The sequence below is a fragment of the Oncorhynchus keta genome, chromosome 8, assembly GCF_023373465.1.
Source record: "Oncorhynchus keta strain PuntledgeMale-10-30-2019 chromosome 8, Oket_V2, whole genome shotgun sequence".
Classification (NCBI taxonomy): Eukaryota; Metazoa; Chordata; class Actinopteri; order Salmoniformes; family Salmonidae; genus Oncorhynchus; species Oncorhynchus keta.
Genome location: NC_068428.1, coordinates 11,835,137 through 11,902,764, shown reverse-complemented (window position 1 = coordinate 11,902,764; position 67,628 = coordinate 11,835,137). Strand labels below are relative to the sequence as shown.

The 67,628-nt window shown below is 44.2% G+C and overlaps 2 protein-coding genes and 1 non-coding gene across 3 annotated transcripts; 1 reads left to right on the top strand and 2 right to left on the bottom strand.

Moving 5' to 3' along the window:
- Window positions 1–23,562: 23,562 nt before the first annotated feature.
- LOC118386784 (zinc finger protein 180-like) lies at window positions 23,563–33,521 on the bottom strand. The gene is made up of 2 exons (XM_035774623.2): window positions 32,891–33,521; window positions 23,563–24,630 (listed from the first exon to the last, which is right to left on the bottom strand). The coding sequence occupies exons 1-2, from the start codon at window positions 33,288–33,290 to the stop codon at window positions 23,720–23,722; spliced, it is 1,311 nt and encodes a 436-aa protein (XP_035630516.2). The 5' UTR covers window positions 33,291–33,521; the 3' UTR covers window positions 23,563–23,719.
- Window positions 33,522–49,979: 16,458 nt separating this feature from the next.
- LOC118387227 (5.8S ribosomal RNA) lies at window positions 49,980–50,133 on the bottom strand. The gene has a single exon (XR_004826377.1). It is a non-coding gene; the product is annotated as a 5.8S ribosomal RNA (ribosomal RNA).
- A 9,490-nt stretch (window positions 50,134–59,623) lies between these two features.
- Window positions 59,624–65,769, top strand: LOC127931336 (uncharacterized). The gene is made up of 8 exons (XM_052523440.1): window positions 59,624–59,746; window positions 63,222–63,293; window positions 63,495–63,613; window positions 63,749–63,794; window positions 63,925–64,022; window positions 64,165–64,649; window positions 64,758–65,444; window positions 65,579–65,769. Exons 3-8 carry the CDS (start codon window positions 63,504–63,506, stop codon window positions 65,728–65,730), a joined length of 1,578 nt encoding a protein of 525 aa, XP_052379400.1. The 5' UTR covers window positions 59,624–59,746; window positions 63,222–63,293; window positions 63,495–63,503; the 3' UTR covers window positions 65,731–65,769.
- Window positions 65,770–67,628: the final 1,859 nt, after the last annotated feature.

The following is a 67,628-nucleotide window of genomic DNA, read 5'->3' as shown; positions in this document are numbered from 1 at the left end:
GTGTTCAACCTTCCCAAGTTCTCTCACGTCACCCCGCTCCTCCGCTCTCTCCACTGGCTTCCAGTTGAAGCTCGCATCCGCTACAAGACCATGGTGCTTGCCTACGGAGCTGTGAGGGGAACGGCACCTCAGTACCTCCAGGCTCTGATCAGGCCCTACACCCAAACAAGGGCACTGCGTTCATCCACCTCTGGCCTGCTCGCCTCCCTACCACTGAGGAAGTACAGTTCCCGCTCAGCCCAGTCAAAACTGTTCGCTGCTCTGGCTCCCCAATGGTGGAACACACTCCCTCACGACGCCAGGACAGCGGAGTCAATCACCACCTTCCGGAGACACCTGAAACCCCACCTCTTTAAGGAATACCTAGGATAGGATAAAGTAATCCTTCTCACCCCCCTTAAAAGATTTAGATGCACTATTGTAAAGTGGCTGTTCCACTGGATGTCATAAGGTGAATGCACCAATTTGTAAGTCGCTCTGGATAAGAGCGTCTGCTAAATGACTTAAATGTAATGTAAATGTAACTAAGCTCATGAGGAATGTGTTATATTCGCAAAGAATCAATGGCTATATATAAATAACTTAACCCTTTCACACGTACCATGACACGGGTGTGATCGTTCTACAGTGCTCCCTCTGCTGTCCTCACCTTTGTTTTGTTCTCCCTGTAGGCCCTCACCTTCTCCCGTCTCGTCGTTGTTGGTAATCAAGCCTACCACTGTAGAGTCGTCCGCAAACTTGATGATTGAGTTGGAGGCGTGCGTGGCCACACAGTCGTGGGTGAACAGGGAGTACAGGAGAGGGCTCAGAATGCACCCTTGTGGGGCCCCAGTGTTGAGGATCAGCGGGGTGGAAATGTTGTTACTTACCCTCACCACCTGGGGGCGGCCCATCAGGAAGTACAGTACCCAGTTGCACAGGGCGGGGTCGAGACCCAGGGTATCGAGCTTGATGACGAGTTTGGAGGGTACTATGGTGTTAAATGCTGAGCTGTAGTCGATGAACAGCATTCTCACGTAGGTATTCCTCTTGTCCAGATAGGTTAGGGCAGTGTGCAGTGTGGTTGAGATTGCATCATCTGTGGAGCTATTTGTGGGGTAAGCAAATTGGAGTGGGTCTAGGGTGTCAGGTAGGGTGGAGGTGATATGGTCCTTGACTAGTCTCTCAAAGCACTTCATGATGACGGAAGTGTGTGCTACGGGGCGGTAGTCGTTTAGCTCAGTTACCTTAGATTTCTTGGGAACAGGGACAATGGTGGCCCTCTTGAAGCATGTGGGAACAGCAGACTGGGATAAGGATTTATTGAATATGTCTGTAAACACACCATCCAGCTGGTCTGCGGGGTTTTCTTTTTGTAATCCGTGATTGACGATAGACCCTGCCACATACCTCTTGTGTCTGAGCCATTGAATTGTGACTCTACTTTGTCTCTATACTGACACTTAGCTTGTTTGATTGCCTTGTGGAGGGAATAGCTACACTGTTTGTATTCGGTCATGTTTCCGGTCACCTTGCCCTGGTTAAAAGCAGTGGTTCGGGCTTCCAGTTTCACGCGAATGCTGCCATCAATTCACAGTTTGTGGTTTAGGAATGTTTTAATCGTTGCTATGGGAACGATATCATCAATACACTTTCTAATGAACTCGCTCACTGAATCAGCGTATTCGTCAATGTTGTTGTTGGACGCAATGCGGAACATATCCCAGTCCACGTGATGGAAGCAGTCTTGAAGCGTGGAATCAGATTGGTCGGACCAGCGTTGAACAGACCTGAGTGCGAGAGCTTCTTGTTTTAGTTTCTGTCTATAGGCAGGGAGCAACAAAATGGAGTCGTGGTCAGCTTTTCCGAAAGGAGGGCAGGGGAGGGCCTTATATGCGTCGCGGAAGTTAGAATAGCAATGATCCAAGGTTTTACCAGCACTGGTTGCGCAATCGATATGCTGATACAATTTAGGGAGTCTTGTTTTCAGATTAGCCTTGTTAAAATCCCTAGCTACAATGAATGCAGCCTCATGTGCGACGTGAAGACAGGATTTGTCCAGGATATTATAGTTTACACAGGGTCCACCACTGACATTAAACATTATGAGGGGCTTGGGGTGTCAGGGTCCGTGGTGATGACCATGCTGGCTCCTCATCTCGGCAAGGGACACACTTTGTACGTGGACAATTGGTACAGCAGTCTCACTCTCTTCCAGCATCTGCTCTCCAACAGCACAGGGGCCTGTGACACAGTCAGGTCGAACAGGAAGGGGATGCCGGCATTCGGATGCAGGAAGATGCAGAGAGTGGAGGTGGAATTCCAGGAGAACGGTCAACAGCTGGCAGTAAAGTGGCATGACAAACGAGATGTCCATGTCCTCTCCACTGTCCATACAGCAACCATGTCGGCCACAGGGAATGTGGATGTTACTGTAATTTAATTATACCAATGTGTTTTCATTAATTGAATTCCCTTAATCTATTTTATGAGAATTTGTAAGATTCTTGTTTGCATAAATTAGACGGAGACCAGTCTTATCAATAATAGGTAACATAATTTATTCTCGGAGCGCGCTGCCACGTTACCACGAGCAACAGTTTATATACAATAACATGACGTCATTTCATTGCTCCTAAAATGAATCTCCTCCTCCAGACCGGGTCAAAGGGAACTTGAAAGGTTCATTCTGAGTTCATTCTGACCCCCCTAGCACAGGACACACAACACAACTGAATTAGCTTTTGACCCCTCAACATTATCGATCACCACTTAGCTGACAGTTCTAATTAACAGAAAACCTAGGAATGCACTCACTGTCTTATCTAAAACACCCCAGAGCTAAGTTTCGTCGGTTCAATCATAGGCTAACTACCTTATCTGCTTACTTAATCCACAACCCATTCGTTTCTGCCTAGTTGGAATGGTGTTCATTAACTTTAATTACTCCTTGTCCGTGTCACACAATCCCTTCTTATGAACTCATATTGGTTAATTAGATATAATAAAACAGAGTATAAGTTTACTTAGTTACAGTTCCATTTAAAATTATTTGTTCAGTCATTTCATCATAATTGGGAGAGAGAAAGATGGGAGAGAGAAAGATCAAACCAGATTGTGTGCTTGATTATAACCTCAAAATGGGGGCCGTGGATAAGGCAGACATGATAAACAGCTTTGTGGAATGCACTCGGAAAACGACCAAGTGGTATAAGAAGATATATTTCCAGCTGATCGACACTGGCAAATAATGTTTATGGTTTCTGAAAGTACAGAATAAAGAGGAATTATTCATTAGAATACAATATAAGGATATAGCAATAAAACAATACTACAAAGAAGTAACATAATAAACACTGCTATAAAAAATTGTTTATTGCATTGACAAAATTATAGATTTGAGTTATAACAGTAAGAAACTAACTTTTGAGCTCCACAAGGGGGCAAGGCAGGGCAGAACAGAGCTATGCTGAATAGAGCAAATAAAGAAACCATGGTCAAATTTTTTATTTAACGAGGCAAGTAATTTAAGAACAAATTATTACTTACAATGATGGCCTACACCGGCCAAACTCAGACTACGCTGGGCCAATTGTGCGCTGCACTATGGGACTCCCAATCACAGCCAGTTGTGATACAGCCTGAATTTGAACCAGGGTGTTTGTAGTGTACTGTTACGTATCAATCACATTCTGGAATGGAGAGAACATTCTATCATGTGCATAAAAAAACTTACGCTGGAGCAACCGTTAGAGATATTTGGAACTCACGCATGAAAGGGTTAAAAGTCCAAAAACGGATGTAGCAATTGCATATTTCCCCTTTAACACCACACATCAGTTCAACAACTGCAGAGTTTGTGCCTTGGTATTTAAGACCGTACTTACTAGTATTAATCAGGGCCCGGTTTCTCAAAACCATCTTACGGCTAAGTTCACCATTGGATGCCTTAAGATGCGTTTGGGAAACCGGGCCCAGAAATCCAATTCCCTCCTCTTCTTCCAATGTAACAGTCATCTTCCCCTCTTCCTCTTTCACTCCAAAAACTGCATCCTCCTCCTCTTTCACTCTGAACGCGTCTTCCTTTTCTTTCATTGAAAATTCTTTCTCTTCTTCTTTCACTGTAACAGCCTCACCAACTTGTTTTTGTATTGAAACAGCCTCCTCTTCCTCCTCTTTGACGAGAGCTTCTTTCTCCGTCCAGCAGCCCCCCTCTTCTTTAGCTGGAGGAGAGTAGCTTAGTGAACTCATGGTCGGAGATGTTAGCTAGTTAGGCCAATGCTAACTTAACCAGCCCGCTAGCTGACTAATAACAACAACACCGTAAATATGAAATTAAATCGGATAACTAACTAGACGACAGAAGTGTGTTTAAAACACAGTGGCTAATAAACACTAAAGCATGTAAAGAGCTTTATTGGTTCGTCTATTTTGTCTAGCAAGCTACGGAAGTGGCTGACTAACTGTTGCTGCTGTTGAAAGAAGAGTTCCGTCCTCTAGATTATACGTCACACTAGCAGCATTGGCTTAATGTCCCACATCGCCATCTGCTGACTGGAGTGGGTAATGCAGTTGAGTAAAACTTATATTTTATCTTCAGACAAAAAGTTAAAGTGTAGGAAGCATGAGTTTTTACTCACCAGAGTAACAATACCGTGTGGTTAAAGACTTAATAAGCTAGTTGTAGTCATTTTATGGTTACCTATAATTACAAACATGTTTTTGCGTTATTACATATTTATTAACTTATTTCGGAAAATCTTCTAAACTACCCACAATGCCCTATTTCCCAAGGTCATATGGATGATCAACTCTGTGCTACCGAGTTTGTATGCTAGTGTAACGGTGTAATGAAGTTAAATTTTTAAAATATATTAACCTTTATTTAACTAGGCAAGTTAGTTAAGAACAAATTATTTTTTACAATGACGGCCTATCCCGGCCAAACCGTAACCCAGACGATGCTGGGCCAATTGTGCGCAGCCCTATGGGACTCCAAATTTACAGCCTGTTATAATACAGCCTGCTTTTGAACCAGGGTTTATAATGACGCCTCTAGCACTGAGATGCAGTACCTTAGACCGCTGCGCCGCTCGTGTGTTTACATTACACTCAGTGTAATACACTCAGTGATAAAGGTATGGGATTCTGGGTAATCCACAGCAGATTTTTGGACAATTTGAAAATTGAGTGGTCCTGGGATAGAAATGTATAAAGTTGACATTACATCATACAATCCACCTTTTAAATCTTCAAATCAAATGTATTTTATATAGCCCTTCGTACATAAGCTGATATCTCAAAGTGCTGTATGGAAACCCAGCCTAAAACCCCAAACAGCAAGCAATGCAGGTGTAGAAGCACGGTGGCTAGGAAAAACTACCTAGAAAGGCCAAAACCTAGGAAGAAACCTAGAGAGGAACCAGGCTATGTGGGGTGGCCAGTCCTCATCTGGCTGTGCCGGGTGGAGATTATAACAGAACATGGCCAAGATGTTCAAAAATGACCAGCATGGTCGAATAATAATAAGGCAGAACAGTTGAAACTGGAGCAGCAGCACGGCCAGGTGGACTGGGGACAGCAAGGAGTCATCATGTCAGGTAGTCCTGGGGCATGGTCCTAGGGCTCAGGTCCTCAGAGAGAGAGAAAGAAAGAGAGAATTAGAGAGAGCACATGTGGGGTGGCTAGTCCTCTTCTGGCTGTGCCGGGTGGAGATTATAACAGAACATGGCCAAGATGTTCAAAAGTTCATAAATGACCAGCATGGTTGAATAATAATAAGGCAGAACAGTTGAAACTGGAGCAGCAGCATGGCCAGGTGGACTGGGGACAGCAAGGAGTCATCATGTCAGGTAGTCCTGGGGCATGGTCCTAGTGCTCAGGTCCTCCGAGAGAGAGAAAGAAAGAGAGAAAGAGAGAATTAGAGAAAGCACACTTAAATTCACACAGGACACCGAATAGGACAGGAGAAGTACTCCAGATATAACAAACTGACCCTAGCCCCCCGACACAAACTACTGCAGCATAAATACTGGAGGCTGAGAAAGGAGGGGTCAGGAGACACAGTGGCCCCATCCGAGGACACCCCCGGACAGGGCCAAACAGAAAGGATATAACCCCACCCACTTTGCCAAGGCACAGCCCCCACACCACTAGAGGGATATCTTCAACCACCAACCTACCATCCTGAGACAAGGCCGAGTATAGACCACAAAGATTTCCGCCACGGCACAACCCATGGGGGGGGCGCCAACCCAGACAGGATGACCACATCAGTGAATCAACCCACTCAGGTGATGCACCCCTTCCATGGACGGCATGAGAGAGCCCCAGTAAGCCAGTGACTCAGCCCCTGTAATAGGGTTAGAGGCAGAGAATCCCAGTGGAAAGAGGGGAACCGGCCAGGCAGAGACAGCAAGGGCGGTTCGTTGCTCCAGAGCCTTTCCGTTCACCTTCCCACTCCTGGGCCAGACTACACTCAATCATTTGACCCACTGAAGAGATTAGTCTTCAGGAAAGAATTAAAGGTTTCAGAGCAAGTCTGTGTCTCTCACACGGGTAGGCAGACCATTCCATAAAAATTGAGCTCTTTTGGAGAAATCCCTGCTTCCAGCTGTTTGCTTAGAAATTCTAGGGACAATTAGGAGGCCTGCGTTTTGTGACTGTAGCGTACGTGTAGGTATGTACGGCATGACCAAATCGTAAAGATAGGTAGGAACAAGCCCATGTAATGCTTTGTAGGTTAGCAGTAAAACCTTGAAATCAGCCCTTGCCTTAAAAGGAAGCCAGTGTAGGGAGGCTAGCACTGGTGTAATATGATCAAATTCTTTGGTTCTAGTCAGGATTCTAGCGGCCGTATTTAGCACTAACTGAAGTGTATTTAGTGCTTTATCCGGGTAGCCGGAAAGTAGAGCATTGCAGTAGTCTAACCTAGAAGTAACAAAAGCGTGCAGGTTGTATAACTTTTTCATTGCATTTCATTATAGTACAACGGTTGATTTGTCTAATCTTAGCAATTCTTCTTAGCTAGCTACATAGCCGTCCTTGTATCAGAGATAATTGCATAATTATCGTATTTCGTCGCCCTAACGTAGCCTTCACTGCTATTCGCCCAGGAGCTAGCTAACGCTAGCTAACGCACACAGATTAGCATCACTGTAGTGCTATTCACTCAACTGTACGACTTGATTAGTTTACTGTTAGCTAGCTACATAATCTTAGCAATTCTTCTTAGCTAGCTACATAGCCGTCCTTGTATCAGAGATAATTGCATAATTATCGTATTTCGTATTTCGTCGCCCTAACGTAGCCTTCACTGCTATTCGCCCAGGAGCTAGCAACGCTAGCTAACGCACACAGATTAGCATCACTGTAGTGCTATTCACTCAACTGTACGACTTGATTAGTTCAGTGTTAGCTAGCTACATAGCTGTCTTTGTTTTTGTGTAGTTTAGTGTGTGTAGCCTTGGAGTGATTATCTTAATTCACTGAGGTTCGCTAGCCAGCTATTTGTCGTCCTTAACGTAGGAGACTCTGCTAGCTAGCCAACAGCTAACAGCTAACAGCTAGCCAACGTCACCACACGTTTACTGATTCGAATTCAATCACCGGTCAGGGAGTATCACATTTTCATTTCATTACAGTACAACGGTTTGATTTGTTTGATCGTAGCTAGCTGCATAGCCGTCTTTGTTTCAAAGATAATTGTGTAGTCTAGACCGATTTCCTAGGTTAGCTAGCCAGCTATTGTCGTTCTTTTAACTCAACGTAACGTAATCAACACTGCTAGCTAGCCAGCTAGCCCCCGAATAGCAGCACTGTAGAATTATTACACTCAACGGAACGACTTGATTAGTGTAGTGTCAACAACGCAGCCACTGCCAGCTAGCCTACAAAGTCAACAACGCAGCCACTGCCAGCTAGCCTACTTCAGCAGTACAGTATCATTTTAATCATTTTAGTCAATAAGATTCTTGCTACGTAAGCTTAACTTTCTGAACATTCGAGACGTGTAGTCCGCTTGTCATTCCAATTTCCTTGCATTAGCGTAGCCTTTTCTGTAGCCTGTCAACTATGTGTCTGTCTATCCCTGTTCTCTCCTCTCTGCACAGACCATACAAACGCTCCACACCGCGTGGCCGCGACCACCCTAATCTGGTGGTCCCAGCGCGTACGACCCACGTGGAGTTCCAGGTCTCCGGTAGCCTCTGGAACTGCCGATCTGCGGCCAACAAGGCAGAGTTCATCTCAGCCTATGCCTCCCTCCAGTCCCTTGACTTCTTGGCACTGACGGAAACATGGATCACCACAGATAACACTGCTACTCCTACTGCTCTCTCCTCGTCCGCCCACGTGTTCTCGCACACCCCGAGAGCTTCTGGTCAGCGGGGTGGTGGCACCGGGATCCTCATCTCTCCCAAGTGGTCTTTCTCTCTTTCTCCCCTTACCCATCTGTCTATTGCCTCCTTTGAATTCCATGCTGTCACAGTTACCAGCCCTTTCAAGCTTAACATCCTTATCATTTATCGCCCTCCAGGTTCCCTCGGAGAGTTCATCAATGAGCTTGATGCCTTGATAAGCTCCTTTCCTGAGGACGGCTCACCTCTCACAGTTCTGGGCGACTTTAACCTCCCCACGTCTACCTTTGACTCATTCCTCTCTGCCTCCTTCTTTCCACTCCTCTCCTCTTTTGACCTCACCCTCTCACCTTCCCCCTACTCACAAGGCAGGCAATACGCTTGACCTCATCTTTACTAGATGCTGTTCTTCCACTAACCTCATTGCAACTCCCCTCCAAGTCTCCGACCACTACCTTGTATCCTTTTCCCTCTCGCTCTCATCCAACACTTCCCACACTGCCCCTACTCGGATGGTATCGCGCTGTCCCAACCTTCGCTCTCTCTCCCCGCTACTCTCTCCTCTTCCATCCTATCATCTCTTCCCTCTGCTCAAACTTTCTCCAACCTATCTCCTGATTCTGCCTCCTCAACCCTCCTCTCCTCCCTTACTGCATCCTTTGACTCTCTATGTCCCCTATCCTCCAGGCCGGCTCGGTCCTCCCCTCCCGCCTCCGTGGCTCGACGACTCATTGCGAGCTCACAGAACAGGGCTCCGGGCAGCCGAGCGGAAATGGAGGAAAACTCGCCTCCCTGCGGACCTGGCATCCTTTCACTCCCTCCTCTCTACATTTTCCTCCTCTGTCTCTGCTGCTAAAGCCACTTTCTACCATTCTAAATTCCAAGCATCTGCCTCTAACCCTAGGAAGCTCTTTGCCTCTTCTCCTCCCTCCTGAATCCCCCCTCCTCCCTCTCTGCAGATGACTTCGTCAACCATTTTGAAAAGAAGGTCGATGACATCCGATCCTCGTTTGCTAAGTCAAACGACACCGCTGGTTCTGCTCACACTGCCCTACCCTATGCTCTGACCTCTTTCTCCCCTCTCTCTCCAGATGAAATCTCGCGTCTTGTGACGGCCGGCCGCCCAACAACCTGCCCGCTTGACCCTATCCCCTCCTCTCTTCTCCAGACCATTTCCGGAGACCTTCTCCCTTACCTCACCTCGCTCATCAACTCATCCCTGACCGCTGGCTACGTCCCTCCCGTCTTCAAGAGAGCGAGAGTTGCACCCCTTCTGAAAAAACCTACACTCGATCCCTCCGATGTCAACAACTACAGACCAGTATCCCTTCTCTCTTTTCTCTCCAAAACTCTTGAGCGTGCCGTCCTTGGCCAGCTCTACCGCTATCTCTCTCAGAATGACCTTCTTGATCCAAATCAGTCAGGTTTCAAGACTAGTCATTCAACTGAGACTGCTCTTCTCTGTATCACGGAGGCGCTCCGCACTGCTAAAGCTAACTCTCTCTCCTCTGCTCTCATCCTTCTAGACCTATCGGCTGCCTTCGATACTGTGAACCATCAGATCCTCCTCTCCACCCTCTCCGAGTTGGGCATCTCCGGCGCGGCCCACGCTTGATTGCGTCCTACCTGACAGGTCGCTCCTACCAGGTGGCGTGGCGAGAATCTGTCTCCTCACCACGCGCTCTCACCACTGGTGTCCCCCAGGGCTCTGTTCTAGGCCCTCTCTTATTCTCGCTATACACCAAGTCACTTGGCTCTGTCATAACCTCACATGGTCTCTCCTATCATTGCTATGCAGACGACACACAATTCATCTTCTCCTTTCCCCCTTCTGATGACCAGGTGGCGAATCGCATCTCTGCATGTCTGGCAGACATATCAGTGTGGATGACGGATCACCACCTCAAGCTGAACCTCAGCAAGACGGAGCTCCTCTTCCTCCCGGGGAAGGACTGCCCGTTCCATGATCTCGCCATCACGGTTGACAACTCCATTGTGTCCTCCTCCCAGAGCGCTAAGAACCTTGGCGTGATCCTGGACAACACCCTGACGTTCTCAACTAACATCAAGGCGGTGTCCCGTTCCTGTAGGTTCATGCTCTACAACATCCGCAGAGTACGACCCTGCCTCACACAGGAAGCGGCGCAGGTCCTAATCCAGGCACTTGTCATCTCCCGTCTTGATTACTGCAACTCGCTGTTGGCTGGGCTCCCTGCCTGTGCCATTAAACCCCTACAACTCATCCAGAACGCCGCAGCCCGTCTGGTGTTCAACCTTCCCAAGTTCTCTCACGTCACCCCGCTCCTCCGCTCTCTCCACTGGCTTCCAGTTGAAGCTCGCATCCGCTACAAGACCATGGTGCTCGCCACGGAGCTGTGAGGGGAACGGCACCTCAGTACCTCCAGGCTCTGATCAGGCCCTACACCCAAACAAGGGCACTGCGTTCATCCACCTCTGGCCTGCTCGCCTCCCTACCACTGAGGAAGTACAGTTCCCGCTCAGCCCAGTCAAAACTGTTCGCTGCTCTGGCCCCCAATGGTGGAACAAACTCCCTCACGACGCCAGGACAGCGGAGTCAATCACCACCTTCCGGAGACACCTGAAACCCCACCTCTTCAAGGAATACCTAGGATAGGGTAAGTAAGGGTAAGTAATCCTTCTCACCCCCCAACAAGATTTAGATGCAAGTGGCTGTTCCACTGGTTGTCATAGGTGTTTGCACCAATTTGTAAGTCGCTCTGGATAAGAGCGTCTGCTAAATGACTTAAATGTAAATGTAAATGTGGATACATTTTTCTGCATCATTTGGACAGAAACCTTCTGATTTTTGCAATGTTACATAGATGGGGAAAAGCTGTCCTTGAAACAGTCTTGATATGTTCGTCAAAAGAAAAATCAGGGTCCAGAGTAACGCCGAGGTCCTTCACAGTTTTATTTGAGAAGACTGTACAACCATCAAGATGGATTGTCAGATTCAACAGAAGATATCTTTGTTTCTTGGGACCTAGAACAAGCATCTCTCTTTTGTCCGAGTTTAAAAGTAGAAAGTTTGCAGCCATCCACTTCCTTATGTCTGAAACACAGGCTTCTAGCAAGGGCAATTTTGGGGCTTCACCATGTTTCATTGAAATGTACAGCTATGTGTCATCCGCATAGCAGTGAAATTTAACATTTTGTTTTCGAATGACATCGAAATTTACAGTTGATTTGTTAGAGGACAAAAAATTCACGGAGACAAACTGATATCTTTCCGACAGATAAGATCTAAACCAGGGCAGAACTTGTCCGTGTAGACCAATTTGGGTTTCCAATCTCACCAAAAGAATGTGGTGATCGATGATATCAAAAGCAGAACTAAGGTGTAGGAGCCTCGGTCTGACGCAATTAAAAGGTAATTTACCACCTTCACAAGTGCATTCTCAGTGCTATGATGGGGTCTAAAACCAAACTGAAGCATTTCGTATACATTGTTTGTCATCAGGAAGGCAGTGAGTTGCTGCGCAACAGCTTTTTCTAACATTTTTGAGAGGAATGGAAGATTCGATATAGACCGATAGTTTTTTATATTTTCTTGGTCAAGGTTTTTTTTTTTCAAGAGAGTCTTTATTTCTGCCACTTTTAGTGAGTTTGGTACACATCCGGTGGATAGAGAGCCGTTTATTATGTTCAACATAGGAGGGCCAAGCACAGGAAGCAGCTCTTTCAGTAGTTTAGTTGGAATAGGGTCCAGTATGCAGCTTGAAGGTTTAGAGGCTATGATTATTTTCATCATTGTGTCAAGAGATATAGTATTAAAACACTTGAGTGTCTCTCTTGATCCTAGGTCCTGGCAGAGTTGTGCAGACTCAGGACAACTGAGCTTTGGAGGAATACGCAGATTTAAAGAGGAGTCCGTAATTTGCTTTCTAATGATCATGATCTTTTCAAAGAAGTTCATGAATTTATTACTGCTGAAGTGAAAGCCATCCTCACTTGGGGAATGCTGCTTTTTAGTTAGCTTTGCAACAGTATGAGAAATACATTCCGGATTGTTCTTATTTTCCTCAATAAAGTTGGAAAAATAGGATGATCAAGCAGCGGTGAGGGCTCTTCGATACTGCACGGTACTGTCTTTCCAAGCTAGTTGGAAGACTTCCAGACATGTTGGACAAAACCCATTGAGTCGATGATGGCTCCGAAAACCTTTTGGAGTGGGCCTGTGGACTTTTCCATGTGAATATTAAAATCACCAAAAATGTGAATATTATCTGCTATGACTACAAGGTCCGATAGGAATTCAGGGAACTCAGTGAGGAATGCTGCATATGGCCCAAGAGGCATGTAAACAGTAGCTATACAGTTGGCTGCATAGATTTCATGACTAGAAGGTAAAAAGACGAAGACGTCATTGAAATTTGCTATTGTAAATGTTAGCAACACCTCCGTCCTTTGCGGGATGCACGGGGGATATGGTCACTAGTGTAACTAGGAGGTGAGGCCTCATTTAACCCAGTACATTCATCAGGCTTAAGCCATGTTTCAGTCAGGCCAATCACATCAAGATTATGATCACAGATGAGTTCATTGACTAGAACTGCCTTTGAAGTGAGGGATCTAACATGTGCAAAGGATTAGCATTTTAATTGTTATAATTATCACTCTGTAGTGACTTCTTGGTCGACCCCATTTCCCCTTTGTCTAACAAGCTGAATTTCATGTAACCACATTTAACATCTCTGTGAATTACTTAGTTGGTAATAAATAAATGATTTAAGACAATTGATGTATGGATGACTCATTGTGAAGACTGGGTTCGTGCAGATAACCAACAATTTACGACGTTTGGAATGAAACTAACGTGTCGTCAAATAAATAAATCATTAATCAGAGGACTATTGATCAGATATGAAAATATCTGAAAGGTTATATTGGGAAATGATAATAATATAATAATAATATATGCCATTTAGCAGACGCTTTTATCCAAAGCGACTTACAGTCATGTGTGCATACATTCTACGTATGGGTGGTCCCGGGAATCGAACCCACTACCCTGGCGTTACAAGCGCCATGCTCTACCAACTGAGCTACAGAAGGACCATGATAACTTTGTAATCTGAATACTTTCCTTAGTTCCCCGACTTCCTAGTTAATTACAGTTACATGATTATTCAGTTTAATCGCGTAATATCAATTACAGGAATCTTTAATAAAAACGAAGTCTTCAATTTAATGATAGTAAAGACAAGACATTTATGACGCCCCCGTGCAAGGAATCTAAGATAGAATTAGACTTTGCTGTGGAATTCTATATATCAATTGTACAAACAGACTGCTTTGTATACATTCAAATTGGTTGTGTGTTCTCATTTGAGGAGGCTACAGAGAGCCTCCGGTAGTGGTTTTTAGCGTCAGAGCAATGAGTGATAAATTCCAGATTTAGTCCTTTAGGCCAAACGGTACTATTTCTGTCGGTCAATATTAACTTCTTGAGCCAGAAAGGTTAGAAATTAGTAGATATTTGTTCGGTGACCGAGCCGAAGTATTTTTAGCTGCCCACCGCACTACCAGTGTGGACAGACTACAGGCATATCGTATTATGTACCGTGTCGCTCCGGTCAACATAACGCTAGCAAAGTATGCCGAAAGGTTTAATGTGAGACGTCACTAGTAAACCCACCCTTTCCATGATGAGAGGACCCTATTCCGTGCTTAGAACGTGATACAGCTGGCACAAGAGGCTAAGCTAACAGAGGGAACATTTTTCACTTCCTGTGTTCCGTTTAAATTTGTCCGCCTTGAGCGACGGAAGTCCCGCTCTTTGTACCTCCGTTTGATTTCAGCATTCAGCATCAATAGTGGTGAAGAATAGCCAGTACATCTAAAAAAAATGGTTGGAAATCCAAACGTGGATCACGTTAAAATAATCCAGCCATCTCAATTGCTTGGGTTTATCGTCTCATTCAATTTATTTATTTAAAGGTTTTTCCAATTAAGTGAGACACCTTAAACTTGGCAATAGTAACCTAGATGAACCAACTTCCCAGGTGAATTTAAAGTTTAATTCCCAGATAGCCTATACAGGTTTGATTATTCATTAAATTTGATCAATCAGTAAAATCTGTTTCTGCAAAGCACAATCAATCAGTCCCGCCTCCAGCGGGAATCCCATAAGGCTTTGGCCTGAGGGGAAAGTGTACCATAGTGGTAAATGTACCTAACATTATCGTTATGATAATCCAGCAATCCCAATTACTTGGGTATTATTTGGTCTCATTCAATTTACTTATTTAAATTGTCGAACATACCTTTCTAGGTTCTTCCAGTTAAATGTGACACTTTAAGCTTTGCAATAGTAACCTAGATGAACCAATTTCCCAGGTTAATTTAAAGTTTAATTCCCAGATAGCCTATCCAGGTATGATTAATCATTATCATTGATTAATTCAATTTGCTTTTGCAAATCCATTTCCTTTCAAAATGTTCTAAGCTATCAGAGGGGGTCGTCCCCACTCGCCCGCTAAGTAGTGAACCTCCACCCGCAAATGGATTGATCTCTGACCTCAGCAGCGATACCAACCCTAATTATTCCATTAGTGGAAAAGCAGACAACAACGCTTTCCAAAATCCACCATCGGGTGCAGGCCTCGTAAAGGTTCTCTCCAGTCTAGCCCTGATGTCTTGCCACCCAAGATTGGCATCTGTCCAATACCGCAGTGCACAGCTGAAGCAAGAGCAGGTAATGGGAGACAAAGGGACAGAGGGAGAGAATCGAGAAACCAATGACAAATGCAGAAAATGGAAAAATTCTGCTAGCTATGGAACTGAGCTTGAAAACTGAACAATTAAATGTAATTGTAAAAACGTATGACGATGAACAAGCACAAGCTCTTCCACAAAATCGTCTTCTACAGGAACAAAATCATATGCTACAGGAACAACTCGATTTAGCCAAAACTAAATACGATGATGTTTATGCCAAACTAGATAAATCTGAAGAGTTATCTACAAACAGGAGCGCTCACAACTTGATAAAATGCATGCAGTTTTGTTGAACGTTACTCAAAGTAACACGGTTCTACTCAAAACGCGGCAGACCAAAGACGATCAGTTAATGAACACAATGACAAAGTTGGATTACAAATCAGCAGAACTCGTTGAAGTCGCTGACCAAATGAATGATGAGAGAACTCAGGTGATGAAGATGGAAATATTGATTTCTAAGCAAGCAGAGGAAATCTCATCACTGAGTCTCTCGCTCCGTACTCAAGACCTCTATCTGCAAACCATGACAGATAAGTTTGAGACCGAAAGGAGCAAGTGTGACACTCACGTGTCCAAAATCAGTACTTTAAGCGCTCAAGTGGACTCTGCAATGCAGCAGAATACCACCCTTGGGTACCATCTAGAAGAAGTCCAGAATGATCACGCTCTACAGCGTGACTACCAATCCAAGCAACCGGAGCCCTGTACTCACAGGAGTAAAGACGATAGGTTTCAGACCTTGCCTCCATTAAGTGTCCCTCAGTCTTCTCCTATTGGCCATTCGGCACTTAGTAATATTGCGCATCTTGGCCAACAACAACAAGGCTTGGCTTCTCCTCTTGGCCTTTCGGCCCCAATCTCTCCACAGGATGAAGCCAACCCTCTCCGCCCGCTTGACGCGGAATACCTTGACAAACTCATCAAGAATTTCCCCACCTTTGACCCCATTCCAGGTCAGCCAAACAATACTGAGACGTTCCTAGCTGACATAGAGGACGCGTTGGATGGCTACCCGAATGCTACGGGTTCTGACAGGGTTTACCTGTTGAAGCGAACATCGAATAGACACGTGACAAGGTTCATTCGTCTACAACAGCAACACTTACTAAATGACTATGCTAAACTTGCCACAACTTTGAAATTAGAATTCAGTGGTTCCTCGACTCGCAAACACGATAGCACACTGGCTAACACCGTCAAACAAGCTCGGAACGAACACCCACAAGCTTACTATCATAGGCATCGTTCAGCTTACTTTGGCTTACTCACTGAAACAGGCATGGAAGACCTGTTACCTTTTAAACAAATGTTCCTGTCGAACATGTATCCTACCCTCATTACCTACTTGGGCCCTGCCACCCATGTTGGCTTGCCTATCTTACAACTCAGAGAGCTTGCAAGCACAGCTTTTGAGGCATCAAAAATTCACAACGCTAAGAGCCCTGACCACTTGGTTTTGAAGTTTGACCAGGAGGACTCACTCCAGTCAGAGGGTGCATTATTAGGTATTGGAGAGTTGAGAGATGACGCACAGCAACAGTTTCTACCACGGAACTATGATTCCAATAACCCCCACAGTCGAAATAACTGTAAAGTACGCCGCCATCAACATGACTACCGCTACAATTGACCTGTTCGCTACGTTCCTGCACCCAACCCACAAAAAGTGTCAGAACACAAAACTATAAACACACATACAGTACAACAAAAACATTTTACGTTAAAAACACGAAAGTCTTGACTAAAAACAGCTGGCCTAAAAACAATTACACTCTTCTATGATATATACATCGATGAAGTGTTTAAACTCCACCAACGAAACTAGATCATCAATTTTGAAATGTTCAGGAGAGAATTCCAAGACCACAGACCTAAGTAACTAAAACCATTTCTACCATGACCTGTTCTAATCTTTGGTACTGTTAAAAGCAAATCAGAATGGGACTGTAATTTATATTTATTTACCGACCTGACTAAAGAAGAACAGAGAGAAAATGGCATTTTTCCCAATATGGCCTTATAAATCAGTGTATACCAGGGTTTAAGCCTACGCAAGGTCAATGACGACCAGCCAACAGCGCTGTAGACATCACAATATCGAAATTGGGGAGAGAAAACGGCGGCAAAATTATAAAAAAATGCCAAAATTGGTTGTTCCCCACCATTTGCAACAACGTCACTGAGCACCATCACTATCTTTCCTTCGTGGATCTCCTGCATGTTTACATATCTGTCATTACTCATCTCATATGTTTATGCCGTATTCTATCCTATTCTACTGTATCTTAGTCTATGCTGCTCTGACATCACTCGTCCAAATATTTATATATTCTTAATTCCCTTCCTTTAGATTGTGTGCATTGTTAGATATTACTTGTTAGATATTACTAGACTGTTGGAGCTAGAAAAACAAGCATTTCGCTACACCCGCAATAACATCTGCTAAACATGTGTATGTGACAAATAAAATGTGATTTGATGTATATACAGTTGAAGTCAGAAGTTTACATACACCTCAGCCAACTACATTTAAACTCAGTTTTCACTATTCCTGACATTTAATCCTGGTAAAAAATTCCCTGTTTAAGGTCAGTTAGGATCACCACTTTCTTTTAAGAAAGTGAAATGTCAGAATAATAGTAGAGAGAATGATTTATTTCAGCTTTTACTTCTTTCATCAGATTCCCAGTGGGTCAATTAGTATTTGGTAGCATTGCCTTTAAATTGTTTAATGTGGGTCAAACGTTTCGGGTAGCCTTCTAAAAGCTTCCCACAATAAGTTGGGTGAATTTTGGCCCATTCCTCCTGACAGAGCTGGTGTAACTGAGTCAGGTTTGTAGGCATCCTTGCTCGCACACGCTTTTTCAGTTCTGCCCACAAATTTTCTATAGGATTGAGGTCAGGGCTTTGTGATGGCCAGTCCAATACCTTGACTTTGTTGTCCTTAAGCCATTTTGCCACAAATTAGGAAGTATGCTTGGGGTCACTGTCCTTTTGGAAGACCCGTTTGCGACCAAGCATTAACTTCCTGACTGATCTCTTGAGATATTGCTTCAATATATCCACATAATTTTCCTCCCTCATGAAGCCATCTATTTTGTGAAGTGCACCAGTCCCTCCTGCAGCAAAGAACCCCCACAACCCACACATGATGCTGCCACCCCCGTGCTTCATGGTTGGGATGGTGTTCTTCGGCTTGCAAGCCTCCCCCTTTTTCCTTCAAACATAATGATGGTCATTATGGCCAAACAGTTCTATTTCTGTTTCATCAGACCAGGGGACATTACTCCAAAAAGTATGATATTTGTCCACATGTGCAGTTGCAAACCGTAGTCTGGCTTTTATGGCAGTTTTGGAGCACTGGCTTCTTCCTTGCTGAGCGGCCTTTCTGGTTATGTTGATATATGACTTGTTTTACTGTGGATATAGAAACCTTTGTACCTGTTTCCGCCATCATCTTCACAAGGTTCTTTGCTGTTGTTCTGGGATTGATTTGCACTTTTTGTACCAAAATACGTTCTCTAGGAGACAGAACGTGTCTCCTTCCTGAACGGTATGAGGGCTGCGTGGTCCTGTGGTGTTTGTACTTGCGTACTATTCTTTGTACAGATGAGCGTGGTACATTCAGGCGTTTGGAATTTGCTCCTAAGGATGAACCAGACTTGTGGAGGTCTACAATCTTTTTTCAGAGGTCTTGGCTGATTTATTTTTATTTTCAAAGAGGCACTGAGTTTGAAGGTAGACCTTGAAATACAACCACAGGTACACCTCCAATTGACTCAAGTGATGTCAATTAGCCTATCAGAAGCTTCTAAAGCCATGACATAATTTTCTGGAATTTCCAAGCTGTTTAAAGGCACAGTCAACTTAGTGTATGTAAACTTCTGACTCACTGGAATTGTGATACAGTGAATTATGGAACATCAAGAATCAACAAAGTGCCTGTCCTGACAGAAAAAATGCTGACTTATTATTATAGTTCAGGGCTCTACGCTGGCATATGTTCCTAAGTTTATATACTGAACAAAAATATAAACGCAACATGTAAAGTGTTGGTACTGTTAGCTGAAATGCTTTCATGCAGGATCGTCTTAGGAGGGGGAGGGGTGCTGAGGAGTATTTCTGTCTGTAATTAAGCCCTTTTGTGGGGGAAAACTCAATCCGATTGGCTGGGCCTGGCTGCCCAGTGGGTGGGCCTATGGCAGCCACCTGCCCAGTGTTAGGGTTGCGTCAATTTGAATCTGGTATCAGAACAAGTTATAACATTGAGTCACAGATTGTACTCTATGTACTTTTATTAGCTAAGCAATAAATGGCAAATGCAACTTTTGTATATACGGGCTCACTGTAATACCACGCAGGGCAGAGCACTGACAGGATGTAAGAAAACAGCTGTTCATATACTGTGATAGACATAGTTCCTACCCGTCTGTTGGCCTATCACAGTAGAGGCTGAGCGTGGTTTAGACTTGCTCAGCCTATCGCAGGTGCTCAGGCTGGTCCCCGCTTCTTGGAGTCCACCCTCTGTCGATGTATATATTCTCACTGTTCTGGTATCACCCCCTAGTTATAACAGTTGCTCAGTTCCTGCTATTGTGTTGTTCAGTATTTTTCCATCTTGTGATGACCACCCCTCCCTATACCTGATTAACCACAACTCTGTAAGATACAGCAAGTCACACCATGTGCTCAATATTGTCACATACAAACACAAGGACAAAGCATCTGCTGGGCTGCTATCTACAGCTTTGCAACATGCAGGTCACACCATGTTACTCAGTTCTTGTCACACACACAAACAGGCAAGTAGATGTAGCAAGCAGTTGTTTAATCTCATGATGATGCTCAAGTGCACAAATGCAGATACCTCACACAGCCAACATCAGATAATATTTAATCATATATATATGGTAATGGATATAATGTAAAACACAGAATGCCACACCAGTCGTAAAATGTATTTATTTCAATTGACTTATGAACTGCAACTCAGTAAAAATCAGTAAAAATCTTTTAAATGGTTGGATGTTACATTTATATTTTCTTCAGTATAGTTAGGAGCTGGGTATAATTTGTGGAACGTAACAACAGGAATCCGTTCCAAAAACTTCGTAAATAACAAGGTTGCCAACAAGCAACGCATACAGAGTCGTATAACAGTAGAATGAGATACCGGGTAAGGATTGAGCTATGTAATTACGTTTTTCACTCACCACGTTTATTCGGAAAAAAATGTCTCTTCGTTCTAGTAGCCTCCACCATTTCTCATTCGTTGGTTTAGTTATTATTTCCGGTGTTCCTGCATTTGCGGGTGAACTCTGTTGCGCCTCAATTGGGGAATCGGTGTGGTTGAAATGTAACTAATGACCGCAAGCCGCAGTATTTTATTAGCGAGGTGGCTTGTACACAATTGTTACCGATGATACTGTATATACCTACTCGTACTACAGAAGCATGCATTGTATTTTGGCAAGTTCTCTCTGTGTTAATCCGTTCCCCCAAATATAGCAGGTAACTTGTGTCTATGTCGATGTTGTTGAGTTCATCTTGCCTAGTTAAATAAAGATAAAATAAATTAGAACATTTAAAATATATACTTTGACCTATTTCAGTTAACCCCAAGATGCTTGATTCACTACACCTGCTTTTGAATAACTTTCCAGTCGTTTTTGCTTTACATTCCGACTTTTGAATGTCTGTTTATTGGACATATATATATTAGTGTCTAATAAAAAATAGCTACTTATATAAAGCATCCCATCTGTGTTAAGGTTAAAGTGTTAAAGTGGTTAAAGTGTGTGTGTATATATATATATATATATATATACACATATATATATATATATATATACACACACATGTGTGTAGTGTAGGTATTCTTGATGTCCACTAGGTGTCAGCACAGCTTCAATAATGTCACAATAATGTCACACCAGGTTCACAGCATGTTTTTCATGTGTAACAAATCAAATTGTCATCTCTACCCTAAACCCTAACCTTAACCCCTACCATAACCATTTAAAATGTCAACTTCAATGCGCTAGTGACGTCCCAAGGATGTATCTTTTCCTGAAAATACATGATCTAAGTGATTAATAGTTGGCATTCAGCAGTCATAAAGCCTTATTTACTTTAATGAAATAATAAAATAGTCATTTTGTCAGACAGCAGCTCTGCACTTTATTGACTGGCTGATCCATTCATCCTTCCATCCCTCCTCAGCCTTCCTCTCCTCTGAAGACCCAGTGAGGGTGGAGCTCAGTCAGAGAGCTGTTGAGGAAGAACATTTCTACAGCCAGAGAGGTGAGAGGTCACACATGGTTTAGATGGTAAATATTTATGTCCCCTTAGCGGTTCACCACGTCAGCAAAAAGGGAATATGTTCCATCATCTATGTTTATTTACATTTGTGCAAATTGTCCACTGGTTTGGTGTAATTTCTCACCCCTTTTGGCTGTATGAAAGTTAAATTTCCCTCAGGCACATGCACTTATTTGATATTATGAAGGTAATTTGTGTCAAATGTACTTTTCCCCAATCATTCACCCCATCTCTTTACATTGCTGATGCATATTCGGTGGCCAGACTCAAATTCCGAACACAATGCCCATCCTGGCAGATCTAAACCTAATGCAGCACATTGTGACTTTTGTGCATCCAGACCTAATGCAGCTTGGAGTGATCAGATGACATAAGTCACATTTAGGTGCCAGGTGTAACTGAGGTCATAGATGCTCTATATCCATTACTTTGAGTGTTTTATATAATATGACGAAATGTGTTTCTTTCTGTATTGCAGGGGCAGTCAAAAAATTGAACAGCAAGGCCACAGAACATGACATAAGCAGAGCTGCGGGAGACCACCTCAAGCCCCTGGTAGAGCCGGGGGTGGTGTTTACCACTCCACCACACCTTCTGCAGGCTGGAAAAGTGGGATTGATACTTTTGTTTTTCCATACTAAGAGGGACCAAGAGTCTGTTGATTGGCCAGTCATTGGGTTCATTTGTTGAAATCAAATCAAGCTTTATTAATACAGCACATTTCAGACATGGATGCAACACAATGGCTTCACATGGAAAAAATAAAGAAAATAAACAGAAATATTTAGTATACAAACAGAAGACTAACAACTAATGAACATTCTAAGGAAAGTCCATTGATTAAAATATTAATTGGATGCAACATCCAACCCAAAATATAAGCTTGTTTTTTAGGAGTGACTCTGAAAGACACTATGGGGGTGTCCACTGAAAATTGACTAGTAACAACAACTGGGACATAAAAGAGACCCACTAAATCTGATCAAGAAGAGGCAAAAAAAAAAAACACACCAAAAAGGTGGAGCAACTAAAGGCGTTGACTCTCCACATCTATCAAGACAACTGGAGCACTGGGCCAGACACTCTTAAATGGAACCTGGACCAGCTCAGGTGAAACACATAGTGACTAACGAGGTGACACCAATCAGTGCGTCCTACGTGCTAACGTGCTATACGTTTAGGAAGAAGAGAGTTCTCAAAGTCCAACCTCAAAACATAAATGGAAAAACCAAAGCCTGTAAAATCTTCCCCTTTAAGACAACAAATATATCCTATATTTTTGATGGACAAGTTTGCTCACCACAAACAGAAAACAACTTCCATTTCACAATATAATCAACTAAAATGCTTCGCCTTCTACAATATAAACATGGTGTCTACTGGCTGGGAACAATTAAAAACATGTATTTCTAAATAATAATATACAATCGTATCATTTCTATAGAATCCTAAAACTCATTAGCTTCTGGAACTCTCGTCCTAAAACTCACTAGCTTCTAGAACTCTCTTTCCCTTGGAACGAGCTCAAACAAAACTCATCTCCAATAGGGAAAAATGTGCAGTGAAAATAAATTAAGCTTCATGGCAACGCATATCGATTTGGGGGGAAATCAGGTTGAACCTGTCTTGAAACTAACACAACAAAACAAAAAAAAACATGGAAATGGAGATATCTTTTACCTCACTGGTTAGAAGACAACCTGCAGAAGACAGTCAGCTACATTTTGGAGTGATGCATTTAAATGTAGGGGTCGCTAAACAAAGAGAAACAACACTTATTTGTCATCACTCATCGATATCCTGTTGAAATCAGTTGTGCCGAGTCCTGTTAAAACTAACAGCTCAAAAACCACACGGAATCTGGGAATAATGTGTCCATCCCTGGTTAGAAGACAATTTGTAGAAAACAGCCAGATACATTTTGCTTAAAATGGGTCGCCAAGGCGGTAAGTAATACAGCTCTTTTTTGTTAAATCTCATTAATAGTACTCTTTCAATTCAGAGCCTGGTCTACATTGTGACATCATTAAAATACTTATTCTACAATGTTAAAACATTCTACATTGTGACATTATTTCACTGGTTCATGAAACAACTCCTTCATGTATGCATTTTCTGATGTTTGATCAGAGATCTTTAATCAGAGTATCTTGTCACATTGATCGCAGCTATAAGGTTTTTTCTCTCCTGTTTGTGTTCTCTGGTGCACTTTCACTCTGCTTGACTGAGTATAACTCTTCCCACATTGAGTACAGCTATGGGATTCCTCTTCTGTGTGTCTTCTCTGGTGCGCAATCAGGCTGTTTGAGTAAAACTCTTCAAACATTGAGTACAGATACATGGTTTCTCTCCTGTGTGTGTGTTCTCTGGTGTATCTTCAGATAGCTAGATGCAGCAAAACTCTTCCCACATTGATTACAGCTATACGGTTTCTCTCCAGTGTGTGTTCTCTGGTGTATCTTCAGATAGCGAGATGTAGCAAAACTCTTCCCACATTGACTACAGCTATAAGGTTTCTCTCCTGTGTGGGTTCTCTGATGTATCTTCAGATCGCCAGATATGATAAAACTTTTCCCACATTGATCACAGCTAAAAGGTTTCTCTCCAGTGTGTGTTCTCTGGTGTGATTTCAGGTTGCCTGACTGAGTAAAACTCCTCCCACATTGAGCACAGCTATAACGCTTCTCTCCTGTGTGTGTTCTACGATGTACTACCAGGCCCTTTGACTGAGTAAAACACTTCCCACATTGATTACAACTATAGCGTTTCTCCCCTGTGTGTGCTCTCAGATGTATCTTCAGATAGCCAGATGTAGTAAAACTCTTCCCACATTGAGTACAGCTAAATGGTTTCTCTCCTGTGTGTGCTCTCTGGTGTATTTTCAGATAGCCAGATGAAGTAAAACTCTTCCCACATTGAGTACAGCTATAACTTTTCTCTCCTGTGTGTGTTCTCTGGTGCACTATCAGGCTGCTTGACTGAGTAAAATTCTTCCCACATTGAGTACAGCTATAAGGTTTCTCTCCTGTGTGTGTTCTCTGATGTAATTTAAGTTCTGATGAAAATTTGAAATGTTTCCCACAGTCAGAGCAGCAGTGAGATTTCTTCCCTCTGGGTCTCTGCTGGTGTTTTTTGAGGTTTTCTGATCTGGAGAGACTCTTCTCTGCCTTGTCAGCATCATGATGTTGTTGAGGCTCCCCAGAGGATCCACGATAGTCACATCTCTCTCCTGTGTGAAAGTCAGAAAGATGGTTAAAGTCCCACAACAACAGAAATGTACTGTTTGAGGTAAAAGGTGATGCCTGAAGTAAAATAAAATAACGTATTGAAGGTGATTTGCAGGACAACTCGGGATGGTAAGTTGGTGGTTGAAGATATCCCTCTTGTGGTGTGGGGGCTGTGCTTTGGCAAAACGGGTGGGGTTATATCCTTCCTGTTTGGCCTGTCCTGGGGTATCATCGGATGGGGCCACAGTGTCTCCTGACCCCTCCTGTCTCAGCCTCCAGTATTTATGCTGCAGTAGTTTGTGTCGGGGGGCTAGGGTCAGTTTGTTATATCTGGAGTACTTCTCCTGTCTTATCCGGTGTCCTGTGTGAATTTAAGTATGCCCTCTCTAATTCTCTCTTTCTTTCTCTCTCTCGGAGGACCTGAGCCCTAGGACCATGCCTCGGGACTACCTGGCATGATGACTCCTTGCTGTCCCCAGTCCACCTGGCCGTGCTGAAACTCCAGTTTCAACTGTTCTGGTTGTGGTTATTATTATTTGACCATGCTGGTCATTTATGAACATTTTAACATCTTGGCCATGTTCTGTTATAATCTCCACCCGGCACAGCCAGAAGAGGACTGGCCACCCCTCATAGCCTGGTTCCTCTCTAAGTTTCTTCCTAGGTTTTGGCCTTTCTAGGGAGTTTTGACAAGATGACCAAGAAGTGGATTGAGATAACGGGTTCAATTACGTATCACATAGCGAAAGAGATAGAACCAATTATATTTGGAGAAAGACGGTTTCAGAAAGTTGATTCGAACTTTAGACCTAAGATACGAGATTCCGAGCCGTAAATACTTCAGGAAAACATGTCTGCCAGAACTCTACACAGAATGTCGGGACAGAGATGCCAAGGAAATCCGTAACGCTTCATTCTTCTCTACCACTGCCGACTTACGGTCAAGCTGGACCACAGAGCCATACATTAGCCCCATAATTCATTACATTGACGACAACTGGAAGCTGCAAAGCAAACACCTTCAGCCCTCCTCTTTCCCAGATGAACACATCGGATAAATAATTTCAGCTGGGCTGAGGTAGGCACTTTCATCCTGGGGCTTGAAAGAGTCGCGTCAAGTATGTATGACTACCAACTGTGGATGGAACACGGCCAAAGCATTGGAGCTGAACAAATGGACAAGACAGTAGACGGAACACGGTCACAGCATTGGAGCTGAACAAATGGACAAGACAGTAGACGGAACACGGTCACAGCATTGGAGCTGAACAAATGGACAAGACAGTAGACGGAACACGGTCACAGCATTGGAGCTGAACAAATGGACAAGACAGTGGATGGAACACGGTCAAAGCATTGGAGCTGAACAAATGGACAAGACAGTAGACGGAACACGGTCACAGCATTGGAGCTGAACAAATGGACAAGACAGTAGACGGAACACGGTCACAGCATTGGAGCTGAACAAATGGACAAGACAGTAGACGGAACACGGTCACAGCATTGGAGCTGAACAAATGGACAAGACAGTAGACGGAACACGGTCACAGCATTGGAGCTGAACAAATGGACAAGACAGTAGACGGAACACGGTCACAGCATTGGAGCTGAACAAATGGACAAGACAGTGGATGGAACACGGTCAAAGCATTGGAGCTGAACAAATGGACAAGACAGTGGATGGAACACGGTCAAAGCATTGGAGCTGAACAAATGGACAAGACACAGTCTACACATTGCTATTGGTAAGTTTAAACGTCCAAAACACAGAGCAGGTAGAAAAATAACCTCACTTAAAAACAGCATAACTTAAAGTGCAGAATAACTATTGTATTCTTTATCTCCTCTGTTTAACGTGATAGCTGACTACACTGCCTGATCCTTCTTATGTGTTAAGCAGAATATATACCACTATGCAAATCCATCATATTTGTAATATGTAAATGTGTGCAATATCCAAACATTACATTGCCTTTATTTATAATTAATACATTAGCCTCTGGTTTCAATATATTCTCTCTTTCAATAATAAATATCCTACTATATAAATTATCCTGTTTTCTATAGCTCTCTTAATCACAACAGTAAATCTATAGATGGATTAAATGCAAGGAAGTGGTCAGCACATTTTCCTGTAGTTGGAAGAAGCAGAAGGCCCTGCCTGACAAGTCCACAGGATAAACTGAGCCTGCCCCTCAATAAGCTCATCACAGAATCCCTGATAAGGTGGGATCTCCACTGCAAATGATGGAAACAGTCCTGGAGCAGGAAAAGGCCATCACACAAGTCCTGGCAGCAGACAACAACAACACAGCACCTTGCACCCACCTGGCAAGACATTGAGGTCTTTGAATACAACGACTTGTCAACAGCTGTAATAATTTGACCCCCACAGGAAATCTACACTGGCAGTTATAGAAAGACCCATTTACTATATACCCATTGATTCTTGAAGAATATACACTACCATTCAAAAGTTTGGAGTCACTAAGAAATGTCATCAAACATCAAATTGGTCAGAAATACAGTGTAGACATTGTTAATGTTGTAAATGACTATTGTAGCTGGAAACTGCTGTTTTTTTTTAATTGAATATCTACATAGGCGTACAGAGGCCCATTATCAGCAACCATCACTCCCGTGTTCCAATGGCACGTTGTGTTAGCTAATCCAAGTTTATAATTTTAAAAGACTAATTGATCATTAGAACATCCTTTTGCAATTATGTTAGCAAAGCTGAAAACTGTTGTTCTGATTAAAGAAGCAATTAAACTAGCCTTCTTTAGACTAGTTGAGTATCTGGAGCGTCAGCATTTGTGGGTTTGATTTCAGGCTCAAAATGGCCAGAAATAAAGAATTTTCTTCTGAAACTAGTCAGTCTATTCTTGTTCTGCGAAATTAAGGCTCTTCCATGGGAGAAATCCCCTAGAAACTGAAGATCTCGTACAACGCTGTGACTACTCCCTTCAGAGAACAGTGCAAACGGGCCCTAACCAATGTTGGATTCGGGGGTAAACTTTGAAATATTAAAGACATGATAGATCAGACGCAGAGTATATAAAGGAGTGGATCTGTAGAAAGACAGAGTGGCTGTGGAATGTGCTGGGTGGACGGGAGGAGATCACAGGATTGCTATAGGGGAAGCGGATGGGCATCTGTGGATTAGGCGAAGGAGGGGTTGATGTCAGGAGGTCGGGTCAGATACCCTGAAGGGAGTAATAAGGGTTTGGTATCCTGTTACCCTCTTCCTGTCGAACCAGAAGATGTAAGGATTGGAGAGGAGGAGTGTCCAAAGTGGGGTATAATATACTTGTGATGGTGAGAACATGTTTTTGTATGAATTACAGCTGTAACGACCCTTTGGGAAGAATTAAACTTGGTTAAGGTACTCTGGTGTCCGTGAGTAATTTACTCAGAAAAATTTGAACCTAACACCAGAATAGAAAGAGGAGTGGGAGGCCCGGGTGTACAACTGAGCAAGGGGACAAGTACATTAGAGTGTCTAGTTTGAGAAACAGACGCCTCACAAGTGCTCAACGGCTTCTTTAAAACACCAGTCTCAATGTCAACAGTGAAGACGTGACTCCGGGATGCTGGCCTTCTATGCAGAGTTGCAAAGAAAAATACATATCTCTGTCCAGTGTCTGTGTTGTTTTGCCCATCTTAATCTTTTATTTTATTGGCCAGTCTGAGATATGGCTTTTTCTTTGCAGCATCTCAGAGTCACCTCTTCACTTTGGACATTGAGACTGGTGTTTTGCGGGTACTATTTAATGAAGCAATTTGTAAGTCGCTCTGGATAAGAGCGTCTGCTAAATGACTTAAATGTAAATGTAAATGTAAACGATCAGTTGAGGACTTGTGAGCTTTTCTTTAAAAAACAAGGACATTTCTAAGTGATCCCAAACTTTTGAACAGTAGTGTAACTTATAAATGCTTCAAATATTTCAACTGTATTACACCATCAGAAACCAAAACATAACCAAAAGATTGCATAACTCCACTGTATAGCCTCGAAACCTGGTTAAAACTATGATTTTGACCTTATGGATGACCAGTCCTTGTATTCATAGTGTAGTGAATTCATGGGGTAGCCCTGAGCTGAGTCCAGCGACTGTCAAGCTAACACCTTATGACTGTTTCGCCAAGATGTCTGAACTTCTTGACGAGGTCGCTAGGTTTTGGGTTACGGTTGCTACAATAGCTTTCTCTATGAATTTGAGAACGGTACAGTTCCCCAGAAAAATCTGCAGTTGAAACAATAACAAAGATGTCATTCCACCACTGTTTTGGTCATAAGATGATGATGGGGCTGGAGAAATGTAACTACTCTCAAATTCATAGACAGACCTATGGATGACCATCCATGATATCAACATTATCATTTTAACCATGTTGAGGCTACAGTGTTGGTTTACATTGTTTCTAAACATAGGAGTGAAAACTAGGCGAACTAAGCTCTTGAGGCATGTTTCATGTTCTTCAAGAATCGATGGCTACAAATGAACAAATTTAAAAAGTCTAAATCTAGATGTAACTATTGAATATTTCCCCTTTAACACCACACATTAGTTCAAAAACTGCAGAGTTTGTTTCTCTGTTTTTAAGACTCCTCTATTTTTAAGTCTCCTCCCTAAGTTTGTTTTATTCACTGCTTTAGCACACTCCACCAACCCTGATGTCCTAGCCATGTCTGAATCATTGCTTAGGAAGGCCACCAAAATTCCTGAAATTTACATTCTCAACATCTTCCGACAAGATAGAACTGCCAAAGGGGGCGGAGTTGCAATCTACTGCAGAGAGAGCCATGCAGAGTTCTGTCATACTATCCAGGTCTGTGCACAAACAATTTGAGTTTATACTTTTAAAAATCCACCTGTCCAGAAACATGATACCCATGTAAATCTCACTAGGATAAGGTAACGTTTGTCAACATATTTTCATAAATCCACTCTACAAAAAAATTATCTTTGCTTATATTTAGCCAATATTGATCAGAGTTACCTTGTCCTATGGATATCAACAGTTATAAAATTGGCACGGTGGTGTAAGCCTACACGAAACACAGACCTTATTTTAAGTGAATCTAAAAAATATCCTATGGAATAAATGAAGGAAACGCTTTTCAGATTTTGCTAGATGTCATGGGAATTATGACTCGCACTTTCACATTTCACATGCTGTTGTGCAAATGGAATAGACAACAGGTGGAAATTATAGGCAATTAGACACCCCTAATAAAGGAGTGGTTCTGCAGGTGTTGACCACAGACCACTTCTCAGTTCCTATGCTTCCTGGCAAATGTTTTGGTCACCTTTGAATGATGGTGGTGCTTTCACTCTAGTGGTAGCATGAGACTGAGTCTACAACCCACACAAGTGGCTCAGGTAGTGCAGCTCATCCAGGATGGCACATCAATGCGAGCTGTGGCAAGAAGTTTTGCTGTGTCTGTCAGCGTAGTGTCCAGAGCATGGAGGCGCTACCAGGAGACAGGCCAGTACATCAGGAGACGTGGAGGAGGCCGTAGGAGGGCAACAACCCAGCAGCAGGACCGCTACCTCCGCCTTTGTGCAAGGAGGAGCAGGAGGAGCACTGCCAGAGCCCTGCAAAATGACCTCCAGCAGGCCACAAATGTGCATGTGTCTGCTCAAACGGTCAGAAACAGACTCCATGAGGGTGGTATGAGGGCCTGACGTCCACAGGTGGGGGTTGTTCTTACAGCCCAACACCGTGCAGGACGTTTGGCATTTGCCAGAGAACACCAAGATTGGCAAATTCGCCACTGGCGCCCTGTGCTCTTCACAGATGAAAGCAGGTTCACACTGAGCACGTGTGACAGACGTGACAGAGTCTGGAGACACCGTGGAGAACGTTCTGCTGCCTACAACATCCTCCAGCATGACCGGTTTGGCAGTGGGTCAGTCATGGTGTGGGGTGGCATTTCTTTGGGGGGCCGCACAGCCCTCCATGTGCTCGCCAGAGGTAGCCTGACTGCCATTAGGTACCGAGATGAGATCCTCAGACCCCTTGTGAGACCAAATGCTGGTGCGGTTGGCCCTGGGTTCCCCCTAATGCAAGACAATGCTGGACCTAATGTGGCTGGAGTGTGTCAGCAGTTCCTGCAAGAGGAAGGCATTGATGCTATGGACTGGCCCGCCCATTCCCCAGACCTGAATCCAATTGAGCACATCTGGGACATCATGTCTTGCTCCATCCACCAACGCCACGTTGCACCACAGAATGTCCAGGAGTTGGCGGATGCTTTAGTCCAGGTCAGGGAGGAGATCCCTCAGGAGACCATCTGCCACCTCATCAGGAGCATGCCCAGGCGTTGTAGGGAGGTCATACAGGCACGTGGAGGCCACACACTACTGAGCCTCATTTTGACTTATTTTAAGGACATTACATCAAAGTTGGATCAGCCTGTAGTGTGGTTTTCCACTTTAATTTTGAGTGTGACTCCGAATCCAGACCTCCATGGGTTGATAAATTTGATTTCCATTGATAATTTTTGTGTGATTTTGTTGTCAGCACATTCAAATATGTAAAGAAAAAAGTATTTAATAAGAATATTTCATTCATTCAGATCTAGGATGTGTTATTTTAGTGTTCCATTTATTTTTTTGAACAGTGTATATGTACATTTATTTTTAAATAAATCATAATCGGTCGACCTCTACTCTAGACCGAAACTGCAACAGACCTATATCCCTCCTGCCCTGCCTTTCTATAGTCTTCGAAAGCCAAGTTAACAAACAGATCACCAACTATTTCTAATCACACCACACCTTCTCCACTATGCAATCTGGTTTCCGAGCTGGTCATGAGTGCACCTCAGCCACGCTCAAGGTCCTAAACGATATCATAACCACCATCGATAAAATACAGTACTGTTCAGCCATCTTCATCGACCTGGCCAAGTCTTTCGACTCTGTCAATCACCACAGTCTTATCGGCAGACTCAATAGCCTTGGTTTCTCAAATGACTGACTCGCCTGGTTCACCAACTACTTCTCAGATAGAGTTCCGTCTGTCAAATCGGAGGGCCTGTTGTTCGGTCCTCTGGCAGTCTCTATGTGGGTGCCACAGGGTTTAATTCTCAGGCTGAATCTTTTCTCTGTATATATATATATCAATGATGTCGCTCTTGCTGCTGGTGATTCTCTGATCCACCTCTACGCAGACGACACCATTCTGTATACTTCTGGACCTTCTTTGGCCACTGTGTTAACAAACCTCCAAACGAGCTAGTAAACGAAATGCTAGTAAAACTAAATGCATGCTCTTCAACTGATTGTTGCCCGTCCAGCATCACTATCTCCAATCCAAAATTAAATCTAGAATCGGCTTCCTATTTCACAACAAAGCATCCTTCACTCATGCTGCCAAACATACCCTCGTAAAACTGACTATCCTACCGATCCTTGACTTTGGCGATGAAATTTACAAAATAGCCTCCAACACTCTACTCAGCAAACTGGATGCAGTCTATCACAGTGCCATCTGTTTTGTCACCAAAGCCCCATATACTACTCATCACTGCGACCTGTATGCTCTCGTTGGCTGGCCCTCACTACAAATTCATCGCAAAACCCACGGGCTCCAGGTCATCTATACGTCCTTGCTCGGTAAAGCCCCGCCTTATCTCAGCTCTCTGGTCACCATAGCAACACCCACCCGTAGCATGCGCTCCAGCAGATATATTTCACTGGTCATCCCCAAAGCCAACACTTCCTTTGGCCGTCTTTCCTTCCAGTTCTCCGTTGCCAATGACTGGAAAGAATTGCAAAAATCACTGAAGCTGGAGGCTTATATCTCCCTCTCTAACTTTAAGCATCAGCTGTCAGAACAGCTTACCGATCACTGTACCTATACACAACCAATCTGTAAACAGCACACCCAACTACCTCATCCCTATATTGTTATTTATCCTCTTACACCCCAGGATCTCTACTTGCACATCACCATCTGCACATCTATCGCTCCAGCGTTAATGCTAAATTGTAAATATTTCACATCTATGGCCTATTTATTGCCTTACCTCCCTACTCTTCTACATTTGCACACACTGTACATAGATTTTTCTATTGTGTTATTGACTGTACGTTTGTTTATGTGTAACACTATTGTTGTTCTTGTCACACTGCTTTGCTTTATCTTGGCCAGATTGCAGTTGTAAATGAGAACTTTTTCTCAACTGGCCTACCTGGTTAAAAAAAAGGTTAAATAAATTAAATACATTTTTTTAAAGACAGTACTTACTAGTGTTAACAGGGGCCCGTTCATCGTTAGAACCATAGGATGCCTTAACATGCCTTTGGGAATCCGAGCCCAGATATCCAGTTTCCTCCTCTTCATCTTCTTCTTCCAATGTGACAGTCATCTCCCCCTCCTCCTCCTTCACTCCAAAAACAGCATCCTCCTCTTTCTCCCCTTCTTTTACTGTAACGTCCTCCTCCTCTTTCACTCTGAACGCGTCTTCCTCTTCTTTCACTGAAACGTCGTTCTCTTCTTCTTTCACTGTAACAGCCTCACCCTCTACTTGTTTTTGTATTTTGACATCCTCTTCCTCCTCTTTCACGACAACGTTTAGCCACATACCCTCTTTATCCGTCCAGCAGACACGCTCTTCTTCAGCAGGAGAGTAGCTTAGTGAGCTCATGGTCGGGGATGTTAGTTAGCTAGGCTAATGCTAACTTAACCAGCCCGCTGGCTGACGAATAAAACAACGGTAAATATGAAATTAAATCGGATAACTAACTAGACGACAGAAGTGGGTATAAAACACAGTGGCTAATATACACTAAAGCGTCTAAATAGCTTTATTGGTTCGGCTATTTTGACTAGCAAGCTACAGAGGTGGTTGACTAACTGTTGACGCTGTTGAAAGAGGCGTTCCGTCCACTAGATTTTACGTCACGCTGGCAGCATCGCATGAAAGTCTCAGACCGCCATCTGCTGACTGGAGTGGGTAACGCAGTTGAGTAAAACGTATTGTTATGAAACAGCAGGGAGCAGGTCTCGAACCCTCGACCTTCTAGCCCGAGGTCCGGCGCATGCTCGTGCGGCAGAGTCGATTTCTGCGCATATAAACCCAGGATCGTTACAGTATATTTAAGTTAAAGTGTAGGAAGCATGAGTTTCTACTCACCAGTGTAACAACAGCATTACCTTAACGTCCCACATGATATATTGTTACACTATGTAGGAGCAGTATAGACCTACAGTAGCTAGCTATTTATTTAGATTTAGTTTGACTTAATGAAACTGCCTTAAATGTGCTGTAGTAAAAAAAAATATATTCTCACTAATCAATCAACACATTCCTGTCTTTGTATGTCTCAATATAATAGTATTATTTAATTAAATCCATGTAAAATAAGCTTTGTCTGAAAATAAAATATTTCTCTCAACTGTGTTTCCCCTCCAGTCAGCAGACGGCGATGTGCGTCTTTCAGGCGATGCTGCTAGCGTGACGTATAATCTAGTGGACGGTTCTTCATAAACAGCTTGTCAACCACCTCGTTAGCTTGCCAGCCAACATACCCGAAAGATTCAAGCTGTTTATACGCTTTCGGTGTATTTTAGCTACTGTGTTTTAGACACACGTCTGTCGTATCTACTTGTTAACCAATTTAATATTACGTTATTTTGTATTAGTCAGCTATAGTAGCTGGCTGGTTAAGTTAGCACTAGCCTAGTCGCTAATGATAGCTAACTAGCTAACATCCCCGAACATGAGCTCCCTAAACTACTCCCCTCCTGTTAAAGAAGAGGTCTGCTGGACGGAGAAAGAAGCTCTGGGGCTGAACTTTGTAGTGAAAGAGGAGAAGGAAGAGGAGGATGTTACTGTAAAAAAAGAAGTAGAGGTTGAGGCTGTTACCATGAAAGAAGAAGAGAAAGACGTTTCAGTGAAAGAAGAGGAAGACTCGTTCAGCGTGAAAGAGGAGGATGTTACAGTAAAATAAGAGGAGGAAGGGAAAGAGGATGCATTTTTTTGAGTGAAGAAGGGGCGATTACTGTCCCATTGAAAGATGAAGAGGAGGAGATAGGATATCTGATTAACACCAGTAAGTACCTCCTTAAATTAGTTTTTAACTGGATATTCGGAGTTGGCTCATCAATACCTCTTCAACGGAGGGCCCTGGGATGATGACTGATATGTCTAGAATCATATGACGTAGAGAGCAAGCTACCCCTTGTTTTCTCCCTTCCGTTTCCAAAAAGTGACTTAACATATATATTTGAGAAGGGTCTATCTGCTGACCGTAGACTGGGGGGCATGGCATGTTGTGATTTTCATGTAGTGATCTTTTACTACACACAGTGCCCCCCAATAGTGCCATGTGAGAGTTGGGTTGACTACACCAAAGATTATGGATATACTGACAAGATGTCTCTCTGCCCTAACAAGGGGAATTGTTGGCCACAAAGCGGCACTGTGGGTTGTCTTTCTCCCGCCTATCCTTTCTTTGGATTGGTGGATACATATTATTGTTGTAATCTATTGTTTATATTCTATGAGGGTTGTTGTCGTCAACCGCCTGTATTCAATGGAGAGATATGCCAAACTACTAGCATGAATATGCATAGCAATCTGGAGACAACTCCTATAGTGTTATCAAAGTTGTCTGTATGTCACGTGTCCACATAACTTAATCATTACGAAACTTCTGTTGGATCAAGTAAACCTCACGTAGCAAATAAGCCATTCATTTTGTTGTTTGACCAAATTCGACACTTTCCACATCGGGTTGATAATTGTTTCCACTTGGATACAACCTACTGTAACCTACTGGCATGACCTCGAGAGCTAAAGTTGTAAAATTCCTGGATTTTAAATGAATATTTTCCAGTAATAATGATCATTTGTATCTTCCTATCCACATGTGAGATCCCTCTCCTTTGTCTTCCACTCTACACCAATAACTACAGTGGGACTCCCAATCCCGGCCGGATGTGATACAGCCTGGATTCAAACCAGGGACTGTAGTGACGCCTGCACTGAGATGTAGTGGCTTAGACCGCTGCGTCAACTATTAGAATGCTGTACTAGAATGCTTAAAAGGCCTCTAAAATGTTTAATATTAGTTATCGGTATTGTTTTTTAGGTCAAGGAAAATATTGGAGTATTGTATTGTCCAAAAATGTAATATCGGTGCATCCCTTTATTCTAAAATGTATCACAATACCCCATAACGCCAAAGCAAAAACAGGTTTAGATATTTTGCAAATTTATTGAAACTATTCCCCAGGATAACTAGTCTGAGAGTAATGTAAGATCCCAGGATAGCTAGTCTCAAAGTAATGTAAGTCTCAGATAGGGCTTAGACTAATGGGTTAAAACTGTCTGAGGGGGAGGTTCTTCTAAGCTATATGGAATTATTTTAAGGTTTAAACAACATGAAGGGCTTCCCCAGTACAGTACTGTTTTAAGAAGGTTATACCAAGGATCATTTCGCTATTTAATTTTGAACTGTAAGACCCATGGAAGTATCAACAAAAAATATTAGTCCATACTGCTGTAACCCATAGTAACACATTGGATAACATTCACAACATGGAACAACAGTAACCATAGTAACACATTGGATAACATTCAGAACATGGAACAGTAACCATAGTAACACATTGGATAACATTCACAACATGGAACAACAGTAACCATAGTAACATATTGGATAACATTTATATTTATTATATATTCACAACATGGAACAGTAACCCATAGTAACACATTGGATAACATTCACAACATGGAACAACTGTAACCATAGTAACACATTGGATAACATTCACAACATGGAACAGAAACCATAGTAACACATTGGATAACATTCAGAACATGGAACAAAAACCATAGTAACACATTGGATAACATTCACAACATGGAACAACAGTCCCCCAAAACATCTAAAGGAAGTTAGTTCTGAAGTGTCTGTCTGATATCTGAGATATATATAAAAATATATCTATATATTTTTTACACATCTTTAACCCCCTTTTTTTGTCACTTACATTTAAGTCATTTATGTCACTTAAGTCTTTCCACATTTTGTTATGTTACAGCCTTGTTCTACAATGGATTAAATAAATAAAAATCCTCATCTACACACAATACCCCATAATGACAGAGAAAATAGGTTTGGAGAAAAAAATGTCACATTTATTAGAAATAAAAAACAGAAATACCTTATTTGCATAAGTATTCAGACCCTTTGCTATAAGACGTGAAATTGACCTCCGGTGCATCCTGTTTCCATTGGTCATTGTTGAGATGTTTCTACAACTTGATTGGAGTCCACCTGTGGTAAATTCAATTGATTGGACATGATTTGGAAAGGCACACACCTGTCTGGCTACCACAGCATTATGAAGCGATACACCATCCCATCTGGTTTGCGCTTAGTGGGACAATCATTTGTTTTTCAACAGGACAATGACCCAACACACCTACAGGCTGTGTAAGGGCTATTTGACCAAAAAGGAGAGTGATGGAGTGCTGCACCAGATGACCTGACCTTCGCAATCACCCGACCTCAACCCAATTGAGATGGTTTGGGATGAGTTGGACCACAGAGTGAAGGAAAAGCAGCCAACAAGTGCACCGCATATATGGGAACTCCTTCAAGACTGTTGGAAAAGCATTCCAGGTGACGCTGGTTGAGAGAATGCCAAGCTGACAAGGCAAAGGGTGGCTACTTTCAAAAATCTAAAATATATTTTGAATTGTTTACCACTTTTTTTGGTTACTACATGATTCCATATGTGTTATTGCATAGTTTTGATGTCTTCACTATTATTCTACAATGTAGAAAATGGTCAAACAAATAAATAACCGTTTTATCATGTGGAGGTTTCATTCAGGTCTCAGTTTAACTAGATACTCTGTCTTTGGCAGGAGAGAGGCCAGACTCTCGCTATGACAGCAGGAAGAGTCCTTCAAGGGAACCAGACCCAGAGACACCCAAACCAGCGAGACAACACCACTGTTCCCACTGTGAAAAGAGATTTTCCGGATCAGGGGACTTAAAAGCTCATGAGAGGACACACACAGGAGAAAAGCCATTCCAGTGTTCTCATTGTGGAAATAGTTTTATTCAGGGAGGGCACCTACAAGAGCTTGAGAGAATACACACAGGAGAAAAGCCTTACCACTGCTCCCAGTGTAAAAATAGGTTTTCACGAGTAGGGGACCTAAAAGCTCATGAGTACACACACAGGATTAAAGCCTTACCACTGCTTCTTATGTGAAAATAGATTTTCCCGATCAGGGGAACTAAAAGCTCACGAGAGGACACACACAGGAGAAAAGCCTTTCCAATGTTCCCAGTGTAGAAAGTGTTTTACTGTGCTAACATGAAAATGCATGAGAGAATACACACAGGAGAAAAGCCTCATCACTGTTCGCACTGTGGAATGAGTTTTATTCAGTCAAGGAGCCTGAAGGAGCATTAGTGGATACACACAGGAGAAAAGCCTTTCCAATGTTCCCAGTGTGGAAAGAGTTTTTCCGTGTTAGCTACCCTGAAAAGGCATGAGAGAATACACACAGAAGAAAATCCGGACACCGAAGATGTGGATGTTGATTAAGGCAGCTGTCCGCACCTCTGATTCAGAGGGGTTGGGTTAAATCTCAATCCAAGATAGCGTAGCAGTGCAGACGTGTTTTGTTCTTCTCTCGTGTACTTTTGTATTTTTTCGTCTTTTTTGTATATATTTCAATTTTATTTTCAATCTCTTCTACATTTTAACTCAACTATACCTTCCGGTAACCTGCCTCACCCAATGTGATACGGAACCGCTATTATTTTAAATTTGTAGACCTTATAGCAAGAACCACCTAGCCAACAGAAGCTAATTAGCTACAAGCTATTTGGTCATTCTTAGCCACTGCTAGCGGCCTTTACCTTCTGCACAGATACCAGCCCTTTTTAAAAATATATTTTTATATTTTTTTAGCCTGGATAATACTCGCCAGCCTACCAGTAACGGACTGTCTCTCCACTACAACGCCGGATTCCTGCCGAAATCCCTGGACCATTACTCCTGATCTTCACAGCTAGCTAGCACCCACGAGTTACCCAGTACCAACGCTATCCCTGAGGCCCACCTCCCGGCCTACTCAGTTGTTCACCCGGACTCCACCCAAATACTTCTAGAACACACTACTCCACCGGATCCTTCCCGTAAGCTCTGGACCTTGGCACCGGATCACCGCTGCTACCGAGTGGCTATAGTGGCTAACGCCCCTGCCTCGACGCTAGCACCAGTTAGCCATGCGCATCTCCCAGCTAGAAAACTAAATTATTACAACTACAATACCTCTTTCGCCATCTGTCTTGGATCCTTAGTCAACACGGCACCCTGCCGCACCACCACAACTGGTCTGCCCACGAATACTCCATCCCCTGTGCCTTCAACCGGCCTCCGTTGGAGCAGACGCTTCTACTAGCCCCGAGCTACTAACTTTAAACGTGCTAGCGTAGTAGCGACTACTCCGCGGATTCCCTGTTCCATCTATTGCTGCCCCCTGGACCCTATGATCACTTGGCTACATAGCTGATGCCTGCTGGACTGTACATTAATCACTGTACTCCATTCTGTTTATTTATTATTTCATGTTTTATCTGTCGGCCCCAGCCGCGAAATCAGGCCCTGTGTGTAGTTAACTGACCCTCTCTGCCCATTCATCGCCATTTTACCTGTTGTTGTTTTAGCTGGTTAGCCGTTGTCTCACCCATTGTCTTAGTTAGCTCTCCAAATCAACACCTGTGATTACTTTATGCCTCGCTGTATGTCTTTCTTATATGTCAATATGCCTTGTATACTGTTGTTTAGGTTAGTTATTGTTTTAGTTTACAATGGAGCTTCTAGTTCCACTCATACCTCTGATACCTCCTTTGTCCCACCTCCCACACATGCGGTGACCTCACCCATTATAACCAGCTTATCCAGAGATACAAGCTCTTATCATCACTCAGTGCCTGGGCTTACCTCCTCTGTACCCGCACCCCACCATACCCCTGTCTGCACATTATGCCCTGAATCAATTCTACCACGCCCAGAAATCTGCTCCTTTTATTCTTTGTCCCCAACGCTCTAGGCAACCATTTTTGATAGCGTTTAGCCGTACCCTCATCCTACCGTACCCCCAAGCCCTGCGTGTCCCCAGGCGCTCTCATTTATTGAATACTGTGATCGAAAAAGCCTTGGTTTCATGCATGTCAATATCAGAAGCCTCCTCTCTAAGTTTGTTTTACTCACTGCATTAGCACACTCCGCCAACCCTGATGTCCTTGCCGTGTCTGAATCCTGGCTTAGGAAGGCCACCAACAATTCTGAGATTTCCATACCCAACTACAACATTTTCTGTCAAGATAGAGGGGGAGGAGTTGCAATCTACTGCAGAGAGAGCCTGCAAAGTTATGTCATACTTTCCAGGTCTGTACCCAAACAGTTTGAACTTCTAATTTGAAAAATTAACCTCCAGAAATAAGTCTCTCACTGTTGCCGCCTGCTATCGACCCCCCTTCGCTCCCAGCTGTGCCCTGGACACAATTTGTGAATTGATCGCTCCCCATCTAGCTTCAGAGTTCGTTCTGTTAGGTGACCTAAACTTGGATATGCTTAACACCCCGGCAGTCCTACAATCTAAGCTGGATGCCCTCAATCTCACACAAATCATCAAGGAACCCACCATGTACAACCCTAAATCTGTAAACATGGGCACCCTCAGACATTATCCTGACCAACTTGCCCTCCAAATACACCTCCGCTGTTTTCAATCAGGATCTCAGCGATCACTGCCTCATTGCCTGTATACGCTATGGGTCTGCGGTCAAACGACCACCCCTCATCACTGTCAAACGCTCTCTAAAACACTTCTGCGAGCAGGCCTTTCTAATTGACCTGGCCCGGGTATCCTGGAAGGATATTGACCTCATCCCGTCAGTCAAGGATGCCTGGTCATTCTTTAAAAGTAATTTCCTTACCATCTTCGATAAGCATGCCCCGTTCAAAAAATGCAGAACTAAGAACAGATGTAGCCCTTGGTTCACTCCAGACCTGACTGCCCTTGACCAGCACAAAAACATTCTGTGGCGGACTGCAATAGCATCGAATAGTCCCCGCGATATGCAACTGTTCAGGGAAGTCAGGAACCAATACACACAGTCAGTCAGGAAAGCAAAAGCTAGCCTTTTCAAGCAGAAATTCGTATCCTGTAGCTTTAACTCCAAAAAGTTTTGGAGAACCATGGAGTCCATGGAGAACAAGAGGACCTCCTCCCAGCTGCCTACTGCACTGACACTAGGTAACACGGTCACCACTGATAAATCCATGATAATCTAAAATTTCAATAAGCATTTCTCAACGGCTGGCCTTGCCTTCCTCCTGGCTTCTCCAACCCTAGCCAACAGCTCCGCCCCCCCGCAGCCACTCGCCCAATTCTCCACAGGTTCTCCTTCACCCAAATCCAGATAGCTGATGTTCTGAAAGAGTTGCAAAACCTGGTCTAGTACAAATCAGCTGGGCTAGACAATCTGGATCCTCTCGTTCTAAAATTATCCGCCTCCACTGTGGCAACCCCTATTACTAGTCTGCTCAACCTCTGTTTAGTATCGTCCGAGATTCCTAAAGATTGGAACGCTTCCGCGGTCATCCTCCTCGTCAAAGGGGGTGACACTTTAGACCCAAACTATTACAGACCTATATCCATCCTGCCCTGCCTTTCTAAAGTCTTCGAAAGCCAAGTTAACAAACAGATCACTGACCATTTTGTATCCCATCGCACCTTCTCTGCTGTGTAATCCAATTTCCGAGCTGGTCACGGGTGCACCTCAGCCACGCTCAAGGTACTAAACGATATCATAACCGCCATCGATAAAAGACAGTACTGTGCAGCCGTCTTCATCAACCTTGCCAAGGCTTTTGACTCTGTCAATCACCGTATTCTTATCGGCAGACTCATTAGCCTTGGTTTCTCGAATGACTGCCTCGCCTGGTTCACCAACTACTTCTCAGACAGAATTCAGTGTGTCAAATCGGAGGTTCTGTCGTCTGGACCTCTGGCAGTCTCTATGGGGGTACCACAGGGTTCAATTCTCGGACCGACTCTTTTCTCTGTATACACCAACGATGTGATTCCTTGATCCACCTCTACGCAGATGACACAATTCTGTATACATCTGGCCCTTCTTTGGACATTGTGTTAACCTCTTGAAGCTAGGGGGCACTATTTTTATGTTTGGAAAAATAACGTTCCCGAAGTAAACGGCCTATTTCTCAGGACCAGATGCTATAATATGCATATAATTGACAGATTAGGATAGAAAACTCTAAAGTTTCCAAAACTGTCAAAATATTGTCTGTGAGTATAACAGAACTGATATTAAAGGCGAAACCCTGAGAAAAATCAAACCAGGAAGCGGCTTCTATTTTGAAAACTCCATGTTCCATCGCCTCCCATTGCTCCATTTAAAGGGATATCAACCAGATTCCTTTTCCTATCGCTTCCTCGAGGTGTCAACAGTCTTCAGACATAGTTTCAGGCTTTTATTTTGAAAAATGAGCCAGAACGATAACATCGCGTCAAGTGGTCACATGAGTTTTGCTCGCGCAAAAGAATTTGGACAGCTATTGTTTTTCCCTCTCCTACTGTGAAAGACATTTGCGGTTGATATATTATCGATTATATATTTTGAAAACTACCTGAGGATTGATTATAAAAAAACGTTTGAAATGTTTCTGTGGACATTACAGGTATTATTTGGAATTTGTCTGCGTTGTCGTGACCGCTCTTTCCTGTGGATTTCTGAACATAATGCGCCAAACAAAGTGAGGTGTTTTGGATATAAAAATAATCTTAAGGGAACATTTGTTGTGTAACTGGGAGTCTCATGACTGAAAAAAATCCGATGATCAAAGATAAACGATTCATTTGATTGCTTTTCTGATTTGTGACCAAGCTACCTGAATCTAAGTGTACTTAATGTTTTGTCATGCGATCTATAAACTTACACAAACGCTTGGATTGCTTTCGCTGTAAAGCATAATTTCAAAATCTGAGACGACAGATGGATTAACAAGTGGCTAAGCTGTGTTTTGCAATATTGTACTTGTGATTTCATGAATATGAATATTTTTAGTAATATTATTTGACCGAGGCGCTATGCTATTCAGCGGTTGCTGTTGACAATTATCCCGCTTAAGGGATGGGGTAGCGTCAAATTAACAAACCTCCAAACGAGCTTCAATGCCATACAACACTCCTTCCGTGACCTCCAACTGCTCTTAAACGCTAATAAAACTAAATGTGTGCTCTTCAACCTATCGCTGCCCGCACCAGCCCGTGCAGCATCACTACCTTGGACGGTTCTGACTTAGAATATGTGGACAACTATAAATACCTAGGTTTCTTGCTAGACTGTAAACTCTCCTTCCAGACTCACATTAAGCATCTCCAATCCAAAATTAAATCTAGAATCGGCTTCCTATTTCGCAGGAAAGCCTCCTTCACTCACACTGCCAAGCATACCCTTGCAAAACTGACTATCCTACCGATCCTTGACTTCGGCAATGTCATTTTCAACATGGCCTCCAACACTCTACTCAGCAAACTGGATACAGTCTATGACAGTGCCTTCCGTTTTGTCACCAAAGACCCATATACCACCCACCACTGCAGCCTATATGCTCTCGTTGGCTGGCCCTTGCTACATATTCGTCGCCAAATCCACTGGCTCCAGGTCATCTATAAGTCTTTGCTAGGCCGCCTAAACTCAGCTCACTGGTCACCATAGCAACATCCACCCATAACACGTGCTCCAGCAGGTATATCTCACTGGTCATCCCCAAAGCCAACACCGACTTTGGCTGCCTTTCCTTACAGTTCTCTGCTGCCAATGACTGGAACGAATCGCTTAAGTATGAGACTTATATCTTCCTCACTAACTTTAAGCATCAACTATCTGAGCAGCTTACCGATCGCTGCAGCTGTACATAGCCCATCTGTAAATAGCCCATCCAACTGCCTACCTCATCCCCATGTTTTTATTTACTTTTTTGCCCTTTTGCACACCAGTATTTCTATTTGCACATCATCTGCACATCTATCACTCCAGTGTTCATTTGTTAAATTGAAATTACTTCGCTACTATGGCCTATTTATTGCCTTACCTCCATTCTCCATTTGCACACACTGTATATAGATATTTATATTGTGTTATTGACTGTACATTTGTTTATCCCATGTGTAACTGTTGTTTCTGTCGCACTGCTTTGCTTTATCTTGGCCAGGTCTCATTTACAACTGCGAACTTGTTCTCAACTGGCCTACCTGTAATGCTTGTCTGTGATGGAAGAAGAGGAGGACCAATGCGCAGCGTGGTAAGTTTTCGTCCTTTTAATAAGCTGAACACTAAATACAAAGTAACAAAAGAGAACCAACTAAATAGCTCCGTCAGGTGCAACACACACTAAACAGAAAATAATCACCCACGAAACACAATAGAAAACCGGCTACCTAAATATGGTTCTCAATCAGGGACAACGATAGACAGCTGCCTCTGATTGAGAACCATACCAGGCCAAACATAGAAATAGCAAATCATAGAAAAACTAACATAGACAACCCACCCAACTCACACCCTGACCATACTAAAACAAAGACATAGCAACAGAACTAAGGTCAGAACATGACACTACCTGGTTAAATAAAGGTGAAACAAAATGTATAAATTGCTCATGATGTCCTCCAGTGATTAAAAAAAAACTTTTCCTGTTGTAAAATTATATATAAATACAGTAAAGTATATAAATACAGATACTTACCTCATAATGTGTAGTGAACTGTTCCATGATGGATAGGCTATTGTACAACACACAGAGCTATTTTTATATTTTTTGTTAGGTGAAGTTATGGGTCCTACAGTAGGTCTATGTTATTGTTAGGTGAAGTTATAGGCCAATTTGGCAACCACTGTACAAACCCTCATTGTCAGGCTGATGGAAAAGCTAAACAAAGAGCATTTTACTGGTTGGAGTGTTTTTTTAAGTACAAAGTAGTTGATTTGCGATGCTGACACAATGTTATATTAAGCAGGACATTCAAACGAGCCTTACAATTACAATCCAAAGTAGTGTGAAATGCACTCATAAGCAACCTGGAAATGGAGGTTACTCCCCTGAGTTTTCCTCCATTCACATTCAGACTACATTGTGAAAAACTAAAACCAAATTGCATGTGCATTGCCCTCGTGCCGCAATTTGACTAAACACAGAAAGGGGCCTATATTAGAGACCAAAAGTAATCTGGCAAACTGCTCTGAGTTTCAACAGCATGAATAACTTTTGTCTAGTCTACAATCTTGGATGTTACTACTAATGTGAAAACAACACAAAATATGACTGTTCTTGCTCATTTTAAGACAATTGTCAAATATTCATTACATTCATTACAGACGACAATTGTTGTACAACATCATGGCTCCGCTGTTGGCATCACCTTTACAGTGGATTTCCGCTGTTGTGGGCCTTTAACCATCTGTCTGACTTTGTTGTTCACGCAGGACAGAGACGGGAATAACGTGGGTCATCTGGGGTTCTTCAACAACCTCATGATGCTGACAAGGCAGAGAAGAGTCACTCCACATTAGAACACCTCAAGAAACATCTGCAGAGATCCACAGGGAAGAGAACTCACTGCTCCTCTGACTGTGGGAAGAGATTCACCTCCTCAGCAGTCATTAAAATTCATCAGAGAACACACACAGGAGAGAACCCTTATTGCTGTACTCAATGTGGGAAGAGTTTTACTCAGGTATGCAGCCTGAAATCACACCAGAGAATACACACTGGAGAACACAACCGTATAGCTGTGATGAATGTGGGAAAAGTTTCACTTATTCATCCAGCCTGATAGCACACCAGAGAACACACACAGGAGAGAAACATTATATATGTGATCAATGTGGGAAGAGTTTTACTCAGAAATGCACCCTACTGTCACACACAGGAGAGAAAGGAGAGAAATCTTATAGCTGTGATCAATGTGGGACGAGTTGTGCTGCATCTAGCAATCTGACATTACACACGAGAACACACACAGGAGAGAAATCTTATCGCTATCTATGGTCAATGTGGGAAAAGTTTTGGTCAATCTGGCCACCTGACAGTACACCAGAGAACACACACAGGAGAGAAATCTCAGAGCTGTGACCAGAGATAATCTGATAAATGATCTCTGATCAAATATTAGAAAGTATATACATGGAGTTTTTTCATGATTTCAATGAGTTAATGTCACAGCATTGTATTAGGAGTATTTTAATAGTGTCACAATGTAGAAGCCTAAACTTTTACCCCCTTATCAATTGATTTCAGCATGATATGGATATTAGCCTCAGGGGAAAAATCCGGGCTCTGAAATGGAAGTGTACTATTTATGTGATTTAACAAAAATTGACTAACCAAAAAAGAATTGTATTACACTTATCACGTTGGCGACCCACTTGAATCAAAATGTAGCTAGCTGTTTTCTACAAATTGTCCTCTAACCAGGGATGTACGCATTACTCCCAGATTCCGTGTGTTTTTTTGAGCTGTTAGTTTTAACAGGATGTGCCACCTCATCTCCCTCCTCTCGCACAAATGATTTTAGCATGATATTGATGAGTGATGACAAATAAGTGTTGCATTCCCTTGTTCAGCGACCCCTAAATTTAAATGCATCACTCCCAAATGTAGCCGACTCTTCTGCAGGTTGTCCTCTAACCATTGAGGTAAAATATATCTCCCATTTCCATGTTTTTTTTAGTTGTGTTAGTTTCAACAGCACGTACAACCTAATTTCCCCCCTAATCGATATCTGATTTATTGCTGCTTGTCAAAACAACAGCGTGTTACGATGTCCATCTGTACAAAACTAGGTGCATTGCGACTGCCTCGACCCATGTAGACGGACCCCAACGTTTCTGTCCTATTAGCTCATTCAAAGACCCTGTAGCAAGGCATGGAAAAAAATGGATTTTCAGCACCAATTAGGGTCTTGCTTGGGCACCAAATTACCTATCGAGACGAAACTTGGGATTCGGGGTCGCCTCAGCGAGGCCTACACATACCATCAGAACTGGACCCGCAGCTAGAACATAACTACGTGTTTTACGTTTTTATTATGGTTTGAACAGAAGGCGTTGTGAATTTTGGGCCAGCTCTGAAGTATGTGATAGTTGGCTACTAAACGAGTTGGAAAAAGTGGGGTTGGTGTCGGTTTGTATTAGTTTGGTGTCAGAATAATATCTAATTGACTGATGGACGGTAACTTGCTGGTGACTATTGTCCATTTGCAATATGTTTAAACAGTGAGGTACCATCACCAAAGTGACATTCTGAAATCAACGCTAACGAGCGATGGAGAGGAACCAGAATCATTTTTGAGCATGCCAAATTCGTGATGGTAAATGCCCATTGAAACATATTGCAAATGCACGTGCACTTGCAATATGATTCAACAGTGTAAAAAACATCACCAAATGGACATGATGAAATCAACACAACGAGCGATGGAAAGGAACAACTATCACTGCCCGGCCATCCTGTGTTCATCAGGCCAGTCAATTTTGCATTTCTGCAGGATTTTTGAGCATGTGAAATTCGTGATGGCAAATGGAAAATGGACATAACATCCTGATTTGGCATTTTCAAATCTTTCATATTGCATTTGGACATTTCTTATGGCTTTTGGCCTCAAAAAAAGTTATTTTTGACTTCCTATGAAATCATATTGCAAATGGACAAAACATATGCCTTATACACAAGTAAAATAAAAAATAAAAATGATAATAATTGGGCAAAAGTATATTCATACAGTTCTTACACGTGTGTAATTGACAAAAAAATCAAAAGAATTTTGAAAAATGGTCCAGAAAGCACTTTAAGGGGGTGATACATTTTTTATTTTTTTTCACTTTTTCAAAATTTAACTTTTGGATGTTGACTTGTGTTACATTTGCAATATGAAAAACCACGGTGGAGCGCACTCGCCACCTGTTGAATTTTTAAAGTGTTACACCTGGCATTTGCCATATGGCATTTGCAATCAACTTTGAACGAAACAACGGCGAATTGAGTGGTATTGGACACCGTGTATATGGTTTGTCCAGTGCCAATGACTTCCCATTCATTTTTGTCCATTTCAGGGGGGTGCTCCCTTACCTACATTGTTCTAACATGCCAGAAGCTGTTCACCTTGGAGACCTGCTGCGGATATGGGTACGGCCCGGTGCGAGATTTACACCATCTCCCCCGGATTTTCAAGGGCCAGCGAGAGCTCACCGGACGCCGTCGGAACCGCGACGGTTTCCAGGGCTTGGGCCCCTCTCTCGGGGCGAACCCATTCCAGGGCACCCTGCCCTTCACAAAGAAAAGAGAACTCTCCCCGGGAATCCCGCCAGCTTCTCCGGGATCGGTCGCATCACCGCACTGGACGCCTCGCGGCGGGCAGGTGAGTTGTTACACAGTCCTTAGCGGATTCCGACCTCCATGGCCACAGTCCTGCTGTCTATATCGACCAACACCTTTTCTGGGGTCTGATTAGCGTCGGCATCAGGCGCCTTAACCCGGCGTTCGGTTCATCCCGCAGCGCCAGTTCTGCTTACCAAAAGTGGCCCACTAGGCGGCTCGCATTCCACGCCCAGGTCCAAGCCAGTGAGCCGGGCTTCTTACCCATTTTAAAGTTTGAGAATAGGTTGAGATCGTTTCGGCCCCAAGACCTCTAATCATTTGCTTTACCAGATAAAACTGCGAGACTTCGAGCGCCAGCTATCCTGAGGGAAATTTCGGAGGGAACCATCTACTAGATGGTTCGATTAGTCTTTCGCCCCTATACCCAGGTCGGACGACCGATTTGCACGTCAGGACCGCTACGGACCTCCACCAGAGTTTCCTCTGGCATCGCCCTGCACAGGCATAGTTCACCATCTTTCGGGTCCTATCGAATGCGCTCACGCTCCACCTCCCCGACAAAGTGGGCGAGACGGGCCGGTGGTGCGCCCAACCCCGTAGGGTCGGGATCCTACCTCAGCCGACACACGCCGGCCCTCACATTCATTGCACCACGGGGTGTGTTCGGAGAACCCTCTGACTTGCGCATGCGTTAGACTCCTTGGTCCGTGTTTCAAGACGGGCCGGGTGGGTTGCCGACATCGCCGCTGACCCCTGGCGCCAGTTTACGTGAGCCGCTCCCTGCCCTGGCGACGTAACGCGGTTGGGTACGCACTGAGGACAGTCCGACCCGGTTGACAGTCGTTCCGGGGGCAAGGGGCCCCGTGCCCCCCCGCAGAGGGGACATGACGCAGCGGGTACTAAGTCCCCGGCCCCGGGAAGCGGCGCTGTAAAGCTCACGGCCGAAACTGGTAGCCAACTTCACCCCAAGACCTTCCAAGCCGACCCAGAGCCGGTCGCGGTTTTACCACCGACAGAGGAAATGCGGCCGGCGGGGGCCGAGCCCACGAGGGGATCCGACCACACCGGAACGGCCGACCCTGACCCGCCGAGTTGAATCCTCCAGGCAGACTGCGCGGACCCCACCCGTTTACCTCTCAACAGTTTCACGCCCTCTTGAACACTCTCTTCAAAGTTCTTTTCAACTTTCCCTTACGGTACTTGTCGTCTATCGGTCTCGTGCCGGTATTTAGCCTTAGATGGAGTTTACCACCTGCTTTGGGCTGCATTCCCAAGCAACCCGACTCCGAAAAGACGGGGGCTGTTACCGGCCTCACACCATCCACGGGCTGAGCCTCGATCAGAAGGACTCAGGCCCCCGATCGGCACCGGGCAAAGCGGTCTTCTATACACCACATTTCCCGTGCCCGCCGGACGGACAGGGATTCGGTGTTTGGCTCTTCCCTCTTCGCTCGCCGCTACTGAGGGAATCCTGGTTAGTTTATCTTCCTCTGCTTAGTAATATGCTCAAATTCAGCAGGTTGTCTCGTCTGATCTGAGGTCGTAGTCAAAGTGAATGGAGTGTGGCCGGTCGCCTGGGCTCACCTTCTCAATACGTTTTAGGTTGGTGGTCGGAGCTCCGCAGCCCTAACCTAACCCCGAGCGCTACCCCGAGAACCACATGCGTTACACAGGCAGCACGGAAAGACCATGCGGGGAACGTGGGCGCCTCTCGCCGAAGCGAGAAGGGAAAGGAAGAGCGCACGGGGGAAAGGAGAGAGAGCCGAGGCTCATCCTCAACAAACCCACCGAGCCGTCCTGGTCTGAACTTAGGGGGACAAAGGCTGCACGGTGGCCGCCTGCGACTGCCCTAGCTGCGGAAACCCAGAGGTTCCGATTGATGACAAAGCGACCCTCAGACAGGCGTAGCCCCAGGAGGAACCTGGGGCCGCAAAGTGCGTTGGAAGTGTCAATGATCAATGTGTCCTGCAATTCACATTAGTTCTCGCAGCTAGCTGCATTCTTCATCGACGCACGAGCCGAGTGATCCACGGCTAAGAGTTGTACTCTTGTTTTTCATTGCACGCAGAGGCCAGTGGCTGGGCAGAGATTGGGAGGTTACCCTCCTTTCCCCCACCCGCACTTCGCCAGAGCGCCAGGCCATAGTTCAAAGACAAAGGTTTAAGAATAGGGAGGCTTCCTGGAGCTTGCGCAGCGTCGTTGCCGAAGCGCCGGTGAAGCCGCGCAGACATTAAGCCCCCACCTACGCCGGGGCGCAGAGAAGTTGACTGGGTTCTAAGTGCCGCGCGATACTCAAGCCGCTTATAAGATGTTAGACCATTTTGGGAAGTCCCGGTTCACCGGACACCCCCAGTCCCCTTCGGTACCGGCCTCTCCACCCGCCCATAGGTGAGTCATGCAACCGTGGCTAATGGGGAAAGGGGATGGAGCCAGTCGGGCACATCCCAGGCAAAGGGGGATGCGGGGAAGCGGGCTAGGACCGATGACACCCGCGCCGGGAGAAGGGAGAGGCGGGAGGCGTGAGCCCCCTACCCAACCTGCAGCAGAGCTGGATTTTCGGAGCTCAGCCCCATGCCGGCGGCTGGCAACCGTTAACCTCTTGCGCCGAGCCATCCCGGATCCGGTATCGTGACTACAGCCTCAAGCTCATTACCATAACGCAACGTTAACTATTTCTAAAAATTGCAAATGAAATGAAATATGCCTGCTCTCAAGCTTAGCCTTTTCTTAACAACACTGTCATCTCAGATTTTCAAAATATGCTTTTGAACCATAGAAAATCAATAATTTGTGTAAGAGTGTTGATGGCTAGCTTAGTATTTAGCGTAGCATTTAGCACGCAACATATTCACAAAAACCAGCAAAGGAATCAAATAAAATAATTTACCTTTGAAGAACTTCAGATGTTTCAATGAGGAGACTCTCAGTTACATAGCAGATGTCCAGTTTTTCCTGAAAGATTCTTTGTGTAGGACAAATCGCTCCGTTTTGTTACTACGCATTTGGCTACCGAAACTAACCGAAAATTCAGTCACCTAAACGTCAAACTTTTTTCCGAATTAACTCCATAATATCGACCGAAACATGGCAAACGTTGTTTGAATCATTCCTCAAGGTGTTTTGTCAAATATCTCTTCATTGATATGCCGTTCGTGGAAGCATGGTTTTTCTCAGATTCCCATGGAAAAATACCAGCAGCTGAGTTTTGCGCACCAATTTCCACGCAGGACACCGTGCGGACACTTGGCAAATGTAGTCTCTTATGGTCAATCTTCCAATGATATGCCTGCAAATACGTCACAATGCTCCAGACCCCTTGGGGAAACGATAGAAAGGGTAGGCTCACTCCTGTCGCATTCACAGCCATATAAGGAGATAATGAAAAACGCAGCCTCAGAAATCCTGTTCATTTCCTGGTTGCAGAAATATCTTGGTTTTGCCTGAAGCTTTTGTTCTAGGGCACTCACAGTGAAGATCTTTGCAGTTCTGGAAACGTCAGAGTGTTTTCTTTCCAAAGCTATCAATTCCATGCATAGTCGAGCATCTTTTCGTGACAAAATATTGCGCTTAAAACGGGCACGTCTTTTTATCCAAAAATGAAATACTGCCCCTAGAGTCGTAAGAGGTTAATGATCCTTCCGCAGGTTCACCTTACGGAAACCTTGTTACGACTTTTACTTCCTCTAGATTGTCAAGTTTGATCGTCTTCTCGGCGCTCCGCCAGGGCCGTGACCGACCTCAGCGGGGCCGATCCGAGGACCTCACTAAACCATCCAATCGGTAGTAGCGACGGGCGGTGTGTACAAAGGGCAGGGACTTAATCAACGCGAGCTTATGACCCATGCTTACTGGGAATTCCTCGTTCATGGGAAGTAATTGCAATCCCCAATCCCAATCACGAGTGGGGTTCATCGGGTTACCCACACCTCTCGGTGAAGGGTAGACACACGCTGATCCGCTCAGTGTGGCGCGCGTGCAGCCCCGGACATCTAAGGGCATCACAGACCTGTTATTGCTCAATCTCGTGTGGCTGAACGCCACTTGTCCCTCTAAGAAGTTGGACACCGACCGCTCGGGGCCGCATAACTAGTTTGCATGTCTCGTTCGTTATCGGAATTAACCAGATAAATCGCTCCACCAACTAAGAACGGCCATGCACCACCACCCACAGAATCGAGAAAGAGCTATCAATCTGTCAATCCTTTCCGTGTCCGGGCCGGGTGAGGTTTCCCGTGTTGAGTCAAATTAAGCCGCAGGCTCCACTCCTGGTGGTGCCCTTCCGTCAATTCCTTTAAGTTTCAGCTTTGCAAACATACCACCCCCGGAACCCAAAGACTTTGGTTTCCCGGACGCTGCCTGGCTCTGCCGCGAGTCCCTGTCCATCTTCGCCAAGCAGAGTAACATCTTTCGAATTCCAACGACCTTAGCTTGCATACCATTTGGCCGTAACTGAATAAGATAATTCAGGAAACCTCGAACATCGGCTCGGTACATTTTTAACGTGGATGGTGCCAAACCACGGTCGTCACATTGACCATACCACTCAGACACACGTCTGTAGTTATCCAGAGAACACAGTCCTTCATCGGCCTTGCCCTCTGACATAATGCGTAGGAATTCCCGTACTCGGGATATACTGGTGCGACTATTGTCAATTTGTTTAACTGAAGGGTGTATACCCGTAATATAGTGTTCATATTGAGTCAAAATTGCATTACTCCAAACCTCAATTCTGGACGGCACGCCGCCGTCTTCATCACTCTCGCTCTCTGTGGAAGTCGCCACGACGCAGCCTTGCTCCCTCGGTTCCGAGCACAGTTCACTACCGACCTGACTGTTTGGCTGCACCGCCGGCTGCTGCTCACCCTCGTCCACCAGCTGCTACTCCACGGACAACTCACTTTCAAAACACTGCAATTCACAGGGTCCTCCGGCCGCGGTTCAACACCGTTATCAGGCTGCATATACTGCCCTGATTCGGGCTGCTGTCTCTCAGTCGAAAACCGGCTAAATTGCATAGCATTCGTCCATTCCATAGTACCGGACTTAAGTGCATGTACAGACTTGAAATGTCGGTCTAGCCGCACAATATTCTGTTTACAACAAAGCCCACAGTCGCGTCTTGGTCTGCTGCTCATAGCTTCTCTCTCCTGCCTTCCTCCGTGTCTCTTTGTTTGCTCCACCAAACACCCTAATCCCTAACCCTAACCCCTAACCCCTAACCCATTCATCCACAGACCACAGCAAATCATCCACCTCTCTTAACCTTAATGTCATCCCTACTCCTAACCTTAACACCTCCCCAAACCTCACACCTAACCTTAACCCTTCCCTTAACCCCAAACCCCAAGCCTAATCTTAACCTCTCTCCAAACCTCACGTCTAACCTTAACCTTTCCCTTAACCCCACACCTAACCTTAACCTCTCCCCAAACCTCACGCCTAATTTTAACCTCTCCCCAAACCTCACGCCTAACCTTAACCTTTCCCTTAACCCCAAACCTCACGCCTAACCTTAACCTTTCCCTTAACCCCAAGCCTAATCTTAACCTCTCTCCAAACCTCACGTCTAACCTTAACCTTTCCCCTAACCCCACGCCTAACCTTAACCTTTCCCTTAACCCCACACCTAACCTTAACCTTTCCCTTAACCCCACACCTAACCTTAACCTCTCCCCAAACCTTTCCCCTAACCCCACGCCTAACCTTAACCTTTCCCCTAACCCCACGCCTAACCTCAACCTTTCCCCAAACCCCACGCCTAACCCTAATGTGTACCATTACCCTAACCAGGTCTCTCATCCTAACTTAATCCCTATCTCCCTCCCTCACCCTAATCCTGACTCCCCTATGGAAAGTGATCTGCACCAATCACTAAACCGAAACACTTCCTCTGTCTCTTCTCCCTTGTCATCAATACTCAATCAACAGACAATTATCATCCCCCTAGTAACCACATTTTCAAATAGAATTAGATCCCTACATCAATCAATCAAACACAACTTCTCTACAGTTCAGCACACTTACATACCAGTCAAACCATACAGAATCATCTCAGCATTTAGAAAGAAGAACATTTAAAGGACCTCCTCACCAAAGCAAGATTCAGTAGTAAGCCACCACAAGACCTCAAACCTCACAATTTCCATTTTCGACAGATAAAGTTCATTACAAATATACACAGCCACACATCAGCACCAGTACAAGAATCCTATTCATTGAACACACAACGCCATTTAATATCATTACATGTACACTTTGCAATAAACCAAACACACCATAGAAACCAGACTCAAACAACACCTGTATAACATTAAAAGGGCACATCTGCAAACGGAACTCATAACCCACTTCCAGGAGCACCCCATCACTCACCTTACCATATCAGGGTTACAGTCACATATAGGCTGGACCTGTGGGCAGCGAAAGAGGGTAGAACAGGAGTGGATCCAGAACCTACAGGCAATAACGCCAAATGGCCTGAACGAGAGGTTTTAGAAAATGGGTTTTAACAGACATGAATCTCCACATGGGTGGAGAAGAACATGGTTTTATTCATATTTTATTTATACTCTATATATTTATGTTTTGTTTGGTTTTAGTTTGGCACTTCCTTTTTTAGGTTTTTCCTTTCCTTTAACAAAACAATAAAACCAATTAAAAGCACAATATGGTGTTTATGTTCATATTTAACAACACTATGGATGAATGAATCTCTCACCAGACTTCTGCACTGCCACCCAGAAAAAGAGGCAATTTGGAACTCAGTTTAATTTATGATCCTAGGAGGACATCTACGGGCCTTTTTAAGTACTACACATATATCAGATCATCAGAAATGGGAGGGATAAACAGGAGAGGCCTGTGCACCGTAAAACTAACAAGTTGAAACGAAACACAATTCTATTCAAACCCTAACCTAACCCCCTAACCCTCTAACCCTAACCCTAACTTTCCAGTTCATCAGCCCCATCATTTGTAACTACCTAATCCTAATCTACATGGTCAGTCAGTTGATCTTGATGGAAATGTGTCACAGCAATTGCTGAAGTGGTTTTGGTGATGTTGTTTATCTCAACAGCAGGTGGTGGTGAGGATGCACCACGTGAGTAGGGTGAGAGGCCTGGAGTCTCAACTGGTGTGGGCCATCTCCAAGGAGACAGCCAGGCTTAGTCCAGAGGGCATCCTCTACTGTGCCACCAATGTGCAGTCCATCACTTGGATCCAGGTAAGATGTAAATACTACTGAAATAGTAGTAGATTAGGCTTTTATTCACTTATTCCATTTGACCTTAACATGTATTCTCTCTCTGTCAGCGTGTGGCTGGCAGGGTGACCCACTATGCGTCTCACCTCCGCCACGAGACATCTGTGGACGTGACGCTTGGCTGCTACCAGGTAAATAAACTATTTCCTATGTATATAGACTAGACATTACTGGGCATTTTTGCATTAGATTTGGTGTGTTTTCTAATAACGTGTGTGTGGTAAACAGGTGTGTTGTGTGTGTTTTGAGCAGCAGACTGTCTCAGTGGTGAACGCCACTCTCCACATGGGGCTGGACGGGCTTCTCACCTCTTCAGCGTGGTCGGAGGCTGCCTCCTTCTCTACGCCCACTAATCAGCAGTTCACTGACCCAGAGCCTAAGGGCCACAACTGCTATTAAGATCCTTCCATTGACCGATTGTTTCTTATGTCATTGCACTGGTCACTGATTTTGAATGCTTGTTTTGTTGTCGTAGGGCTGGGAGGAGGACCTGCTGCCTGAGGAGAGGGAGGTTCCTCTGCTTTTTGATTTTATTTTATTTATTTCACCTTTATTTAACCAGGTAGGCTAGTTGAGAACAAGTTCTCATTTGCAACTGCGACCTGGCCAAGATAAAGCATAGCAGTGTGAGCAGACAACACAGAGTTACACATGGAGTAAACAATTAACAAGTCAATAACACAGTAGGAAAAAAAGGGGAGTCTATATACATTGTGTGCAAAAGGCATGAGGTAGGCGAATAATTACAATTTTGCAGATTAACACTGGAGTGATAAATGATCAGATGGTCATGTACAGGTAGAGATATTGGTGTGCAAAAGAGCAGAAAAGTAAATAAATAAAAACAGTACGGGGATGAGGTAGGTAAAAATGGGTGGGCTATTTGCCGATAGACTATGTACAGCTGCAGCGATCGGTTAGCTGCTCAGATAGCAGATGTTTGAAGTTGGAGAGGGAGATAAGTCTCCAACTTCAGCGACTTTTGCAATTCGTTCCAGTCACAGGCAGCAGAAAACTGGAACGAAAGGCGGCCAAATGAGGTGTTGGCTTTAGGGATGATCAGTGAGATACACCTGCTGGAGCGCGTGCTACAGCTGGGAGATGCTATGGTGACCAGCGAGCTGAGATAAGGGGGGACTTTACCTAGCAGGGTCTTGTAGATGACATGGAGCCAGTGGGTTTGGCGACGAGTATGAAGCGAGGGCCAGCCAACGAGAGCGTACAGGTCGCAATGGTGGGTAGTATATGGGGCTTTGGTGACAAAACAGATTGCACTGTGATAGACTGCATCCAATTTGTTGAGTAGGGTATTGGAGGCTATTTTGTAAATGACATCGCCAAAGTCGAGGATTGGTAGGATGGTCAGTTTTACAAGGGTATGTTTGGCAGCATGAGTGAAGGATGCTTTGTTGCGAAATAGGAAAGCCAATTCTAGATTTAACTTTGGATTGGAGATGTTTGATATGGGTCTGGAAGGAGAGTTTACAGTCTAACCAGACACCTAAGTATTTGTAGTTGTCCATGTATTCTATGTCAGAGCCATCCAGAGTAGTGATGTTGGACAGGCGGGTAGGTGCAGGTAGCGATCGGTTGAAGAGCATGCATTTAGTTTTACTTATTAGTTCTACTTATGACGATTTCCTCTTCCTAGAGGTATAATGCTAATATTAGATTATTACATGAACAATGATGCTTTATCTGCATATGGAAATAAGAGACTGAAATTTCAGTCTCTCTATGTGCAAAACTGATAGAGACATACCCCAAGCGACTTACAGCTGTCATCGCAGCAAAAGGTGGCGCTACAAAGTATTAACCTAAGGGGGCTGAATAATTTTGCACGCCCAATTTTTCAGTTTTTGATTTGTTAAAAAAGTTTAAAATATCCAATAAATGTCATTCCACTTCATGATTGTGTCCCACTTGTTGTTGATTCTTCACAAAAAAAATACAGTTTTATGTCTTTATGTTTGAAGCCTGAAATGTGGCAAAAGGTCGCAAAGTTCAAGGGGGGCGAATACTTTCGCAAGGCACTGTACATATGAGATGAGTAATGTAGGGTATGTAGACAAAGTGGCATAGTTTAAAGTGGCTAGTGATACATGTATTACATAAAGATGCAGTAGATGAAATAGGGTACAGTATATACATATACATATGAGATGAGTAATGTAGGGTATGTAAACATTATATTAAGTAGCATTGTTTAAAGTGGCTAGTGATATATTTCCATCAATTCCCATTATTAAAGTGGCTGGAGTTGAGTCAGTGTGTTGGCAGCAGCCACTCAATGTTAGTGGTGGCTGTTTAACAGTCTGATGGCCTTGAGATAGAAGCTGTTTTTCAGTCTCTCTGTCCCTGCTTTGATGCACCTGTACTGACCTTGCCTTCTGGATGATAGCTGGGTGAACAGGCAATGGCTTGGGTGGTTGTTGTCCTTGATGATCTTTATGGCCTTCCTGTGGTGTAGGTGTCCTGGAGGGCAGGTAGTTTGCCCACGGTGATGCGTTGTGCAGACCTCACTACCCTCTGGAGAGCCTTGCGGTTGTGGGCGGAGCAGTTGCCGTACCAGGCAGTGATACAGCCCGACAGGATGCTCTCGATTGTGCATCTGTAGAAGTTTGTGAGTGCTTTTGGTGACAAGCCAAATTTCTTCAGCTTCCTGAGGTTGAAGAGGCGCTGCTGCGCCTTCTTCACGACGCTGTCTGTGTGGGTGGACCAATTCAGTTTGTCTGTGATGTGTACGCCGAGGAACTTAAAACTTACTAACCTCTCCACTACTGTCCCATCGATGTGGATAGGGGGGTGCTCCCTCTGCTGTTTCCTGAAGTCCACAATCATCTCCTTTGTTTTGTTGACGTTGAGTGTGAGGTTATTTTCCTGACACCACACTCCGAGGGCCCTCACCTCCTCCCTGTAGGCCGTCTCGTCATTGTTGGTAATCAAGCCTACCACTATAGTGTCGTCCGAAAAGCTGATGATTGAGTTGGAGGCGTGCATGGCCACGTAGTCATGGGTGAACAGGGAGTACAGGAGAGGGCTCAGAACGCACCCTTGTGGGGCCCCAGTGTTGAGGATCAGCGGGGTGGAGATGTTGTTGCCTACCCTCACCAACCGGGGATGGCCCGTCAGGAAGTCCCGTACCCAGTTGCACAGGGCGGGGTCGAGACCCAGGGTTTCGAGCTTGCTGACGAGTTTTGGAGGGTACTATGGTGTTAAATGCTGAGCTGTAGTCGATGAACAGCATTCTCACATAGGTATTCCTCTTGTCCAGATGGGTTAGGGCAGTGTGCAGTGTGGTTGAGATTGCATCGTCTGTGGACCTATTTGGGCGGTAAGCAAATTGGAGTGGGTCTAAGGTGTCAGGTAGGGTGGAGGTGATATGGTCCTTGAACATTCTCTCAAAGCATTTCATGATGATGGAAGTGAATGCTACGGGGCGGTAGTCGTTTAGCTCAGTTACCTTGGCTTTCTTGGGAACAGGGATGATGGTGGCCCTCTTGAAGCATGTGGGAACAGCAGACTGAGATAAGGCTTGATTGAATATGTCCGTAAACACACCAGCCAGCTGGTCTGCGCATGCTCTGTGGACGCGGCTGGGGATGCTGTCTGAGCCTGCAGCCTTGCGAGGGTTAACACGTTTAAATGTTTTCCTCACATCGGCTGCAGTGAAGGAGAGTCAGCAGGTTTTGGTTGCAGGCCGTGTCAGTGGCACTGTATTGTCCTCAAAGCGGGCAAAAAAGTTATTTAGTCTGCCTGGGAGCAAGACATCCTGGTCCGTGATGGGGCTGGTTTTCTTTTTGTAATCCGTGATTGACTATAGACCCTGCCACATACCTCTTGTGTCTGAGCCGTTGAATTGTGACTCTACTTTGTCTCTATACTGACGCTTAGCTTGTTTGATTGCCTTGCGGAGGGAATAGCTACACTGTTTGTATTCGGTCATGTTTCCGGTCACCTTTCCCTGGTTAAAAGCAGTGGTTCGCAATTTCAGTTTCACACAAACCCTGCCATCAATCCATGGTTTCTGGTTTGGGAATGTTTTAATCGTTGCTATGGGAACGACATCATCAATGCACTTTCTAATGAACTCGCTCACCGAATCAGCGTATTCGTCAATGTTGTTGTTTGACGCAATGCGGAACATATCCCAGTCCACGTGTTTGAAGAGGACACTGAATCAAACAGCCTACCAGAGAATACAAAGTGCTCATTGAAACAATTCAGCATTTCAGTTGTCATATTCATCAACAAAGTCCTTCAAAACACATGACGGTAATTCATTAACATTACTGTTACCAGACATAGACTTAATAGCTTTCCAAAACTTTCTAGGGTCTGTAACGATTGTCGTCGGGAGAAGGAGAAGAGGACCAAGGTGCAGCGTGGTAAGTATTCATAATACTTTTAATAAATACAAATACTTGAACAAAAAACAACAACACGACAAATGACCAGTTCTGCAAGGTGCAATACACACAAAACAGAAAACAACTACCCACAACCCATAGTGGGAAAACAGGCTGCCTAAGTATGGTTCTCAATCAGAGACAAAGATTGACAGCTGCCTCTGATTGGGAACCATACCAGGCCAAACACATAGAAATCTAACACACAGAACAAAACATAGAATGCCCACCCCAACTCACGCTCTAACCAAACTAAAATAGAGACATAAAAAAAGTAACTAAGGTCAGGACGTGACAGGGTCATTCAGGTTATCAGTGGTAACATACATAAAATATTCAGATTTGGCCTTCCCGAGAAGAAAAGAACACTTGTTTCGTAACTGCCTAAAAATAAGCCAATCAGCATCAGAACATGATTTCCTTGCTTTAGTTCAGGCTAGATTACTGTCGTGAAAAATACAAAACAGCTCAGAAGAAAACCATGGATTAACCCGCCCCTCTGAACCTGTGGAATTGAGCATGTTTGTTTACTATTAGGAAAAAAAACATCCTGAAATAATTTCCAGGCAGTTTTCACGTCATAAACTCAATCTGCTCCAGTCAAAATAAAACAAATCATGAAAGAAAGCCTGCTCATTAAAACACTTCACATTTCTCTTAGAATAAAACGTGGGTTTGTTTTAGGAACCTTAGTATTTCTAACAGCAACAACAGCTCAATGGTCACTTAAATCATGACAAAAAACACCAACCTCAGAATAATTATGTGGAACATTTGTAAATATCAAATCAATCAGGGTAGATTGATCTGGGCATTTAAGATTTGGGCGAGTGGGTGAGTTAATCAACTGGGTAGGATTCATAGAATTACAAAACATTTTTAAATCATCAGACACCAGCTTTAACCAACACCAGTTGAGATCACCAATCAAGATAATTTCACTGTAAAGAAGTTTAGACATAAGGTGCGTCAAAGAAGAAAATGCAACATCGAGAACAAAGGGGGGGTCTATAACAGCCAATCACAGTTATAGAGAGACCCTTTGAAACCTCAATATTCAAAGCAAGAAATTCCAACTGTTTACATATAGCTTCAGACTTTGCCACACTTACAGGGAATTTAGTTTTTACATATATAGCCACACCCCCAACTTTCTTAACCCGATCAGTGCGATAAACATTGTAACCACAAAAACAGACTTGCTGAGCCAGGTTTCAGAAAACAATTACATCAGCATCAGTTGATTTAGCCCAAATCCTAACCCCATCCATTTTTGACAACAGGCTGCGTACATTTAAATTAAAAATACCAAAACCAGATCTTGATTTAAAATCAGAGGGGGTTTGGAGACATTGCATATCATGGCCAGGGTTCGGTTGCACGTTACCTGATATCAACAAAATAAGAATAACTAGGCACCTGGGTTTAATAACCTTGCACGGGTTCTCTTTTTTAAGAGACCTACCGCAAGCGAATTCTACAAGTGAGTTTCCAGACAATACAAAACAGTCATTTAAAACCATGAGACCTTGGTAGTGACACAAATTCGTACTGTTCACATCATGCCACAAATACATCCGCACTTGGACGAGTGGACCGAGTGAAAAAGAGCGAGTTCCTGCAGACAAAATGTTTAATGGACGGGAGAGCACATTGTTAGATGTACTCACCCAGCAGCAATGTTCGTTTTCTCCAGAGTTCAGTAAAGTCAGTGCACAAAGCAATACCATGAAAATTGTCATTTTCTCTGACAAATGTAAAAAATAGAGACCAACGAAGGTAAGAGGAGAGAAGGACAGCGTGCATGTATGAGTCTGAATGTGAGTATTTGCGCGTGTGAGTATATTGGGTGTTGAGGTCGTAGGTACAACTGTAAGCAATTCCGTTCTCAAATGTCTGTTTAATGTGAGAAACAAAATGAAAAACACCTGTTAGACCATTACAATGCGGACTTTCATGCATTTTTACTATTACCAACAAGACAACGAAGTGATACGTGTCATGGAGACTTATAACGGATACTTTCCAAACACCAAAAGTTCCCACGCTGAGCGATACTGTTTACTACACTATTATGCATACAATCCAAGTCATACGTTTATTGTCATTCATACTATTATTTTTAACCGAATATCTTTGCAAATGTGTTCCTTGTGTCAATTCAGAGCTTGGAAATATTGGAATAATGTGCTTAAGAGGACTCTCAAGGCGCACACCAGGATAACACAACAACCACATTTTCAATTGACAATCATTGCTTTAAATGGATGTGGTTGATAGATTTGTATAGGTGTAGCAGTGTGATGTTGTTCCCCTAGATTATGTACCAATTTGCACACAAGGACCAATTCAAATAGGCCAGGTCGAGAGGGGATGTTAATAATTTGATAATAATACTAATAATTCAGTGTATTGTTTTATTTCATTACAGCTGCATAGCTAAAGTGTACAAACACATTTTTCATATCAATATTGTACACACATGTGATTGTAAAAGTTTTTGTATATTTTGGTTTGGCCCATTGCGGGTTATCTGTATTTCCATACTCCCTTATTGTTCTCTTTTGCCTGACCTTCGGCTTGAAAGGCATTTTGTCCTTGGCGCCGAAATTGTTCAATATAAAACCGTGGTAATGTTACACAATGTACTTTTATGCTACCATACGTTTGTTACAATGTGGATAATATAAAGATTTATGTTGCCAAGGTTCACAAAGCTCGCTAACTAGGGTATCTATTGTAACTTGTGAGTACTTGGGACAGTGTTTGAGTGAGTGTCCATGTGCTTGCGCAGGTGCCTGAGAGCTAGGACTGCGCCAAGGGTTAACATAATGTGTGTTGTCTCTTCGTGTGCAGGGCAAAAAATACATTATTCAACGAGCAGACCTCCAGTTGTGGCAGCGTCCTAATTAAAAGTACACAACACAGAACGAACCACTTAACATAGGCATATATAAATCATGTATTTAACTTGTAAGGCAAGGTTGGATTAGTAGGTCTAAACCACATGCACCTGGATAATCGCGTCATGAATCGGGACGGGCTCCTACATCCTCATATACACATTATGACATAAAGAGTTTAATCGTTCACGAAATAAAGACATAGAAGCATACCCATTTATACAGGTTCTACACATTCCGTTTCTCGATGGCAATAGAATGTAAACATTCTATTTTGCGCCAAACATCGCCTACAACTCAATTCTAAGTGCAGCATATTGGACGACTCCACAGTCCATTGATCATTCGCGACTTTAAGTCGTTCCTGTTATCTCTAGAGCATCCCGTATATCTATAGCGCTGCATTTCTTCCCCATTTTACCATGGATAGGGTTTGGTGCATTCCAGAGTTCACTTATGGTCCCACAAAGGTAATCTTAGGAGAAATTCATTTCAGCATACTGTAAATGCCTGTGCATAAGAAAGCATAATTATTTTCATTATCTTCAAAGGAATTCTGTAGAAGCAGCCTTTATTTTCAGACTCTGCAGGCCTGCTGGGAGGAAACATATTACAATAAACAGGTAAGATTCATCCCACAAAAACATAAACAACAGAAAGAGAATTGTATTTCATGACAGTTTAGAGAAGGTGGTCATAAGAGTTCTTAATATCACTTGCAAATTGTGAGGCATGAGCAGTTGTGAAATGTTGCGAGAGGCCCTTCTGAAAGCACATGATATGGTATTTTGTGGCACGGTCTCACACCTTACCTCATCTTGCAGAAGAAGCTCATGATCCACTATCTGCTGCTCCAGAGTCGAGGCCAGGTCCCGCCCCATGTCACCACGGAGCACATGAGCAACTGGCTGGTGTCTCAGGGCAAAAAATCCCTTAGGGAGAGGTGAGTACCACGTCAGCACTCGACTTCACTGCCATTCCCTGCCACCAGCAGCACTCCAGGAGGTGCTGTGGGTCAAATAAACAACAGAAAAATCAGAAGCCAGGAAAGTTGAATTGCTCTGTGTTTTATTTGAAGGGTGTGGAAGGAAACCCTGGAGGAGGGAAACGACCTCGCTCGGGTGGTAAGAGAATGAGAGTTAGAGACATACTACAAGTTAGTGAGCTCTTTACTAGCCTTCAACAACGAGTTAGCACAGCATAATAGATCTGTTGTGAAATTACACTAATGGGACTTCCTGTTTCATACTGCAGGCCTGGGAAGTAAACACTTGCCTAAAAATGATGGACATAGAGCACGAGGCTTTCTGCAAGCTCCGCCGCTCCATGCACCCCACCTCGCCAGCTGACATGTAAGTTCCATGTACTGCCCTGCATATGACTTGATCCATTTATCTACACATCTGGAACTACGCAGAAACAGACTAAGACAGTGTTCTCTGTGAGCACATTGCACATCATTTAGCTTTGTCTTCTCCTTTTTGTTGATTTCAGTGATCCTAAGGTCCACAGCATCGTGGAAAGAGCTGTGAGAAGCATTCTGGGCGAGCAGTCTAATGATCCCCGTAGCAACCTGTTCAGCCCATCTCAGGTGGTGGTGGAGGTGGTGCCCAGGCTCCTCCTGGCCCTGTGGCTGCAGCCAGAGGAAGGACATTCAGAGCACCCAATCCTAATAAGTGGGATGGCCGTGGGCATGGTGGCGGCTGTAGTGGAGAAGCTCTCCTGCATCTTAAAGGACCCTTCCCCTCGCATCCCTTTCTCCCGGGCTGCTGCTTTTGACTCTGTGCGGTCGATCCTCGGGAGAATTAGTCAGTCCTTCTCCACCGATGACCTGCAGAGCCCTTTTTATATGAGCTCTGTCTGTGCCTTTGTGGCGGACGAGGTGCAGAGCTGCTTCCAGCCCCCTGCAGCCACCCTACCAGTCCCCCCTGTCCTCGTGGTGGCTGTTTCCACCACACTACCAGCTGACATTCAAGCAGGTGAGTAGCAATGATAGAGAGCACTCTGACAGACGCCTGTTCTGATGACATCTTGGTTCCTTGTAGTAGTAGAGCTCATCAGGATTGTTGTTGTCACCCATAACACAGACCCGGCTTCTTCTCACCTAGAGGTTGTAGACATCACCCCTAACACAGAGGCAGATCAGGCTTCTTCCCACCTGGAGGTTGTGAACATCACCCCAAAGGCAGAGGCAGACACGGCTTGTTCCCACCTGGAGGTTGTGAACATCACCCCAAAGGCAGACACGGCTTGTTCCCACCTGGAGGTTGTGGACATCACCCGTAAGACAGAGGCAGATCCGGCTTCTTCCCACCTGGAGGTTGTGGACATCACCCGTAAGAGAGAGGCAGATCTGGCTTCTTCCCACCTGGAGGTTGTGGACATCACCCGTAAGAGAGAGGCAGATCTGGCTTCTTCCCACCTGGAGGTTGTGGACATCACCCGTAAGACAGAGGCAGATCCGGCTTCTTCGCACCTGGAGGTTGTAGACATCACCCCTAATACAGAGGCAGACCCGGCTTCTTCACATCTGAATGTTGTGGACATCACCTCTAATACAGAGGCAGACCCGGCTTCTTCGCACCTGAATGTTGTGGACATCACCTCTAATACAGAGGCAGACCCGGCTTCTTCGCACCGGAATGTTGTGGACATCACCCCTAATACAAAGGCAGAGCCCATCTCTTCCCTCTTGGAGGTTGTGGACGTCACACCTGAAGAAAGGACTCTCACGATGGCCGTCTTCGCCACTCTGCCAGCTGACATCCAAGCAGGTGAGTAATACTTAGAGAGTACTCTGACAGGTGCCGTTTGTCATGACATCTTAGTAGAACCTTTCAACTGGCCAGTGTTTAGAAGCTACGGTTTGCATTTGTTTTCATTCTGTTCCTCCTTTTTCCCTTTCCAGATGATGTTGCTGTGGTCATCCCGGATGTCACCAAGGACGTGACACTGGATGTTTCATGCAGAGCTAGGAAAGGGGCAGTCCGTCGATTATTTTGCAGGCTTTGGAGGGCAGTGTGCTGCTGCGCCTGCCACAAGGAAGAGGAGGAACAATAATAATTATTCATCAGACCTTCAGAAAAGTGATTGAACCATAGACCATTAAAGTATAAAATGATAATTAGACTCAATTCTGCTTTTTTTCTGCTTACTACTTCATTTCAGAATATTTCTATAAACTTTCACTTTGCAAGTGTGGAGTAGGTTGTGTAAATAAGTGGGAAACATCCCAAATTTAATGCTTTTAATATTTTTCTTGTACATTTAAAAACAAATGTATTATTTGACAACAAAAAACAGAAGGCACTCAACCAACCTTGAGTTGAGGTGCAGCCAAACATTTTAATCGTCATAGAAAAGGAAAAAGCACAACTCTTGCTCACTATAAAAATATGCATTGTTTTATTCAGGCAAGGTTAAAAGTTTAACGTTTCGGCCTAGTCTATGACGATATGCAAGTTGTGTTTGCCCAGGAAAAGGGTGACCCAGAATCACCCTGGTTCTTGAGGGTTGAAGACAGTGAAAAATGATAATTAAGTAAATGGGACCTTTCAATTATTGAATACAATTCTTTAATGAACAAGAATTTAAAAACAATTGACTTGAGGATCAGAGCAGGCAGGCTGACTGGCTAGCCCTGAAGGCCCTCTGCCTCTACCTCTGTGTGGTTCATCTCAACCAGGAGGTTGTGTGGGTTGTCTTTCTCTCTGTGGGTGTGAATCACTATGACCTCTCCCTGTACCTGCCATTTGGCTGATCAGAAGCCTTCTGCTCTTTCTTGCTCACATGAAAAGGAGGAATGGCCTCTGGGGTAACCTCCTCCTCTATCTAATGCCTCTTCCACCTCTGTCTGGCTGTGTTCGACTGAGGTCACTCGTTCTCTCTCCCTGGGTGTTGGATAGTTCCTCCTTCTCTGTGTCTTTGTGAGTTGAGGGAGTTGTCCTGTTCCGGCTCCCCCTAAGGGTGTGCACCATAATCTCTTTCGGTGTGTTGAGGGGTTCAGTGTTTTTGGAGGGAGTCTGAAGTTCGATCTCTAACGATGAGTGTGGCGTCTGTCCCGTGGTGGTGTCCCCATCCCTCCTAAGGAGCCACTGAGACATTACATTTACATTTAAGTCATTTAGCAGACGCTCTTATCCAGAGCGACTTACAAATTGGTGCATTCACCTTATGACATCCAGTGGAACAGCCACTTTACAATAGTGCATCTAAATCTTTTAAGGGGGGTGAGAAGGATTACTTTATCCTATCCTAGGTATTCCTTAAAGAGGTGGGGTTTCAGGTGTCTCCGGAAGGTGGTGATTGACTCCGCTGTCCTGGCGTCGTGAGGGAGTTTGTTCCACCATTGGGGAGCCAGAGCAGCGAACAGTTTTGACTGGGCTGAGCGGGAACTGTACTTCCTCAGTGGTAGGGAGGCGAGCAGGCCAGAGGTGGATGAACGCAGTGCCCTTGTTTGGGTGTAGGGCCTGATCAGAGCCTGGAGGTACTGAGGTGCCGTTCCCCTCACAGCTCCGTTGGCAAGCACCATGGTCTTGTAGCGGATGCGAGCTTCAACTGGAAGCCAGTGGAGAGAGCGGAGGAGCGGGGTGACGTGAGAGAACTTGGGAAGGTTGAACACCAGACGGGCTGCGGCGTTCTGGATGAGTTGTAGGGGTTTAATGGCACAGGCAGGGAGCCCAGCCAACAGCGAGTTGCAGTAATCCAGACGGGAGATGACAAGTGCCTGGATTAGGACCTGCGCCGCTTCCTGTGTGAGGCAGGGTCGAGCTCTGCGGATGTTGTAGAGCATGAACCTACAGGAACGGGCCACCGCCTTGATGTTAGTTGAGAACGACAGGGTGTTGTCCAGGATCACGCCAAGGTTCTTAGCGCTCTGGGAGGAGGACACAATGGAGTTGTCAACCGTGATGGCGAGATCATGGAACGGGCAGTCCTTCCCCGGGAGGAAGAGCAGC

Bases quoted from the DNA above. Each gene is read 5' to 3' on its own strand.
- LOC127931336 (XM_052523440.1), top strand. From the start codon at position 63,504: ATGATCCACTATCTGCTGCTCCAGAGTCGAGGCCAGGTCCCGCCCCAT. The intron at 64,023-64,164 runs GTAAGTTCCATG...TGTTGATTTCAG, and splicing joins CCCACCTCGCCAGCTGACAT to TGATCCTAAGGTCCACAGCA. The intron at 65,445-65,578 runs GTGAGTAATACT...TTCCCTTTCCAG, and splicing joins GCCAGCTGACATCCAAGCAG to ATGATGTTGCTGTGGTCATC.
- LOC118386784 (XM_035774623.2), bottom strand. From the start codon at position 33,290: ATGAGCTCACTAAGCTACTCTCCTGCTGAAGAAGAGCGTGTCTGCTGG. The intron at 24,631-32,890 runs GTAAGTACTGTC...ACTTTCACACAG, and splicing joins ACGGGCCCCTGTTAACACTA to GAGAGAGATGTGACTATCGT.